At 44.8% G+C, this 70559-nt stretch overlaps 2 protein-coding genes across 15 annotated transcripts in view; one reads left to right on the forward strand and one right to left on the reverse strand.

Moving 5' to 3' along the window:
- Positions 1-23472: 23472 nt before the first annotated feature.
- On the reverse strand, positions 23473-49318 carry FBXO40 (F-box protein 40). 3 transcript variants are annotated; one of them, XM_032765360.2, is made up of 4 exons: positions 49206-49318; positions 31633-31662; positions 28718-30613; positions 23473-25834 (listed from the first exon to the last, which is right to left on the reverse strand). In XM_032765360.2, exons 1-4 carry the CDS (start codon positions 49212-49214, stop codon positions 25637-25639), a joined length of 2133 nt encoding a protein of 710 aa, XP_032621251.1. In that variant the 5' UTR covers positions 49215-49318; the 3' UTR covers positions 23473-25636. The 3 variants fall into 3 exon arrangements, with proteins under 3 accessions (XP_032621251.1, XP_074927651.1, XP_074927649.1); XM_075071550.1 differs by lacking the exons at positions 23473-25834; positions 49206-49318 and adding an exon at positions 38257-38294 and having other exon boundaries at positions 28642-30613; XM_075071548.1 differs by lacking the exons at positions 23473-25834; positions 31633-31662 and having other exon boundaries at positions 28642-30613.
- Positions 49319-55814: 6496 nt separating this feature from the next.
- KPNA1 (karyopherin subunit alpha 1) overlaps positions 55815-70559 on the forward strand; it is a 484825-nt gene continuing 470080 nt past the window's right edge. For 8 of the 12 annotated variants that reach the window (XR_012656904.1, XR_012656906.1, XM_075071590.1 and 5 more), the window contains exons 1-3: positions 55815-55967; positions 68137-68281; positions 70129-70236. Coding sequence is in view for 9 of the 12 variants with exons in the window: in XM_075071590.1 (XP_074927691.1) it covers positions 55834-55967; positions 68137-68281; positions 70129-70236 (387 nt within the window). In the remaining 3 variants the exon portion in view is untranslated. Of the gene's footprint in view, positions 55968-59930; positions 60041-62757; positions 62860-68136; positions 68282-70128; positions 70237-70559 lie in introns of those variants that run through there. The other 4 variants (XR_012656905.1, XM_032765368.2, XM_075071600.1 and 1 more) reach the window with 3 other exon arrangements.

Below are 70559 nucleotides of genomic sequence, written 5' to 3' on the forward strand. Positions count from 1 at the left end.
TAGCTCCAGTTCCTCCATCTTGTTACCTAGGCTCCTCGCATTAGTGTACAGACATTTTAATTTTTGGCTTTTGGCGTCAGTGACATTCTTTACCCCGTTGTGCACAGACATTCTACCACCAGCATCACCTGTTTGTCTAGTTTCTACACCGCTTTTCATGGCAGATGACTTTAGACAATTCCAAGACTGATGAAGCGTGTTGCTGATACATTTCAAATCCTTTGAGGTCCCTTCCAACCCTGATATTCTATGATTCTATGACATTTTATGTACTTCAGCTTCTATGTGGGTGGCCATTCCTGTAAATGAGGCTTTACTAGAGCCTGCTAAGACCATTTTGCAGAGTCTAGCTAGGGCATCTCCTGCCTGAAAACATGCTGACAACAAATATTATGGTCTGGGCAAGGATTTGAAGTTTTTATTTTCACACCTGTCAACCAATTCTCTGGTTGTAGAAGAGTGTGGTAGACAGCACAGTACAAAACATATCCCTTTCAGCAAGGACCAGAAGCGACTCAATCTCTTCAGTCACAAGAGTTACTTCTCTGCAATGTTTGCAATTCAGAATAACAAGCCACCAAGCGGTCAGGTCAAAGTATGACTATCTGAATTACAATAAATTCAGCATCTTTACTGAGCATTTTTTTGAGTGTTTGAGCACCCCTGAGGCCCAGAGGAAGCCAGCACCTGGCAACCTCTCCTTCTTTGTGTAGTGTGTGTCCTTATAGGGACATCCTACTTATCTTACCTCCCTTGTCTTGCTAAGTCTACACTTTCTAGGGAGACCTCAAGTAACCTCAAGTTCGATTTTAACTCCCTTATCAGTCCAAGCAAGTTGGCCTAATAGAGATTGTAAACAGTAAACTTGTGCCTTTTAGATCAATCCATTCACTCTTAAAAGTGCCTTGCAGACAAGTGCATCTTTGGCAGCATGATAAATGTGTTAGGTTTTAAAGAATTAAGAATGGATGATCGTAAGTAAATGTAATAAGAACTCTTGGTAATTTGTATTGTTCCTTGGTATAACTGGTGAGTCTTAATTCTAGTCTGTGAAAATTGCCTGCTAGACTTCTCTTATGTGATTCCTCCTTTCCTGAAAATTAAGGGCAAATACAGCCACCTAGAACCAGTTCTGGGTTCCTCCTCCTCTGCTCCTGCAGCTCCTTGGCCCACATGGAGGACACACAATTGTACAGAAGGAGTAAGCAGCAAGCACCCAGAAAGAAAAAGCCTCACCTAATTAGATTCAGCTGAGGGGTGCATGCTGGGGCATTGCCAGCTTCTCCCCATCTGGGACCTTGGTAGGGCTGGGTTAAAACAATGTATTTAATGTTTAACTGAGTGCTTTGACAATGTGTTGTTAAATCTCCAGTAGCTGTAAGTTCCACCCTCTTTGGTAATTCCACATGCCTGGGCAATGGGCCCAGGAAAGGCTGTGCATTTTATCTCTCATTCTCTCAACTCTCCAGTGAGTGCAGTTCTTATTCACTGCAGATGCAGGACAGAGATCATGCCAAGTGAAATGGAAATATTCACAGGGAATTGTGTCTTAAATGGCCAAGTTCAACTATACATCCTCCAGTTTCTACTTTCCCCTTCAGAGCTATAGCCCCCTTGACTGACTCAACAGAAAAGGGATGTTGTGGGAAATTTCAGAATGTATGTAACTTTTCCTCAGCTATTAAGTGTTAAAAATGGTACATGAAACCTTTCATCTCTACAACACTGTTCTAATACTGCCCCAGGTTGGAGGGCAGGAAACAGGATGGGCTGGCTTAGCGGGCTAGAGAATGGGACATGGGCTCTTCACTTCTAGGACAATGGCTCCAGGTTGGATTTTACTGGTTGATTCAGGGAGTTTAAGACCAGAAGGGACCATCAGATTATCTAGTCTGATCTCCTGCATATCACAGGCCATCAAATGTCACCCAATTCTCCCTGTGTTGAGCCCAATAACTTGTATAACTATAGCACACCTTCCTGAAAGGCATCCAGTGCTGATCTGAAGATATCAAGAGAGGGAGAATCCACCACTGCTCTTGGTAATTTGTTGCAATGGTTAATCACCCTCGGTGTTAACAATTTGTGTCTTATTTCTAATTTGAATTTTTCTGGCATCAGCTTCCACCCATAAGTTCCTGTTCTGCTTTTCTCTGCTAGATTAAATAGCCCTTTAGCACTGAGTATTTTCTCCCTGTGAAAGTACTTATACACCTTAACCAAGCCACATCGATATTCTTTCTGATAAACCAGTTGAACTCTTGAAGGGAAAGTCTATACTACAGCTGGAAGTTGCATGTGTTAGCTCTGCTCAAGCTGGTGCACTGAAAATAGCAGCATGGTGGCCACAGAAGCACAGGTTAGCCCCCTAAGCACATAACCACGGGGCTTGGAGTGACTCTTTGTGGGCAGCTAGCCCAAGCCACCACCTGAGTGGCTGCAGCTGTACTGCTATTTTTAGCATACTAGCATGAGCAGAGCTAGCGTGTCTGTCTACCCACACTGGAAGCATACCCACGCTCTCTCACAGTACGGCGTTTTCTCCAGCCTGCAAATCATTTTTGTGGCTCTTCTCTGTACCCGCTTCAGTTTTTCAACATCCTTTCTGAAATACAATCACCAGAACTGGATGCAGCATTCCAGTATCAGACTCTCCAATCCCATATACAGAGGTAAAATCACCTCCCTTCTCCTATACATTACTCCCCTGTTTGTACATCCAAGAATGTCATTAGTTCTTTTTGCTACAGCATTACATTGGGAGATCGTGTTCCATTGTTTGTCCCCTATGAATCCTAAATCTTTCTCAGTCACTGCTGTCCAGGATACAGTCCCCCCGTCCATAAGTATGGCCTGCATTTTTTCTTCCTACAGATATAACTTTTTATTTGACTGTATTAAAACACATTTTGTTTGAATGGGTCCATCTTACCAAGTGATCCAGGTTGCTCTGCGTGACTGTCCTGTCCTCATCATAATTTACCACTCTGGCAATTTGTAGCTGCAAATTTTATCAGTGGTGAATTTATATTTACTTCCAGATCATTGATGAAAATATTGAACAGCATCAAGCTTAATATTGATCCGTGTGGAACCCCAGTAGAAGCATTTCAATTCAATGTCGATTCCCTATTGAAAACTACTTTTTGAGATCTGTCAACTAGTTCTTAATCCATTGAATGTGTGCTCTATTGATATTGTTTAGTACCAATTTTTTAATCAGAATGCCATGCAGTACTAAGTAAAATGCTTTACAAAAGTCTAAATCTGTTACATCTACACAGTTTCCTTTCTCAATCAAACTTGCAATCTGATGAAAGAATAAAATTAGGTTTGTCAGACAAGATCTTTTTTCCAATAAAACCATCTTGACTGACATTAATTATAGTCCTATCCTTTAGTTCTTTACCAACTGAATTCCATATCAACTTTTCCGTGTCATAGGGTGCTGCCCTCCAGCATGCCACCCTGTCACCTCTCATGGTTCTGCAACTGGGGTAACTGAAAGAACCACTCCTCATCATTATGCTTGGGTTCTTTCAATTACCCCAACTAGCCTTGTTCAAAACATGCAACCTCTTTGTGACATCTGAATTATTGAGACTTTCTACAAAGTGTAACTCACTTCATTTGTTGCCCCAGTTCTCGCCCTCTCTGGGTTGACATAAGAATCAAGGTTGGTTTTCTTGCCCCTGTTCAAGAGACACCCAGCTCCCTTGGGCTGTACGTTCAAATGGTCACTACGAAAACAGGAGTCCTCAGCTCTCCTCCTTGGAATTGCATTGTAGGACCTTAGCCAGCCTCTTCAGGTGGCTCTGTGACAATCAGGCTTCAGGCACCCTGAGGTTTAAACCCCCAAAAGGAGCAGTTGAACCAACTGATTGCATACTGTATTATTGCACTATAATGTAGGTCAATTAAGGTATTTTATGAAAGCTTTAATGTTATAAACCTGATGGTCATTATGAGCTATGTATATAGACTATGGTTATGAATTTGGCTTTACACATACAGAACACTGTGCTTATAACCTTTACTGCAACTTCAACTACACTTTACAGCAGAGAGGAACATCTCCCAAGCCCAGTGTGTACACAAAACTAGCTCCAATTAACTATCCATTGTGCAGTCCAGGAAAAGACAAATGATGGGCCAGTAGAGTTAATTGGAAAACACTGATCCATCAAGTTAAAAGGGAATTTCTCCCACTCTGAATAATGAGTGGTCATCATGCAGCAGCAGAGAAAGGTGGAAGGGGAGGGAAGGAAAAAGCCTTTTAAAAAAGAGGCTTGAAACTGGGGTTTTCACCCAGAAACTTAGGGACAGTCTCTGGGCAAGAAGCTGCCTATGAATGCTGGGTCCACCCGTGTAGCTGGGTGATACGCTGGGAAACTGTTCAAAGGCAAGAGGTAACTTGTGTTAGACAAGGGATTGTTATCTAATATGGAAGTGTAAAGCCTGAGGTTGTCTCTATGTTTATTTTCTGTGTAACTTGTATTTTCTTTCCCTTCCTATGTCATCTTTGAATCTGTGGGTTTTCTATTAAATAAACCTTTTTTATTATATCAACCTTTTAAATTTTTATCCCAAGCAGATCTCTGGTATGCAGTCTGTGAATGGCAAAGTGAACTGAATTCTGGGTGCCTGGGGATGACAGACCTGATGGGAACAGTCCAAGTATCTGGTAAGTAAGAACTCAGGGAGGACAGATTTGGGGAGACTTGGAACTGGAGAGTGTCACAAGTAGTGACTCAGCAGGTGAGAACCAAGATGAGACCTTATACTTGTGGGCTGGCTGCTGGCATGAGGGATCTGAACTATAGCTGCCCAGCACCAAGACACCCCAAAGTTACAGGTTGCCAGCTGTCTAACTGAGCAAACCTGAAGACCCCTGTCCCGCCACCTGGGTGAAAGTGGGCAGGTGGTTAGGGTACAGGAGGGGTATGGGATCAGGCTCAGGGAGGGAGTTTGGGTGAGGGCTCTAGGCTGGGGCAGGGAGTTGGGGTGTGGGAGCGGATTTGGGATCAGGCTCTGGGAGGGAGTTTGGGTATTGGAGGGGGTGTAGGGTTGGGCTCTGGCAGGGAGTTTGGGTGCGAGGTGCAGGCTCTGGGCTGGGGCAGGGGTTGGGGTGCAGACTCTGGGAGGGAGTTTGAATGCAGGCTGTAGGCTAGGGCAGGGGGTTGGGGTACAGGAGGAGATCAGGGGGTCAGCACTTACCTTGGACAGCTCCCAAAAACTACTGGCACATCCCTCTGGCAATAGCTCCTAGGTGGGGAGGCCAGGGAGTCTCTGGTCACCGCTCACCACAGGCACCACCCCTACAGCTCCCATTGGCCGCAGTTCCCAGCCCATGGTAGCTTTAGAGCTGGTGCTCCAGGTGGGAGCAGCGTGCAGAGACCCTCTGTCCCTCCCTCCCTGCCCCCAGGGACAGTGCTGGCCGCTTCCAGGAGCATCACAGAGCCAAGGCATGTAAGGGAGCCTGTCTTAGCTCTGCTGCTGCGCCAGACTGTTAGTGCCAAAAATCTCCTGGTTTGGCTGAAGTAGCCTCTGTGAGATAGAACATGATTCCAAGAGACTCCTAGCTAAAGCAGGAGGGTTGGCAACCCTAGTTATAGAGCAGTTGGTGACAGAACCTCTTATTAGTCTCCCAAAGATCACACAGGCTCCTTTTCTCCAGTTAGTCCTCGGAAGGTTCAGCAGGCAGCTTCTCCTGCCGGGGTGGGTGTCTGCCCCTGGTATGAGGGAGGAGGCAGCATATATGCTGATCCCCTTTCTTAAGTCTCCTCCCAACTGGCTGGGTGAAGAGAACCTTGCCATGTCCTCTCTCCAAGGCTCCTGGCCTCAGGTTTTAAAGAAACAGTGATGGGATTTCCTCCCCATCACCATAAGGGTTTTTTAGTTTTCATCTCTTGTCCCTATTCTAGTACTTAGTGACCTGGTGTTTCTGCATGCACTGTCACGCAGCTCTTATCCTCAGCTGACTGACAGTTGGATTTGGGACATTAGATGAGGAGGGTTAGGACTGGGGCAGGTAGGGCTCCTTTTGCTAGGATTGGGGTTGTAGCAGGTAGGGTACCCTAATTTAGGGCTAGGTTTAGGGGAGAAAGGATAACCAGTGCTAGGCTTAGGGTTGGGGCAGGTGGGGCCCTCTTAGGGTTCAGTTTAGGAGAGGTGGAGCACTCTTGTTCATGTTAGGTTTGTAGCAGATATGTCCCACTAACGGTTAGGTTTGGGGTACCTAGAGTCCCCTTGTTAGGGTTAAGGTAGTTGCAGGAAGGCCTGCTGACTTTGGGTTACGATAATAGGATGTAGGGTACCCTGTGCTAGGGTTAGGATTCTGGAAGGTGGGGCCCCATGACTTAGCATTTGGGTTAGGGGAGGTAGGGCATCTGGTGCTAGGGTTAGGATTGTGGAAGGTAGCCACTCTTTGTCATGGATCCACATGTCCAGTGCTCTGGAACAGCTTTGCAACAGTCCCAGAGAGGACCTCCTCAGCATGCCACACCCTGTTATGGTCCCACTCCTTCACTCAGCTTCACCACCTCCTTGGACCAAACCTTGGAGCCTTTGGCATCCCTGATTCACAACCTAAGCTCCCTTCACCTGAGGCAGACTAATACCCCCAAAGAAAGCAGTGCACCCCCATATTCAGCACCTGCAGCGACTCTCAGACAGCATTGTAATAACATGAGGGTTTATCAGATGTCTGGAAAACAGCATAGGAAGTCCTTGGTGAGTAATGAGAAAAGAAAGTGACAGCATGGTCCATTCTGGTTATGAGTCCCCACTTGACTCTCACTCGATCTCTGAGTCCTCTTTGTTCAACTTCCTGGGCCAGTTTCACTTGGCCCTTCCTCAGTCCTTTGTTGTCTAGCTGGTCAAACGCACCTGGCTGCCTGTGGTGGGGTGGGCCATTCATGATTTTTAGTTGGTAGGTACTGACTGTTCCAGTGATTGGATTTGCCGTTGTCTTCAAGGACTCACCATTGACCTGGGCCTCAAACCCAAGACAGCTCACTCCTGTATCTCTGGGCCTTTGCAGAGAATTAACAGCCCCTTTCCACCTCTAGGTGACAATGCAGTATATGGGGAAACTGAGGCACGCACAGTATTCATACAAAATATTTACAGAAAATTCCCATTCCATCACACACACTTGCTAGGGTTAGGTTATGGCAGGTAGAGTCCCCTGTCTTTGGGTTTGGTATCTGGGCAGGGGTGCTGGGACTGGGAGGGTCAGGGGTACTCTGGCCCCCCTCCACTTTTAAAAGTGGCCCACCCACTTTTTAACATGGTTATAGTTTGGTGGGCAGGGAACTGCATTCCCCCCCACAAACTACAAGCCTATAATATGTTGTATGAATACTGTGTGTGCCTCAGTTTCCCCTATGTACTGCATTGTTAACTAGATGGTGGGAAAAGGCTGTTTGCTCTTGGGCAGGCTATGACAAAGGTGTGAATGACACCCAGTTGCCTCGGCTTTGGGGCCCAGGTTAATGGAGGGTCCATGAAGACAATGTCAAATCCATTTGGTACCTAGCAACTGAAGACCACAAATAGCCCACCCCGCCAGAGGAAGCCAGACGAGTTTGACCAGCTGGGAACAAAGGACTGAAGAGGGGCCGGTGTCATTCACCTGGAAATTTGAACGAAGGGGCACAGAAGGATAGAGGAGGGAGCCAAAGAGGGACACCACTTGGCTGGAGCTCTGAACTAATCAGAATGGACCATGTTGTAACTTCCTGTTCTCTGTGCTAACCAAGGGCTTTTTATGCTGTTTTCCAGACATTTAATAAGCACTTCTGCTTTTACAATGCTGGCTGAGACTCACTGCAGATGGTGAAGGTTGCGAGGGTGCATTGCTCCCTTAGGTGCCCATTTCAGGTGGACTTGCTGAAGGGAGCTCAGGATGCGTAGCAGAGTTGCTGGTGGTTTACAGGTTCAGTGCAAGGAGGTAGTGAAGCTGAATGGCTTTCCCTAGTGAAAGATTGTGACCTTACAGGCTCTGGCACACTGAAGAAATCCTCCCAAGAACTGTTTGTAAGCTGTTTTAGCATCGCACCAGTGGATCCATGACACTTGGTAGCTGAGGATGGTTCCTGAATGCACCAAGAGGATGGTTGGCTGCTGAATGTTCCATGAGTATTTTGCAGTAAGTGACTGGCAGTGGTAAAACTAGGGTAGTTAAAGGAAGCAGCAAGAACATGGCATGTAACCAATTTCCTATGAAGAACATAGCAAGCCTGTGCAGAGAAGAAGGGCCAAGTACTGTGAAGGTCAACAAAGAGCAACTCATTACCCAGCTGGCCAGAGATGACAAGTCCAAGAAGCAGGTTTTAACCCCAAATGGGGAGTCAAGAAGGTTCGAGAGCAGGAGAGGCAGCAGCAGGGCATCCACAAGACCCTGCTCCCCATCCAGCAGGGGGGTCTTCATGACCTGGCTCCCTGTCAACAGATTTGAAGCAATCGGACTTGGAGATGAGAGCGAAGGGGCTAGAGGACTATGAAAAGCAGCAAAAACACATGGAAGAATAGCAGGAGAAGCAGAAAAAGTGTGAACTGGAGATGGAGAAGCTACGGGGCAAGAGGACCCACCAAGGGGTAAGTGGGGAAAGACCCGGCATGCTAATTCCACAGAGAACCTAGAAACCAAATTGCTACCCTAGTTTAAGGACGGGGGATATGGATGCCTACCTTACTGCCTTTGATAAGGCTTGCAATTTGAACCAGGTTGACCTTCTAGACCAGCTCCTCTGTCTCACCCCCTTATGTGATCTCAAAGCCAGAGACTTACAGCCATTGACAGCACAGACTATGAGCTATTCAAAAAGGCTTTACTGCTTACATTGGAGCTGATCCCCGAGGCTTATAGGAAAAGTTTTCAGGGGGTGCAAAAGACTTGAGATGTGACCTATGTGGAACTCACCATGGTGATAGATGAATATTTCCACAGATGGTGTAAGGGAGCAAGGGTCACTACCCTGGAGGATTTGTATAATCAGGTTGGGTTGGAGAAACTTTATGAAATCTGTCCTCAGGACCTTAGAATGTGGTTAGTGAACATGAAGCCTGTGGATTTGCATAATGCAGGCTGGTTGGCAGATGAATTTGTGGACAGCAGGTTCTGGTATGAAAAGAGACTCAAAGGGGACTGGCCTAAGCATGGGGCCGGGGAAGGAGACTCACTCCATGGTGGTATCCCAGAAGTGGAACTTGGGGAAACCCAAAGCTGTTCAATGGGACTCAGAGAACTGAGATGTAATATCTGCAGATGGACAGAATGTAAGTGAGCAGAATGCCCAAAGCTTGCCGAAATAAGGTTTTTCTGGGACAGAGAGGCTGTGTCATACACTGTCCAACCAGAAAGGCAGCCTGTAACTCAGGCTTCAGAGTGAACTGCATGAGTGAACTTTCAGAGGAAAACAGTCACATAGCCAGCTCCTTGGGGACACCAGTGCTGGTGACTAAGGGCATGGCTACACTTGCAGCTGTAGAGCACTTTGAGTTAAACCAGTCTTTGGAGAGCGCAGTAGGGAAAGCGCTTCAGTCTGTTCACACTGACAGCTGCAAGCGCACTGGCGTGGCCACATTTGCAGCATTTGCCGCTGCATTGGGAGCGGTGCATTATTGTCAGCTATCCCACAGAGCTCCTCTTCCCATTCTGGTGCTGTGGCTTGTGGGAAGGGGGCGAGGGGTGTGGGGCATTCTGGGTCCTGTCCCTATGCCCCGTGATGCATCACTTCACATCCGAGCAATCCCTGTGCTTCCATCCACATTTGGCACCATCTTTCAACGTTTTTTGTGCTGCATGCTCTGTCATCCCTTTTTGGTCTGCGGGAATGGAGCCCGAACTGCTGAGGAATATGCTGATGAGTCTCGCCAGCATGTCATGTTTGACAGTCGAGTTACTCCTAAACATTCAAACTGACAGTGAGGGCTCTGGCAATGATATCGACTCGAGCAACACATATGATACAAGATTGCTTGTGGCATTCACGGACATGCTCACCACCGTGGAACTCTGCTTTTGGGCTCGGGAAACAAGCACCGAGTGGTGGGATCACATCGTCATGCAAGTCTGGGATGATGAGCAGTGGCTGCAGAACTTTCGGATGAGAAAAGCCACTTTCATGGGACCGTGTGAGGAGCTTGCCCCTATCCTGCGGCACAAGGACACAAGATTGAGAGCTGCCCTAAGGGTGGAGATTGCATGTGGTTATTGCAATCTGGAAGCTGGCAACTCCGGACAGCTGCCGATGAATTGCTAACCAATTTGGAGTGGGAAAGTCGACCGTTGGAATCATGTCAATGCAAGTTTGCAGGGCCATTAATCGCATCCTACTCAGAAGAACCGTTACTCTGGGTAGCGTGCATGACGTTGTGGCTGGCTTTGCACAAATGAGTTTCCCTAACTGTGGAGGGGTGATAGATGGGATGCATATTCGAATTCGCAATTCCACCTAGCCTCCGAATACATTAATCGGAAGAGGTATTTCTCTGTGGTTCTCCAGGCGCTTGTGGATCACCGTGGGTGTTTCATTGACATTAATGCAGGCTGGCCCGGAAAGGTGCATGATGCACACATCTTTCGGAACACTGGCCTGTTCAGGAAACTGCAAGCCAGGACTTTTTTCCCAGACCAGAAGATCACCGTAGGGGAAGTCAAAATGCCCATTGTGATCCTTGGAGACCCCGTTTACCCTTTAATGCCATGGCTCATGAAACCCTACACAGGGAACTGTGACATATATATCCACGTGCTGTACCCTCCATAACATTTGTGAAGGGAAGGGTGAAAGATTCACTCAGGCATGGAACTCGGAGGTTCAACACCTGGAGGCTGAATTTGCACAGCCAGAGAGCAGGGCTATTAGAGGGGCCCAGCACAGGGCTGCAAGGATTAGGGATGCCTTGAGGGAGAAATTTGAGGCTGAAAGCCACCAGTAATGTTTGGTGCCCTGCACAGGAGTGAAGTGCTGTGGTTACAATGTTAGTAGGAATCTGTGTTTGCTATGCTGACTTGCAGTGCCTATTGGTTTCCTGGCCTAAGGTATCTTTTACTTTACGCAATAATAAAGAATGTTTCCAAAGCCAAAATATCCATTTATTGAAAAGAAACACAACTGCTTGGGAAACAGAAAGGGCAAGGGGGTGGGGTGGTGAGTGGTACAATCACAGATTTGCGTATGTCCTGTTATCATACTCAGCCTTCCTGGCTGGAGTGCTGTGCAATGAGCGCTGCGCTTCTGGATGGCTATACTGCATGGTGATGGGGGTTGAGTGCACTGAGTAAGGGTTGTAGTTTGCAGGGCTGGGTGGTGAAGCTACTGGTGTTGGAGGCAGCTGGTGGTGGTAAGAACCTGGATGTTGGGGAAAGTGGGTTGGAGGTGACATATGGGCACAAGGGAAAGAGTTTTGGGACAAGGGCTGCAGAGGGGTGGGGAGGCATGGTAGTGCTCCTCCTGCATGGCTATGAGCGCCTGGATAGAGTCCGCTTGGTGCTCCATGATGCTTATCAGCTGCTCCATGCTTTGCTGCTGGAGAACCACGCTTTTGTGCCGGGGCTTCTCATTCTGCTGGCGGATTCTCCTTTCTCTCTCCCTCCACTTCTGCACTTTTAGATTCTCATTAAGTGACTGCTGCATTACTTCATGCAGCATGTCTTCTTTGCTTTTATGTAGTCTTTTCCTGATTCTTTGCAGCCTCTTGGCTGGTGATAAGGCAGATGACTGAGATCTCAAGGTTGCATTTGTAAAGGAAAAATGCAACACTTAACAGAGGCAGCATTGTTCACATTAGACAGAGCAATGTTTCCCCCGTACTTAAGGAGGCCAAGCACAGTCTACACAATAACATAATTTACCCATCCCAAAGCAAGCGCACATAACCCACGGGAGCCCCAAAATGGTAAGTAAGCACAGGGGCAAGGGGGACTGATTGTTTCAGGGCTGTACTGTCCTCTGGGTTTCTGTGCCTTAGGGACAGCCAACAGCTTCAGGGGGTACCTACACCGAACACTGTCTCCACATTTTCAACAGGAGTTCGTCCTGGAAGATATCTTGCTGCTGAGAGTGACCTGAGAAGCAAGGGAGGGTCTTCTACTACAATGCAGCTTCTGCCCTGGCCCATATGCAGCTTGCCTGTGTGCAGTAATGGTCGCCCCGCCCCTCATGGCACTGTGGCATGGACATGTTAGCCTGACTGGGACAAGGACTACAAGCATTGCCCAAGTGCTGGGTGAGACCTTTGAAGAGATCACTGAGGCTGATTACCGTGATGTGAGAGAGCACATCAATGCCCTATTCTGCATCTAGGCATGCATACAGCCCTAACCCTCCTTGCCCCAAAAGCCCGCACTGAATAACTTTCTTTCCAAAATAAAAGCCGCATATCAGGAACCTCCTCTGGTGTTTGTCCTTCCCCAAGAAGTGGCTGCTGCAACTGGCTACCTTCCTCCTGGCTTGAAAACATCTCTTGGCTGCCTGCATCTAGGGATTCTGGGGTGTCTTCCTCCTCCTCAGCACCCTCATTCCCACTTTCCTCCTCCTCCTGCCTTGTTGAACTGGACTCTGAAGTGTCCACGGTGGTACTCGAACTGGAGGTGAAGTTGACCCCAAGTATCGTGTCCGGCTCTTTGTCGAAACGGCTGGTTGCAGGGGCAGCACCGGAGCAGCTGTTTGCCTCGTGGGCTTTGCGGTAGGCACTTTGCAGCTCCTTCACTTTAACCCTGCACTGCAGTGCGTCTCGATCATGGCCTTTCCATCATGTCGCTTGATATCTGCCCAAAGGTATCATAATTCCTATGGCTGGAGCATAGCTGGAACTGGACAGTTTCCTCCCCCCAAACACTGATGAGGTCCAGCACCGCGCCACTGCTTCATACTGGGGCTCTCCTGGCGTGTGGAGGCATGGTCACCTGGAAAGATGCGCTGAGAGCACTCCACATCTGGCTGAGCAAACAGGAAGGGGATTTTCAAAATTCCCAGAGAATTTAAGGAGCGGGTCTGGCGGTTCGTCACCTGAGGGCAGGGCAGTAGAGTTCAAAGTGATGACCAGAGTGGTTAGAACAGGCATTGTCGGACACTTCTGGAAGTCGATCAAAGCGCATTAACAGACCAGAGTGTCCACACTGGGCCTATGGGGCTCCAGCAGGGGCGCAATACATATTATTCCACTCACCGAGGTCAGGTACCAGGAGCACTCTAGCTGTGGAATCAGAGTGCTCTACGGGCCTTGCCAGTGTGGATGCATTGTGAGTTAGAGCGCACTGGGCTGCTTTAATGTGCTCTAACTCACAAGTGTAGCCAAGCTTTAAGGGTATGTCTACACAGCAAAGAAAAACCCATGTCTGGCCCACTCCTGCCAACTCCTGCTTGTGGGGCTTGGGCTGTGGGGCTGTTGCACTGCTCTGTATACTGGGCTCAAGCTGCAGCTTGAGCTCTGGCACCTTCCTACCCTGCAGGGTCCTAGAGCCTGGGCTCCACTCCAAGTTTGGAAGTCTACACAGCAATAAAACAGCCCCATAGCCTGAACCTCATGAGCATGATACAGCTGGCCCAGGCCAGCCATGGGTGTCTAGCCCAGAGGGGCTCCCACTCCAGGCATCAATATACACGTCCTGTTGAACTCTGCCAGGCTCAGACCATCTGATCTCCAGTGGAGCAGAAGGTTAATGGGAAGACATTCATGGGGTGGAGAGATTCTCGTAGAGAGAGAATCCTTGTTGTGTGGTACAACCCCATCAAATGCTGAAGGGCTGTGTAATTTGGGTAAAAGGTCCAAATGTGAAGCCATTTGCCCTGCTTATGGCTCAGATCCCTGTGCAGAGATAGGATTGAGTAGGGTGGCTGATAGTTGGGGTTCTCCAGGACATTAGCTTTGATGTCCTTTTGGGAAATGGCTGCATCACATTAAAGAGACAAGGTGGGTGAGGTGATATCTTTTATCGGACCAACTTCTGTTGGTGAGGGTCCCACCTTATCTGTCTAATATCCTGGGACTGACATGGTTACAATTGCACTGCATGTGTCAGTTTAAGACAGGATCCAGTCCCTGGGCCTGTAACAGCCAAGGATTTGAATCCAGGAAACTAGCAGGCTGAGAAAGCAGGTCTTCAGTGAACATGCAAATAGGCAGGCTGGCAGGGAGGAGGGGGCGTTCCCGTGGCTACTAACAAGACTGGTCACAGCACAGGATCCTGTCTGTAACCAGACATCTGTAGCTGAATGGGACAGAGGGATGGTCCCCGCCCGTCTCCACACAGGAGATGACTCACACTGACTTTGGTGCTGTCATCAAGGCAGCCAGCCCTCACTGGCCACTACACCCTCACTGGGAAAGCAAAGGCAGAACTGAGCACAGTGGTAACTGACCCTAGCTGAGCATTGGGAAACAGTGACTCTGGCAGGGCAGGACGATTGCTAAAAATGCTTGTCTTGTCCAGTGGTGAGATAGGCCCAGGGAAGGGAGAAGCAGCTGGAAGGTTGCTGCTTGTAACAGACAGACCTGACCAGCGTGGTATGTTGTGTTTTCTTCACGAGACCACCAATCACAACCCTCTGGGAATGTGAGCTGGGAGGTGACTCTGTCCTAGGGTGAGGGCAACAGGTTGACCCCAGGATGGGAGATGGGCTCCTTGCATGTACACAGCACTGGGGTTGGGACACAACTCCAGAGGGGACCTGCCAATGTGCAGGAGCACCCTGCATCCCTCGGCAGGTGCTGGGATACCAGAGCACCAGAAATGTGACTGGGTTAAGAACCAGTGCTCACCGGACCACTCCCTGTTCCAACCAAGGGTAAGGACACCCCAGGCTGCAGCCAAGACGGCTGACACATGGAGAAATGTGGGGTCACTGTGCTCCTCACTCCTTGGCACACAAGGGGGAGGAGGCAGTGGCAGAATCCCAGCCCGGTTTAAAACCCAAAGGTTTTGGGGTAGCAAAAGGGCTGGGGGCTGCATGAAAACTCCTTGCGAGTGCTGTTGAAGAGGCCAGTCCTAAAGGAGGATGTGAAACTGCTCTGAGCTGGGTGTTGAAAACAGTAAGTGCCCTGGATTAGTAGAGTGCTAAAAGGATCATGGACGTGCCTGATAGAACAACTGCCAAGGAACTGGGGAAGATGCTGTGGCACTATGGGTAACATTGGTGGGTTCGAACATCCCCAGGTCACTGGGTAAAGTGACCCCTCTCAGTTCAGTCTCAAGGGGGAAGAGATGCGATGGGGGAAGTGATGTGATGTAGTGGGATTTTTCTGTAGTACTTTATGAATCCTGTGGATACCTCAGTTTCCTCTGTGTGCTGCATGGTTAGCTAGGTGATTGGAAAAGGCTGTTTAAGCTGGGCACAGGTCAATGGAGGTTCCATGAAGACAATGGCAAATAAATGACTGGGGCATTGGTACCTAGCAACTGATGACATGAATGGCCCACCCCTCTGCAGGAAGCCAGCCGACTTTGACCAGCTAGACAACAAAAGACTGAGGAGTGGCCAGGCGTAACTCACCTGGAAATTGGGACAGAGGAGCATAGAGGGGGAGCCAAGGGGGCTAATCAGAGGGGCTCTGGACTAATCAGAATGGACCATGCTATAACTTTCTGGTATTTATGCTAACCAAAGACTTCCTATGCTACGTTCCAGACATCTAATAAACCCTACTGCTTTTACAACACAGGCTGAGAGTCACTGCAGATTGAGAAGGTCGGGGTATGCATGTGTTGCTCCCATTGGGGGTACTGGTCTCCCTCAGATGCCCACCTCAGGTGTACTCACTGAAGGGAGCTTAGGACGTGAAGCAGGTGTGCTGGAGTTCCGATCCAAGGAGGTAGTGAAGCTGAGTGGCTTTCTCAGTGAAAGAGTGAGACCTAAGGGGGCCTGGCACACTGAAAGGGCCCTGACCGAGGGCTAGGGTTGTGGCAGGTAGGGTCCCCTAACTTAGGGTTAGGGGAGGTAGTGAATCCATTACTATGATGGGGGCTGTGGCAGGTAGAATGCCCTCAGTTAGGGATAAGGTTGGGTTAGGAAGGGTCCTCTGTGCTAGGGTTACAGTTGGGGAAGGTAGGGCCCCATCACATAAGGTTGGGGTTAGGAGAGGTAGAGCATCTGGTGCTAGCTTGAGGGTTGTGGCAAAAAGGGCCCCATACTTAAGTTTAGGAAGGATCTGTTGTTCTGGGGTTAGGGTTAGGGGCAAGTAGGTCCGTTTAACTTAGGGTTAAGGGAGGTAAGGTACCTGATACTAGGTTTAATGTTGTGGGAGATATGGCACCTGGACACAGGGTTATGGTTTTGACAGCTAGGGACCCGCTTGCTAGGTTTAGTGTTGTGGTGGTAGGGCCCCCTAAGCTAGGGTTAGGGCTGGGGTAGGTAGGGATGCCCTTGCCAGTGTTAGGGTTGTGGCAGGTGCAGCTCCCTGATTTCAGGATAGGGATATGGGAAATAGGGCACCAGTGCTAGGGTTAGAGTCATACCAGATAGGGCCCACTGACATAGGGTGATGGTTGTGGCAGGTAGGGCCCCCCTTGCTAGAGTTAGAGTTGGGGAAACTAGGGATCCCTTTGTACAGTTAGGTTAGGACTTAGGGTTAGGGTAAGGGGAGGTAGGGCGCCCCGTGCTAGGCTTCAGGCTTTGGGAGATAGGGCTTAGCACTGTGGAAGATATTTCCCCCTTTGCTAGGCTTAGGGTGGTGTCAGGTGGGGCCACCTAACTTAGGGTTGGGGAGGTGAGGTAAGGCATCTGGTGCTAAGGGCAGCGTTGTTGCAGATATTGCTCCCTGACCGAGGGTTCAGGTTCTTGCAGTTAGGTCTTCTCGTCCAAACATTAAGATATAGACAGCACTGGTGCAACCACTAGGTGAACTAGGCGGTCGCATAGGGTGCCAAGTGGTTGGGGGTGCCAAAAAGCAGTGCCCTGGCTCGTCAGGGAGGAGCCAGAGCGTTGGCTGTGGGAGCAGTGAGCCCCAGCATGGAGGAGCCGACGTGGCGCAGGGAGGCAGCAGCCCTGCAGAGGCAGCTGCGCTGCTAGTGGGAGCAGCCGCTTCCCACCCCTCCTGCCCAGGCTTGAGCCCAGCACCCCCTCAGGGGGCTTCTGCAGGCTGCAGCAGATGCATGCGGGCACCGGCCCCCCGTGCGCCCCTGGCTCCCCCCTCGCCGCACTTGGGCTCTGCGGCTCCCGGGCATGCAAGCTGCCACTGCTGCAGGGGCTTGGGGGCCCCAAGCCTGCTCTGGGAGGGGCAGTGGCGGCTTACACTCCCAGGAGCCGCAGACCCTGAGCGCGGCGAGTGGGGAGCTGGGGAGCACAAGGGTGCTGCCACCCACATGCATCTGCTGCAGCCCTCCCTGCCAAGCTGCTGCAGCGGCCCAAGCCTGGTAAAGCCAGTGAGTGGACTCTCAGTAGGGGCTGCCGGTGTGGGGTGGGGAGGGTTCCCGGGGGGGCTATGCACCCTCCAGAGGAGTTCATGGGGCGGGGAGGGGGGATCCTGGTCTGGGGAGCAGCCCCTGGGCATGGCTGGCCCCAGGGGACTATAAAGGCTCATTGGGATTTGCCCCTCAATCAACGGATGTGCGGGGAGGCACAAGGTGGAAGTTTTGCCTAGGGCACAAAATATCCTTGCACTGGCCCTGAAGAATACCCAGTGGCCTCATTTCATGCACAGTTGTAAGCATGCACAAGATGGCTAACATGCTGGCTCCATCTAGAGTTCTGTTTGAGATTTAAGGTTGCCAACATATTAAGCAGGGTCTAATTCAAATATTCAGGCCATGGATCTCCCTATGGATGATAGGGTATTGTCCTAGATTTTGGATTTTTTTTTACACTTATCATAGTTACAAGTTCCTGAATTAATCTGCTCTTGAAGTTCTGTCTTTCAGTGGAGTGCATCCACTTGGGTTGCCCATAATGCACACAGTAGTTTTCCCAAAGAGTTTTAGCAACAGTAGCAGGCTTTGTGGTCTGTAGTGGGAAATACCCGTGCCTACCTTGTGAAATGATCAGTTACAATTAATACAAATATTTCTGCTATTGGATTCAATTGTGAGAAAATCCATACCAACTAAATCCATAGAGCCATCACTGTGAAGATGAAACAGTGGAACAGCTCTTGTGGGTAGAGTCTTCCACTGTGTATACTGGGCACAGGTCTTACAATACTGCTCCCCATCAATCTTCATCCATAGCCAGCAGAATCTGGCTCATACATGCCCATAGGTCTTATCCAACCCAAGATGCCCAAGATCGTCATGTTTCATTTTAATACAACATTGTGAAATTGTTGAGGTAAAATGAATTGCTTTTTGATGTATTGTTTGGGCTGGTACTAATTCTATACAAAAGTCAGTACTCCTGGGAAAGTCTCCAAGATTAATTTCCTTATAAGGCTGCGAGGTGGCTTCAGGATTCTGACCTATCCAACGTTAGCATTCAGATACTGAGGATATCCTTTGCTGTTGACAACATCAGGTGCCTGGGACACCCGGTGAGTGTTGCCTGCTCCCGAGTAGCTCAGGAAGGAAAGGGGAGACGGATTACATTTTGGAGGCACTGCTGGGCTCCCTCTGCCACCCCAACTTCTGAAGCAAGAAAGCAATCATATCTAATTTTGATGTTATTGAAGTTCTGATTATTTGTCTGAGCCCTGCTGGACTTTAAAGAGGCATTGTGAGCTAATTGTTCTTTGTAAACCCAACCAAGCCCTTATACCAGCTAAGGAGCCCATAGACACTGAGGATGCTACTATCCATCTGGAGTTGGGAACTGTGAAAATCTTCAGGAATACCATAATTTACAGTTGGTGAGGTGACCCTCCCAACAAACAGAGTGTCTATATTTTTGAGAGCAGCTAATGACTTTGATGCACAATGTATTCCCAAGGAAGTTGGTACTGTGGGTGAAGTTGGCTGCTGGCATGTGTTTCTGGCTGGCAGTTACCCAAAGGAGGAGACTACACTAGCTGGGATTTTACAGCTAAATTGAATGCTTTGTTGAAATAGAAGGCAAGACACTACTAGAAGATATGAAAGCCATTGTTACACTAACATCTACTCCCTCAGTTGCTACCAATGAGGTCTGATAACTGCACTAGGACAATTGGTTGAATGCGGTAATTGGTCACTCTATGAGAGAGTTGGGTACCATAAACTCTTCTCTGGGATTCTTCTCTGGCATAAAACTTACCCCTTTTGGGAGTGACTGGGATCCACCTCAACATCTGAGAGGCTTAGAAACACTTTTAGGGAGGAGCATCCCCACCTCTGATGAAGATGCTGATAGACATGGCATGTATGGTATACACAGAGAAGGACCATCACTTTACTCCTTGGAGGTGATTGTCAAGTAACTTGGATCCTGAAGTTCTCCCTTTGCCCTAAAAATCAGCTGTTCCTAGGAGCTGATTTTAATCAAAAATTAAAAAAGAAAAAGATAACATTTTTTTTTTGCAAAAGATAGAAAAATAGGGTCTTTTTGCAAAAACTCTGAAAAAATAACTTTTGGAATAAAAATAAATACATATATATTTAGATATAAAGTTGATTTCTGTTACAAGCCATAGGACAAAAGTATGTTAAAAAATACAAAAATAAATTCTTTATAAAAACTGAAAAACAAGTACAATTTCTTTGAAACAATATTTTCTGCATTAAAAACAAATTTTATTTTTAAAAAAACTGTGCAAATAATATTAATTTATATTTTATTTATGTAAAAGAAAAAATATTTTCTACCATGTCAAAAATATTTTTCCATCATATGAAAAATTCCATCAGTTAAAAAAATTTCCATCATATAAAACAATTTTTTTTGGTGTATTAAAAAAAATGTCCCCCTTGTGTTAAAAATGTTTTCCTCCTCATGTTAAAAATAATATTATCTGCTAAAAAATCTTCCAGAGTTAAACAATTGTTTCTCCATAATTTTTCTTTTACATAATATTTTCCCCTCATGTAAAGGAAATTTTTTTTCTCTTATTCTAAACAAAAAAAGTTTCTCCCTCATGCAAAAATATTTTTCCCTCATATACAAGGTGTACAAAATTTTCCTTCATATTAAAATATATATATTTTTCTCTTTCAAGTTAAATGAAATGTCCATCCAAAAAAAAATACACTCCTCTGCCCCCCTCTCGCCACTCGCGTTCGGCCCCAGTCCCGCCTCTCTGCTCAGCCTCCCCCCTGCTTGCTCCATGGGTTTCCTCCTTGCGCCCCCCTCACTTGTTCCCCCAGCTGAGCTGCTGCTCGCGGGGAGGGGCGGAGAGCGTGCGCGGGGGTGGCCTCAGGGGAGAGGGGTGTGGAAGGAAGAGATGGGGGGGAAGGAGGGACGCGGTGGTGGAGAGGAGACATTATGGAATAAGAGACTAAACTGTTTTCAGTGGATGGGGGGTTGCATCTGCCTGGTGACCAGTTTCTCACGAGAATGGGACTACCTGGGGATTTGGTTCCTTCATCCCTGGGGATATAGAATCTGGTACATAAAGCTGGCACCACCATGCTGCCTCAGTGGGACTTTTTGTTTTCTTGTTTCTGCGAGTAGCTATTATTGTTGTTAAAGTAGCAGCCAGCCTTTATTTTACTGCCAGGATTCATGTCTAGCTGTAGCCGCCACTCCTCTTGGCAGTTCTTATTTATTTCCTGAGGTGCTTATTGCTGTTGAAACAATGAACATAGGAAGCTCAAACTTTGTTTGTGTGAAGAAGTGAAAATGAGGTGGCAGCTTTCAGTCTGATTCCAGTCATTTTCTGTCTGTCAGGGTGCAGATGCCAGCTGAGAGTGAGACCTTACACTTTGTTTTCTGGTGTGAAGAAAGGAAGACAGAGATTTCTCAATTAGGTTTAACTGCTGCCTGCCATTGTATGTTCCCCAGGATCAATGAGATGTGGGTGGGACACTTGAAAAGGCCATTTTGCAGGATTCCTGCATGTCAGTTATCAGGGTTTCAAAACATCTGTGACTGACACAACTTATTCACAAATTTAGTGCTTCTAATTAGGTACTTTCTGCATGTCCAGTCTTCACAAACACAATCTGGCACACAGTGGAAAACATGCTCCATTTTCTTTAGAAAGAAATTGCAGAAAAGTGGAGTTTTCTTCAAATGTCATTTACTTGGTTTCAGGGATTTGGCTGGAAGGGGGTTTGCATGCGGTGAGTGGGGGGAAGTGAGCAGGAGGGGGAGGAAAGCGAGGAGGGAGACATACATGGCAGGTAAGTGTGCCAATTAGGGTGGGGACAGGACCTGTGGCGGAGCAGGGGTGGAGTGTGGGCAGGACCACACGCAGAAGATGCAAGGTGGGGAACTAACCTCCTCAAGTGAAAGCTTCACCCACCGCCCGTGCATGGGAGTGAGGCCATGGGATAACTGCTGATGAGTGAGATCACAAGGATAGTGCAGAGGAGAAACATGAGACCAGACTGCTGATTCAAGATTTGTTTTGCACTCTGGCCATGACCAGGAAATCCTGAAGGATTCAAATGCAGAGTTGTACAGAGACTAATCACAGATAAGTTGCATGTAAGAATGTTTAAGCAATTGGAGTAAAAGCAGTAGAAGAACACCAGCACCATTAATGTGCATGTGGTCAAAAATGATCTCTAATAGCCCTGAAAGGGTGGGAGGGAACTTCCTGAGGGATTCAGTGTGCTCATTGGAGAAATTAGGAGGGGGGACTAAAGGAAAGTCACTAACATGGTTTCTTTCTTGATTACGGGGCATGGTGAGGGTTTGGAAACGTGTCAAAATTATATGGTGATGGAAGATGTCGAGCCTATACTACTCACTCCTGACCTCATCTCCATTTAAATTCTCTCTCCCAAGCCCTCCTACTCACACACCCCTTTCCTGAAATCTGTCCCCACCTGCTTCTCTCCAGTCCATCCTCACCCATTCAGCTTTTCTGTACCCAGTCACTTATCTTCCCTGACTTCAGTCCCCTCCACCTTTCCTGATCCTCCTCATCTCCTCCCTGACCTCTTTGACTTCTGTCCTTTTACCTTTCCTAAATCCCATTACCTCACATCTACCAAGTCTCATTCCCCAGTGAGAAGAAACTTCTGTCAAAGCTTCATGGTAACAATTTCTGTATCCTCTCCCCTCCATGGAAAACAGTCAGGTCTCAAGTCTCCTGTCATTACGTGTCTCTGGGTAAAGATCCTTGTCCCACTTCCTTCTGACAGGGAATTTTAAGGCTGCACGGCTCCCTGCCTTACATTGTGATATCCCCAGAAAGTCAGTCTGCCTAACAGCCAGTGCTTGTGCTTTGCTTTCTCTCTAAGGGCTATCAACAGTGTGGCTTTGTCTATACCTAAAATTTAAGTAGACCTTGCTACATCACTCATGGGTGTGAAAAATTCATACCCCTCAGAGATGTAGTTAAGCTGATCAAAGCCCTATTGACATAGCCACCACTTCTCTGAGAAGTGGATTTACTACAGCAAAGGAAAAAACATGTCCATTGCTGCAGTGAGTATCTACAATGATGTACACTGTGGCACAGCTGTAGCACCATAGCAGTAGCTGCTGTAGCATCTGTAATGTAGATATAGCCTATACTGCAGTGGTTCCCAAACTGTGGGTCACAGTGGAGTAGTGCTATCAGCAGATGGGGTTGTGGCAGTCCTGCATGTACAGAGGATGCCATTTTACAAAATGAGATCCTCCACACAGCGTGACATTACACACACCATATGTGTGAGGTCAAGCCACACAGAGGATGCTATTTTGTTCTACAAAATGGTACCATCCATACAGTGTGATCTTGCATGCACCAAACATGTGAGTTCATGCTGCACAGAGTATGCCATTTTGTCAAGCAAAATGGCATCTTCTGTGTGATGTAACCTTGCATATATGGTGCATGCAAGGTCACATAGAATGGAGGATACCATTTTTAAATGGCATTCTCCATGCTATGTGGGATCATGAGAAACAATACATCTGAAGATCTGAAGATGGGGTCACGCAGGGAAAATGTTACCAGCCCTTACAGAGAAAACATACATAAAACGATAAATGAACTTACATACATACTAAAAGCTTACCAGAGGTCATCCTCAGGGCTCTGGTAAAAGTCAGTCTATCAAACCCCATAGCTGGGTTTGTCCCCTTGGTCACAAGTTCATGTCAATTTTTAGATCAGGCACCAGAACCCAAGTTGGACAGTTCAGCTGTTTCTTTATACAGGTTGGGGCTTTGATCACCAGTCTCCGGGAACAGATAATCACCAGTTGATGGCCCACTCAGGGTGTAGCTTGCAAAGGCAGAATTTTTACATTAACCACTTCTAGCTAACACCTCTGAGAGAGGCGGGTTTGTTACAGCAATGGAAAAAATCCTCTTCTATTGCTGCAGTAAATATCTATACTAGATGCTACAGTGGCACAGATGCTGCGCCGTGGCTGTGCCACTGTAGCACCTGAACCATAGACAAAGCCTGCATTGCCAGTAGTTACAAGTCACCACACAGCTATTTCTAAGCAAGCACATTTATTGTTAAGATAAAACGCATTACAGAGAGAACATAGTCAAAAGAATAAAAGTACCTACATGCATATAAATAACTTAGTGGTCACCCTAATTCCAGTTTAGGGTTCTGGTAGGGGTCAGTCTCGCAAACCTCACAGCTGGCTTTGCCCCCTTGGTTACATGTTCATATCAGTTTTTAGATCAGGCACCAGAACCCCAACTGGAAGGTTCAGCTGCTTCTTTATACAGCTTGGGCCTTTGATCTCCCGTCTCTGAGAACAGGCAATCACCAGTTGATGGCCCACTCCTCAGGGCATAGTTTGAAAGGACTAGGTTTTTGCATAACTGGTGTAGTGGAATTTACATTAACCACTCCCCAGGGATTCCTCAGGAAACCCACTTAACACTTATTGTTCCAAAAGCCCTTGCTTGTTTCATGTGTTTAAATATATTCCTTACACTTTCCAGGTCTCACCTATGTCATAACTTCAGTGTAGGGTACTGGGACCGACACAGTCTGTCAGTCAAGACCCAGAGTAGAATGTGACTTTTACTCTTTGAAAATAATACAGGCAACTAAAATGGGGCCAGGTCATGAAATTCAAGTATGAGACCTGAATCCAAATGTTCTCACTATTAGAGAAGGTTTGGATTCAGTCTTCCAATTTGAGCCCTTCTATAGCAGACAAGTTGTTTTACAAAAGCAACAGGTATCCAGCTTCTCCTAGCCAAGCCCCCTCGATATCTATCTTTAAAATGTATCCATGCTGTGCTCACCAAGATAAATAGGGCAGGTTCTAGCTCAGACGAGTTCAGTGAAGCTCTTATCATATCAGCTAAAGCAAGGAGGTTTCCAGGTTAGATAGACCAACTCAGCATATACCTCTTCTGATTAATTAAAACTCAGCTAGTGCCTGGCCACCAGTTAACAGGGACAACTTCCTGCAGCATCAAATGAAGGGAAGGGAAAAAGACCACTGTCAAGATGTTCTCTTCTCTAATTCATACCCTGAAGTGCCAAAATTAAAAATGTTGCCCTTTCTCTCCAGTCTGACTCCAGGACCTGCTTTCATGGACAGAATAAAGGAAGAGTCAAGATGACAGGTATGGAATGGGGAGTGAGACTGATGTCATAATCTCTCTCTCTAGAAAGAGAGCTAGAAGAGCAATTTTCTCTGGACTTGATGCAAGCAGACCAGAGCTGGAATAATACCAACACCATAGGGACAGGTACTAATTGTAAAATAGGCCAGATCCTCAGCTGGTATAAACTGACTTTCATGGTGCTATTTCACTTTGCATCAGCTGGCCAAATGAGAATTGTTTAGAAGTTTGAGCACAGAAGCCAGGAATTTCTGTTTCTAATGCTGCAGACTCATTGTATGACATTGAAAACAGTATATCATTTAGGGCAATTTTGTCAGAAAATGGTCTTTAATTCTGGCTGTCATTTTTTACAAAGAATTTTTTTATTTGAACCATTTGAACCATCTCTACTTTAAGCAATATGGTCCAAAATAGGGATATTTTCATGAATCAGGGCCATAAGTCCTTTTCCCTCAAATATCTGTTTGATGCATTCCTGCCTCCTTGATAAAACATCTACATAGCTGTAATTCATCCACCAATTTGGGGCTTGTTCTCCTGTGCCTATGCACACCAGTATCTTTGCTATCTCCACAGCTGTCAGTTTTGAGTAATCTAGTAAATGTACACTCTAGGTATTTCTCTGTGTGCTAGTAGTTGTGGATGATTCTGCTTACTGACAGGGATAAGATTCATCCAAACTAGGTACTCTAGCTGCTTGTCCTCCCTCAGGGAAAAAGTATGGTGACAGTAGCTTTTCCCTGATTTCCAGACTGCCAACTGGCTGCTATAAACCAGTACTCTTATCATTGCTTGTTCCACGTGGCTCTATTTATGAGCAAGCATGCAACACAAAAAATAAACAGAAAACCTGTGATATCAGCAATCAGCTGAATGAAGTACTGATCTTATTTTTATTTTTTTTAGTATTGCTAAAATACTGAAGGGAAATGATGCAACATATTCCAAACAGAACAGCAAAAGGTTGATTTTGTGTTTCCAAAGGGAATTTTATTATGGGGTCCCCACATAATAATCTCTACAACCCAGATCCCAATATTCCTCTGAGAGATCTGGGGGAGGAAGCTAGGAGGATGTATTCAGGATCCATGCCTGAAAGTTGAGACCAAGCTATCTTGAGCCCGCTTTCGGGGTCCATGCATGCTGGCCAGCAAGAATGGATCCTTCTTGTGCTCCACATCATAGAACGGACAAATCTTCAGGTGTTCAGACATGGAGGGAACGTCACTGAACTGCCAGTTGTTAACGGGAGAGAACAGGTTGCTAAATTGCCAGATCTAGTATATGGGAATAAAGGAGAGAAGACTAGAACGTTAATTAAAATGCAAAGAGGTTTTACAAACACATCGATGTTCTAATATTACAATGGACTGTCAATACTCTTAATTGATTGGACTGACTAATGGAGTCATGATAGCATAGGATTGGTGTAACAGTGGACAATCACGTCCTATGTCTTTATATACACTGTCTTATAACATCTCTCTTTGTGTAAATACATAGCTATGTATCCCAAAGAGAAAGTAAAGTGAGGTTGAGAGTGTACATGAATAACTTATAGGTTAAAAAACATTAGATCAATGTTATAATTATTCCAAAACCAAGCATTATAAATCTAAGAACTTCAGAGTTAAAGTTATGTGTAACATAAATCCAAATAGGTGAAGTATTAGCCAATACATACATAGTAGTAGTATACACCATATTACTAGATATTATACATAGGGCTCCATGTTTGTCACGGAGGTCGCAGAAGTCGCTGATTCTGTGACTTCCTGTGACCTCCAGGACTTCTGCAGCAGCTAGTGTGGCTGATCCCAGAGCCGTTCAAGCAGCTGGCCGCAGGGACTGCCTGAGCAGTGGCCAGTGCACCTGGCCCTGGAAACCACCTGAGCAGCAGTCCTGGGGGTGCTGGGAGCAGCCGCAGCTCGGTGGCTCCTGGCAGTGGTCCTGAGGCGGCCGGGACAGAGTCACAACACAGCAGTATGGAAATTCTGGGACAGTGCTAAATTCTTAGCCGCCCGTAGGAAGCACCTGAGAATGAATTGTAATTAAAAGCAGGTTCCTGCCTGCCTAAATTATACCAGGGCTGCTTTGGCCCCTGATCAGCCTAGAATTGGAAGGGAGGAAAGGTGGTTTAAAAGATCACCCTCTTTCCCTGTATTTGATAGTGAAGTGCTGGTGAAATGTGCCAGACTGACAACTCTGTAAACTTATGTCCTCTATCAACAGTCCAATAGCAGCAGAACAGTAGCAGTGTGAGGTCCCATCCCCAAACCATGTGCTCCTTCACCAATCTCCCTCACTTCTCACCTGGAAGTGAGAGAGGAATTCCATTAATAGATTCACAGATTTTTAAGTCCAAAAGGGACCACTGTGATCATCTAATCTGCCCTGCATTGCCATAAAATTTCACACAGTAAATTTCTGCAGTAGGGTGACCGGACATCCCGACAAAATTGGGACTGTCCCAATTTTGAGCAGTTTGTGCCACATCCCGACTGAAGTATGGTTGGGATGCCATTTGTCCCGATATTTTGTTTCGGGCGTTTTTTTTGGCTTTTGTGTTTTTGTTACATTCACCCATCTGGGTTTTCGGTGGCAATTCGGTGGTGAGTGCTTCTGTCTTTGGCAGCAAGACTTATTACCCTCTGCCGAAATCCTGCTGAAGACTGTCAGCAACTGAAGGACCCTCCGTCGAATTGCCGCCAAAGACCCGGACAGGTGAGTGTAACAATTAAAAAGGCACTCCCCCTGCAGCGATCCTGATATTTTACAGTTAGCATCTGGTCACCCTATTCTGCATAAAGCCCATAACTTGTGACTTGTGATTTAAAGATTTCAAATGATCAAGCAGAATCCACCACATCACTCAGTAAGTTCTTCCAGTGGTTGATTCCCAGCTATTAAAATGTTGTAACTTATTCCTAACCTAATTCCAATTTGCATTTGGCTAGCTTCAACTTCCAGCTGTTTGATTTCATTATGCTAGATTAAAAAGCCCTCAGGTCTTCCATATCTTCTCCCCATATAGGTACTTGTTATAGACAATGATCAAGTCACCTCTTAACCTTAACAGACTGAGCTCCCTACGCCTCTCACTCTAAGTCAGATCTTTAAACCTTTTTGTGGTTCTTCCCTAAACCCTCACCCATTTTTGAGGTCCTTTTTGAAGCACAGACATCAGACATGGACACAGTGCTACTGGACACAATGTGGTGGTAGTCCCCTGCTTGCCATATACATAGGTAATATAACGTCCCTATTTCTACTCGAGATTTCCTTTTTTATACATCCAAAGTTCACATTAGCTTTTTGGACATAGCTTTAAAATGAGAGCTCTTGTTCATTTGGTTATCTACTTTTACGCGTAAGTCCTTTTCAGAGTCACTGCTTTTCAAGATGCAGTCCTCCATCCTATGAGACCCACACTCTTTGTCTCTTCTTGTATGACCTTGTATATATAGTCATATTAAAGGGCTTGTCTGCACAATGCGTTAATGTGCAGCAGAGGGGCATAAATTCTAATACGCACCAGCATGTTTGCACACTAACTGGCTCATGTGGACCCTGTTGGGACACACACTGAAGTTCCCTAGGGCACTCTGATGTAATCCCGTTTCAACCAGTAATACATTAACGCACATGAGAGAACTTTCAGTGCACACCAGCAGGTTTCACACTGGCCAGTTAGTGTGCAACAAGCTGGTGTCCATTAGAATTTACATCCCAGCTGGTGCACACTAACATACCATGTAGACAAGCCCAAAGGTTTAAACTTAAAAGTGAAGGGCCTCCTATCCCATGCTTGATACCTTATGCAGCCAAGTCCCAACAAAGCAAATTTTCATGAAAACCCTGTAAATTACCGATCAGTGAAAACATTAGGAGTTGATGTGAAAATCTGGACTCCCTTCACAGTCACAGTTACTTGCAAGTATTTTACTTTTGCCTTATGAAATAGGATGTGGTCATTTCAGGCTATCTTTAAACACTGTACACAACCCAAAAGAGAAACAAGTCCAATTTCAAAATTTATGTGTGACCTTTAAGTGTCAGGAAAGCTCAGTTCACATCAAACAGAGTCACGTCTTGTGTTATATTTTTAATTAGATGATCCTGCAAATATCTTTTGTTTCCCAAACACCACCGTCACTTGCCTTTTTGCGAGCTCTCCATGAAGTACCTCCATGGGAATATCTTTTTTTCTCCCACAGCAGGAGGACCATCCCTCTCTCTTGAAGTAGAGTGGCACAGATATCCCTCATCAGTACAGACACTTGGGACAGCTGAGACAAGCTGAAGCTGTCCAAGAACCCAGCAATATACTGTAAAAGTTCCAATGGAAGGCTGCTCAGGGATTCTTTATTTTTTCCTTGATTACTTGTTGTCAAATTGCATTTCTGTATTTCAGAGAGCACAGGGTCAACTTCTGGTTTAATAGCAAATGTATCAAGATGCTGGCTGTAGATAATCTTTGCTTTACGACTAGCAGGGTAGAAGCGGTTTTGAACAAAAGTACATCCCAAGTAGGCAAGTGGACAACGATGTTGGAACCATCCATTTAGACAGGACTGCATATCAGCATGAACATTCTTGAAATGTGAAGGAAACTCATCCCTCCTGAAGAAGTGATTGCAAGTGAATGTGAAGGCTGAGCAGCTTTTGTTATGTCTTCTAGTAACACACTCAGTATGAAGCTCTACATGGAGTTCTGGTGGGCTTTTTATATCCAGAACATCTGCTAGAACAGCTCTAGAGGAGAAGGGTTCCACTTGAAAGTTGTATGTTTGTGTCCCAAAATCCGTGAACAGTCCATCAATATTCTTTGCTTCCGAGATCTCATGGCCTTTCAGTTCCTTTTCCAATGCACACAATAGTGTACTTCTGACTGTATCTGATTTAGGAAGTTCCTCAAGGCTTATTTGCAAATCTGAAGTATCCACTGACTTATCCATTGTTGCTATCTTGTATGCCAAGGCATCTCCAACTCGCGCTCTTTTGCCACGATAGCTAACCGGCACTTTGAAGGTGCACACAGTCTTCACCTCATGAGCCTCCAAGTTCCCATACACAAAGTCTTTCTCTCTTGGTGTGCAAGCAGCTAGCTGACCAAAATGGATGAGCATTCTCCCATGATGCACCAGGTACATGTTATAATCCCCTACGTTAACTTCTTTTTTCAGCCTCTCCAGGATCCCATCTTGCCAAGGAGCCAAACCTGTCTTTTCTACACCTGTAATCACTTGATTATTTTTGTTTTCTTTTGGTTCTTCCACAATAGCTGCTTCCTTTGTCTTCTCTTTGGGGTTGCCATCACAAAGAATCTGTCCTGTTTTCTTGTAGCTATCCCCTTCCTTTTTTTCCGAGTTTGCTGAAAAGTCTGTTGCCTTCAATGCTGAAAGCTCTTTGCTAAACATGTTCTCCCAGGCTTTGTAACTTACTAGATCCATCCCCTTCTTATCCTTTGCCAAATCCTCACGCTCCTGTTGGGTAAGCTCAGCAACTTGGTCATCAGCTTCTTTAGAATCACATGCTATTCCTCCAACGGCTCCTTCTTCCAAACCCGCAGCTCCAGCTATTGGTTCTTCCATTTTATCATCTTCTCTCCATTCTGGAAACAGCTCGACCATTTTCAAAGTCCTAAAAAGAATCTTCTGATCTCTGAGGGCTAGAGCTGTATCCAGACACTGTTCATTATGTGGCTCCTTCATAATGTTCATATGTAGAATGGTTTCTGAGTCTATATTTGGCCAGCGATTCCATTCCATAGAGCAGTGGACAACACTGGCTGGACAGACTTGAAGGTGCTTTGCCAGCTTAAAACGGGCCATGGAGAAAGGGCAGCCATAAACTGCGTTGAGGCATGAGACCTGCTCTAGGGGACATAGGAGTTGATGTTCTTCCTGTTTACACATATGAAAGGCAGCCCCACAGCGTGAATGGCAGTTGATCACTAAGCAGGAGATGGTGAGCTCGACTGGGACTTGGCATTGCCGGTTGAAACATTTCTCACAGTGCGTGTGCTGTCCAGGACTGGTTTTCTGAGCCCTGCCCTATGAACATCATAGATAAGAGAAGATAAAAAGAAAACACAGTTATTGCCTAAAGAAGCATATTGACCACAGACCGAAGTTGCTTGACTCCTATATGCCAAGTCTAAAATGTTCTAGTCTGAAAAATGATTACATAAAAATAACACCTGCTTACATATCAGATCTGGTGTATCAGAGTCATATCTGTTAATAATGGTATTGTAAATAAGCCATTACTGCTCCTTACTCTGTGCATCAGTAACAGAGTTGTTTATTAAATCCCAATCAGTTGGAGGTAAGGTGTGAGAAGTTCACAGTATACATTTGAGCTCTACCATAAATCTTCCAGCGAAACCAAGGCAGGCCATACTTGACATTTCTGCTATGCCTAATCATGGCTGCTTTTGCTCAGGCTTGCTTTATTTTTTAGAACTTACAAAAACCAAGCAGGTTACCAGGCTACTAGTTTCATATGAAATGAGCTGCTTATCTACCTTTCTTTTATGATTGTGCTTTCAGTTAATCTCACAGCTGTAAATTAAATGAGTTTAATCATATAAAAATAATTATTTGTATTTGCGTAAGACCTTTCCAGAACAGTTTTCAAAGTGCCTTGCAGACAATTAATGGAGCATGAAAATAATTCTAAGAGTCAGCTATTATTATGCCCTTTTACAGATGGGGCAACTGAAACACAAAGATTAATGCCAAGCACAAACAGGCCCCATTGATGTCAATGACTTGTCCCAAGGAAGTTGCTGAGACAGGAAGAGAATGCAGGACTTCCCCTGCTCTAGCCACAAGACTACATTTCAACCTGGTTCAGCCCCATATTTCATTTGGGGAAGGAAAAAACCAGTGATCAGGAGGAACTGTAGTTAAATCTATAAACAGTTCCCTTCTCCTTTTCCTTCGATACACAACAAAAAATATACAAAGTGGGGTGACCTTTTATGTTGTCAGGATGAAGAAAAGGATATGGACAATTTTACTGGTAGCGTCTTACAAGGAAATCACCCTTCCTTCCCAAAAGCACCTACCATAATTCCGGCAGACTGTCTTGTTTGTCTCTGAGGAAAAAATGCAAATAATTAGTCAAATAATGAAGACTTCTGGGTTTCAGTAAACTAAACAAATACAATAGTGACAGTGCGCCTCAAGAGTAGTGCTAGCCTTTTGGCTGTCCAAGGTGGAAAATGTTTTCAGCATCCCCACTGCCCCCAAAAACTGAGTCATAATAAACAAACAAACAAATAAATAAATAATAATAAATAAAAATTATGAAAACTTAGCGGCACAGCGGTCCAATGCCCCCTGGAAATTGGGGCTCAGGGCAAATACTGTGGTTGGTCACCCATACAACCAGTGCTGGTGCTGAGATGTTAGTGTTTTGTATTACTATGCAAGAAACACAGGTTCTACCATCATATCCTCAAGAACAGCAGATGCCTTATAGAAAGTAAGCTCAGGCTCTGTGGGAAGAAATGATACGTAATGCTGCTTCACCCACATGCTTTGAATCCTGTAGTTTGTGTCCTTCCCCACAAAGAAGTGGCATTTTCACAATTAGCAAGTGGGAATCAATAAAAATACTAAGAGAAGGAAATTGATCTAGATAGGACACTGCTTGGCGGGATCTGTAGTCACTACAGTACATACAACCACAGTAAAATTTGGCCCTCAACACTGGTCCCTCAACACTTCTTCAGCTTAGATTCTCAGCTCTCATGGGATCTTCACCACTGAACTAGTCTGTTGTTGTCTCTGGCAGTGACCAATACCTGTTGATTCAGAGAGGTGAAACCAACACTGCATTCTAGGAGAAAAAATTCATTCTTGACCCTCTGCCTTGTGATCAACTTACTTTCTGAATCATTAATCTTGTTTACCCAATCTGTGTCGGCACACAGGGAAAGAGCCAGTTTTAGCAGATTTATAAATTTAGATGTAGTTTATTAATATCTTTACATTCCTTCAAAAGTGAAGACAAAATATTTCCCTCATTGGCAGATGTCACGGGGCCAATGGCCCTTCAGAAGGATTAGGGCCTAACTGGCCCATAACAACCCTGTGGGCTACAGCTGAAAGCCACCAGGTGCTCCAGGTGGTGCCCTTTTAGCTAATTAGTAATGGAGCAGCTGAGCTAGATGCAGAGGCAGCTAGAACAGTATAAAGGAAAGGTTGCTGAGAAGGAAGGGGGGCATGGAGAAAGGAGTTCTGTTAGGAGAAGTGATGCAGCTACTGCAGGCTGGAAGTGAGCCATTATGTAAGAAGGGGAATGGTCCTACTATTGTGGGGAACTTTCCTAGCTTATGCACTATCCTGGCGAAATGGGCTAGGGGAAGGATCTGAGTCCTCGCTCCCACTCCCTTTACTCAGAGGCCTTCCTGACCTCAAGGGCTCCCCTTCCACTCTCCTGTGTGGCGGAGTCCTCATAACCCCAGCAAGGTTGGGCCCAGAATTCCTGAGGGGCTTGACCCTCAACCTTGTTGTGGTCACTTAGGGCAGGGGCTGGGGTGTCCCCACTCCGGGGTGCTCTCTCTGAACTGGGTGCTTCCCTGACCCACTGATCATTGCATACAGTTCAAAGCAAATACAATTTATTAAACAGCAACTAATTTAAAAAAAAAAAAAGAAGAAAAAAATGGGAAAAGTTAAAGGAAAACACATCACCCTGCCATAGGTGCTGGAACTAGGATTGAGGGGACTGCTGCAGCACTCCCTGTCTGGAAGTGGTTTCCATTACATACAGGATTTAGTTTGGTTCAATGGCTCTCAGCACCCCCACTCTGTGGGCACAGGAGAACCACAAACAGCGTCGCAGGAATGTAAAGGAAGTTCACAGTCTGTTCCTCACATATCCCAGGGCTACTTCTCAGGCCCTGGCTGTACTGCAGGGATGCTGCGGGTCGGACACTTGCTCTGGCGGTGGCCACATGCCCTCAGGATTTAGGTGGCAAGACCCTTCTTCCCAGCATTGCCCCCGCCCCATCAGGATTATGATCCCCCTCCAAGTTTATCCTGCAAGGCTTCTTGGCTGGGGGCATCTTCCTGTGCTGGGCCCGTTGCCCAGGGTCCCCCCTCAGTTTCCCCAACTGATCACTGCACCCAGCTACGGACTGCTCCAGCTCCTGCCTCAGCCCCAGCCCCAGCCCCAGCCTGCCTCAACACTGCTGCTGCTCTGCCTTCAGTGCAGCTCCCTGGGCTGCTCCTCTGGCTCTGGTTGTTGCAGCTTCACTCCCAGCACTGACCTGCTCCCTGGGCTGCTTTTCTGGCTTTCTCTGGCTGATGGGGCTTGCTCCCCAGCTCAGCTCGGGCTCCTGCTCTCTCCTTAGCTCAGCCCCACTCTGTTCCAGGCGATTTCAGCTCACACACAGGACAGGACACCCCTGGCCTCCTGACTCCCTCATTAGTCTGCCTGCTCTGTCAGTCAAGCTGACCTGGAGCACTGGCCTCCATCATTGGTACTGATTTCCCATCAACCCTTCCCCTTTATTTTGGTACTGGGAGCTAGCCAACGAGCACCCCCAACACTGAAGTTTAGTAAGGGTCCAAGAGTCCCCGTACACATAGGAAGCAGGGTAGGCCATTGTGGGGCCAAGCCCTGAAGGAGGGCTTGGAGCTGACAATGAGAACCCCAAGATAATTGTCCAGATCCCTGGAGAATGGAGACAGTGGCAGAGCTCTTCTCACTAGCCTCTGGGAAGAGAGCTGGGGTAAGTCTCCAGACCAGAGACCTACAGGTGGAAACTCGCTTTGGGGAAGGAAGCAAGATGGAGAGAGTGAGATCTGGTAAAGAAACCCCAGGGGAGCAGAGTAGACTCCTGTGGAGGAAGCCCTGAGTTAGGCCCATGATGGATAGAAGAAAACCACAGGGAGCAGGTTAGTCTCCTGGGGGGAAGTCCTGGGATAGAGCTTGTAAGTGGGAACATGGAGATCCCCAGAGGTAAACTGCCACAGTCCCTGGAGGAGGGAGGTAGTATTGGGAATCCTGCCGTGAAAAAGCTAGCCATTAGTTTAGCCCAAGAGGGGCTAAAAAAGAATTATTACCTTGGAATGTTAGGATTTTTGTTTGGACTTTTTGTTGCTCTGACCGGGTGAGAGAGAGATGGCCTTCAGGAGGTGCCAGAGACGGGCTCCTTGCAACATCACAGCCTGACACAAGAGGGTGCTACAGGTGGTGCACAGACCACTTTACAGCAGATTATTCTGTAATTGTCCATTATGGAGTTTCCTTCATCTTCCTTGGAAGCATCTGGTACTGCAGCAGGTGGACCAGTGGTCTGATCCAGTTTGGCAGTTCCTAGATTCACATATTATAGAAGATGAGATGTTTCTTTCTTGGTGTAGCAGGGTGGACCCCTGCTCCTCTACTGAAGGGGTTAAAAATAGCCCTGGGAAGGGGCTGTAGCTGGAGAAAGCAGCCTTTAGGCTGGGCTGATGGGGGAAGTGGCTGCAGCTGGGGCCATGCCCCAAACTGAGCCATGGGTCCTCATAAGAAGGCCAGAGGAGGTAGGAGTGGTCAGTCTCTCTCTAGCTGTAGAGAGAGATGGGCCTGGCTGCTGGGAGGTAGAGACAAAGTACCTGAGGGGGGGAGCTCTAGCCTAGAAAGCCCCAGGCTGAGGCCTAGCATTAGGCTAAAAGGTATTGGGGGTTGCTGAGGGCAGCCCAGGGGTAGGCTAGGGCAGCAGGTCCAAACCCTGTTGCCTATGATGAGTGGCTGATACTGTAGTCTGCCCCAGTGAATGGGGGCTAGATGGAGACTGGGCAGTAGCCATATACTGAGGCAAAGTGGGGATAGAGGGTGGGGGTCCTCTGGGAAGGGGAAACCCTCAGAGAAAGGGGTGACTGCTTGGGGGCAGCACTTCACATAAAAGGGCCCTGGGTCCAGGGAGGGACATGGGGCCAGAGGACAGGTGGATCACTGGCCTGCAGAGGGCACTCTGGGCTGGAACTGAGCTAATTCCCAGAAGTAACCAGCAGGAGGTGCTGCAGGGGTGAGTCGACCCATCTACACTTGGAATTTAGTTTTATCTATATTTGAAGTGCTCACAGGAGCAAGAGAAACCAACCCATTTATTTCTCACTGGCAGCAGCACTGCTATGCTAATTCTTGTCATATTTTGCTGCAGCTGTAACCTCTGAAAATAGTCTCAGCCATGACTTGCATAAGGTCACAGGAGGACTGGTGTTATACACCAATAAAAACAAACTTATGAACAATGCTTTCCACTTGGAGACTAAATCCAGGACAGGAGTAGTTGATAGATTCATATATATCTGAATGGGGACCAAAGCACATAAGCATCTATGTCAATAATAACCTATGCAGGTCTCATCCTGTCCCCCACCAACACAGAAAGTTCTTTTTGGAACATTTCTGGGCGTGATCTTGTTCTCACTTGTACTAGGGCAAATCAGAACTCCATCAAAGACACTGCTGTGAAAAATTGGTGTAAGATGTTTTCATTAGAAGAAATAGAACTGAATCAGATCTGTGTCTTAATTTGGGCCCATCCTTAATTTTTGTGCTTTTCTGTCAGAACAATTATTTTACACATCTTTCAGTGAATATCAATTTTTTTCAATTTACAAGACAAAAGAGGATTTTTTATAACTTAGCCACAAACTCCACCAGGAACTTTCAAGGTGTTTTGTCCGCCCTCTGCTTGTACATCATTTTATTAGAAAAAAGAAGCTCCATAGTCAGACAATAGCTGATGATGATGTTGCTGATACCCAAGGCACAAAAGATCTCAGCTCATGGTGCAGTAGCTATATCAGCTCTGAAATGCTAACAAGATATAAAACTTTTTTGTCAGTAAAGTCCGAAGATAAAAGGCACACTTAATAAGGATGCAGTTTTCTGAACCTAACCATACTTAAAATGAGCTTTATTTCTCAGATTCCCTCCAACTGGCAAATAATTACAGAAGAGTGGAATAAAAACTTAAAAGTTTACTTGAACCATGCTCAAACTAAAATGGAGTGAGAGGATGTGTGTCAGTGGCAATGTTCTGTCCACTTTGGTAAATAATTATTTTTAAATTGTCATGACAGTAAACCAAGAAGTGTTGACAAATATACAGCTGCTATTTCAGCAGCAGAGTTGCTTGTCTCTGGAACAAGTCTATTTAGTGTCAATAACACATAGTTTATAAATGAATTATAATTTATTTTTACTGCATTTATCCTAAACTAAATCAGCTTTAGCTGATGGACCAAAAGTGGTACATTCGTTTGCTTTGCTAGCTATGTGTGGATCACTGATAACTTAAGACATTGAGCTCATATGTCAAATCCAAGATCTTGCTGTAAAATCTTATGAAAATTCTCTTTTAAATAAAAGTGTAGCACTATCATCTGAAATCTGATGGCAAATTAAGAGAAAATGATCTTTCCAAAAACTTATAGCATGATCATCAATTCTGAACAGTCAAAAGAAAGTTTTGTATGACAGGGTGTACGAGGCACTTTGAGGCCCTCTGCTGGAAGCCTCTTGGTTCAACCACACCTCACCCCAGAAAAGGAGCCGTGAAGATGGGTCCCTCAGGCCTGCCTGGAGAGGCTGCAGGGAGGCAGCCAATCAGAGTGCAGCAGGCTCAGTTGAAAGGGGCTGCAGGGCCTGAGCAGATATGGATCAGTTGTTGGTTGACGTCAGAAGGGGGAAGAAGGACTGGAAGGCAGTGAAACTCTGCAGGGAAAGTGGTATGGGGAGAGGTCCTGAGGGAATGGTGAAAAGGAAAGGGCTACGTGAGAAGTGGAAACAGCTTGGGGCTGTTTGTAGGGTCCCTGGATTGGGACCCTGAGCAGTGGGTGGGCCTGGGTTGCCTCACCAGGGTCTCAAAGTGGCCAAAGCCTGGAGAAGGCAATCAGGAGGGATAGCTCAGTGGTTTGAGCATTGCCCTACTAAACCCAGGATTGTGAGTTCAATCCTTGAGGGGGCCATTTAGGGAGCTGGGGCAAAAATCTGTCTGGGGATTGGTCCTGCTTTGAGCAGGGGGTTGGACTAGATTACCTCCTGAGGTCCCTTCCAACCCTGATATTCTATGAATGTAAGGTGGGGGTAGGGGTTTGGGGTGCAGGAGGGGGCTCAGGGGATTGGGGTGTAGGAGGGGTTCAGGCTATGGCCTGGCGCTGCTTACTGTGAGTGACTCTGGGGTGGCAGCAACATGCAGCAGGGCTAAGGCAGGCTCCCTGCCTGCCCTGGCTCTGTACTGCTCCTGGAAGTGGACAGCACATCTGGCACTGGCTCCTGGGGGTAGAGTGAGGCATGTGGCTCTGCTGTGCACTGCCCTGCCTGCAGATACCACCCCTGAAGCTCCCATTCACTGTGGTTCCCTGTTCCTGGCTAATGGGAACTGTGGGGGGCGGTGCCTACAGGCAAGGACAGCACATAGAGCTCTCTGCCTCCACCTCCTCCCAGGGGCCACAGGGATGTGGTGCCAGCTGCTTCCAGGGCAGGCAGGGAGCCTGCCTCAGCCCCACTGTGCCATGGGGCTGCCAATCCCACAGGCCAGACTGAAATCCCTGATGGGCTGGATTCTCTTCCCCCTCCCGCAGGCCATAGTTTGTCCTCCCCTGATATAAAGGGTCAGCCTAAATTAGCTAAGTCCCTCATTTTGAACCAAAAACTGACATGAAGCGATACACAAAAAGCAAACCTTGCTGGAAGGGTTTAAAGGACTGGAACCTGCCACGGTCTCCATCTGGAAGATATTAGCAGGGAGGAATCTACAGACAGAGCAAGAGAAGCTGCAACTAGCGAGGGTAGACATCATTTTATGATGTTTCATCTGTAATGCTTTTTCCTAAAATAAATGTACTGTGCTCTGTGAAAGCTGGCTGGTCACTGGTATCCCTGAGAGAGAACAAATAGCCGGGGCTGGACTGAGGTTAAACCTGCTAGAACAATCCCTGAAGCAGAGGCACTGCAAGCCTCAGCTGCTGATTTGGAGGGAGAGTGTTGTGATATCTGCCCATACAGAAGTGAAGGTGGAGGTGTAAGACTTAAAGGGGCACCCTTGAGGAGACCACAAAGGAGCAGCTAACTCCAGAACTGAGACAGTAATTTGCAAGTAAGCTGTTCTTAAAAATGAAAACCAAATTCCTTTCCTTTCCTTAGACCCAAAGCACAGACCTCGACCACATGAAAAACTGAGTAAATGGAATGAGAACAATAGCAGGGTCTGCGTGAACCAGGCACAAAAAGGATGAGACAGATTTTGTCAGTAGGAGTCACAGCTAGCTATTTGCTAGACAGCAAAGGAATGCAGTGATCCAGAAATTCTGGGTTCAGTTAGAGGTTCTGGAGAGGAGTCTTCTCCTGAATGTTATAGACCCTTTTGCCCCTGTACCCCAGCTTCCATCCCTGTTTCTAGTCCTCTTTATTCTCTCCTTTGACACCTGTTCTTCCTTGGTTCCCATTTCCTATCCCCAGCTATTGTCCATGTTAGCACAGCCCCTATTATCCCTTCCGCTCAGCTTATGCCCTGGTTCCCTTCTACTTCTATTGCTTCCAGCCCCACCTCCGTTCCTCACTTCTCATTAGAGGCAGGCTGTGCACTCCTTGTCTTACATGCTGCTTGGGCATTGCCAGGGCACTGGGAGCACAGAAGAGACAGACTCCCTGATCTCAGTTTAGGTGCCTGAGTAGTAAAGAGCTCCGTACCTTCCACCACCAAATACACTGACAGGTTGCCATGTCCCCTTTTGGTTTATGTCCTGTCCTCTGATCTCATTACTGGACATTTACACGCATGATGTGGTGACCATTCTGAAAATGTTTTTTATTTTTTAATGGGAAACATTAGGACTGCTTGGGTATTTTCCACATTTTGAGTCATTTTAAAGGTTAGAATAAAAGACTTTTTTTTCCTCAGAAGAAAAGCTTTTTATACATTTTAAATAGTTTAGCAAACAGAAATAAAGTGTTAACAGGCCTTTTTAGAGAAATATTTTTATAAGTTTTTGAAATAAAGGCTTTAAATATTAGTTACAGAACATCTTTGTTTTTAAAAAAAAATAGTTGGGGTTGGGTTAAACACATTAAGTGAGAGAGCCTGTAGAACAGCTGAGAAAAGCAAAAGCCTTTCAGCCTGTTGTAGAAAGAAAGAAAATCAAGTGAGAGCATCTGCAGAGAGTTTTAAAATTGCAGGAAAGGAAGAAAAGCCTGTGTCCCTGACCAAGCGCCAGGGAGAAAAAAATCAGTTTACCCCTTTAGCTTCCCCCTAGTCAAATGCTAGTAATTTCAGGACAGTCAACCCTGGACAAGCCACACCTCTTGCTTGAGTCAATCAGAAGCTATTCTTTACACATGTTCTAAAACTGTATATTTTTGGAACCAATTACAATGCACCAAGAGATGTGGTTATGGACCATTGGCCTGTTTAAAAAAAAAAAGCATCTCTTTTTAAACAAATGAATGAAAAGACTGACACTGTACATTGAAGTTTTTGTATAATATACTAGCCTTTTTTTAAAAAGTGTTTACTTACCTTTTAAAGTTTTGCCTAAAGAAAAACTGCTCTAAAATGTATTACTTGTAAACTGTAAAGAAAGCATTAGATACTTTATAGAATATATATAACATTTTTTAAGAGATAAGAAGGCTATTTCTTCCCCACACCCTTTCTTTCTGAGATGTTTAAAAATCTAAGTGTTGTAAAACCATGTAAAGTTTGTTAAAACTTTTAAAAGTTTAACATGGGGAAAAAAACGCATGGGTCATTTTTGACTGAGATGAAAAACCCTGCGACAGGACATAAAGATCCACCTTTATAATCTAAGGGATGTTTTGTGGAGATTTAGCAGGAAAAAATGTTTAAGATAGATTACCCTAGCATTTCAAAAATAGTGTTTGCTTATTTTTAAAGTGATGCATCTTAATTGTAAGACTGGAAGAGATCTTGAGAGGTCATCTAGTCCAGTCCCCTGCACTCATGGCAGGACTAAGTATTATCTAGACCATCCCTGACAGGTGTTTGTCTAACCTGCTCTTAAAAATCTCCAACAATGGCAATTCCACAACCTCCCTAGGCAATTTATTCCAGAACTTAACCACCCTGACAGTTAGGAAGTTTTTCCTGATGTCCAACCTAAACTGCCCTTGTTGCAATTTAAGCTTATTGCTTCTTGTCCTATTTTCAGAGGTAGACCAAACGCTATCTGTCTGTATTACAAACTGCAGCCCAGGAAACAAATTACTATCATTTTACCAGCTTCTGCCCTTTTGTTAACAATACTAAGAAGCATCCTGTAAGGCACTCTGTCATCATGTGGGAGGATTTTGGAGATCTGACAGTCCATTAGTATGATGTTCCCCTCTGGTGTTATCTGGACCGGTGATCTGCTAGGTCACTCCAATCCTCAACTCTGGGAGCCAGCCTTACCCTGCTCTGCTGTGAGAAACCCCACTCCTGGGCTGATCACGCACACCCTCTGGCATGTAAGCTGTTCCTTGAATTGTGCAACTGAATGACACTAGCCAATATCTCCGGTCCCAGACATGACCCTAGGAACCTCCGCCTTGCAGTATCTAGTTATGCCCGCTGGATGCTGCAAGATTGTTTGTCGATTTAACAAATAAATTGATATGTACCAGGCTTGTTATCCCAAGGGGAATCTCTGACACAGTTCAAACCAAACACACTACTTCAGGTAGAATAAACAGATTTATTAACTATAAAGATAGATTTTAAGTGATTAAAAGTCAAAACATAACACGTTAGATTTGGTCAAATGAAATAAAAGCAAAACGCATTCTAAGCTGATTTTAACACTTTCAATGCCCATACAAACTTAGATGCTTCTCACCACAGGCTCGCTGGTTGCTCTTCAGCCAGGCTCTCCCCTTTGATCAGCACTTCTGTCACTTAGTGTGGTGTCTATAGATATAGATGGAAGAGAGAGGCAAACATCTCTCCCTTTTATCATGTTCTTTCTCCCCTCTTGGCTTTGCCCTTCCCCGTCAGAGTCAGGTGAGTATTACCTCATCGCAGTCCCAAACTTACCAAAGGAATGGGGGCGACTCACTCAAGAGTCCAGTAAATCCTTTTGTTGCTGCCTAGGCCAGCGTCCTTTGTTCCTGTGAGGCTGGGCTGGGTTTGTCCCATACGTGCCCTGATGAGGTGTGAACGGCCTCTCTCCTCTTGGAGAGTTTTTGCCTGGGCTTCTTTTAAACCATGAAGACACATTTTCAGCCTCATAACTATATACATATTATAACCTATAACATTATTATAACATTGCTGCAACAACAATGAATATAACATCACTATAACAACATTCAGTACATCATAAGCCTTCCGAAGGCACCCAACATGACAAACTCTGCATTGGATACCACACAATCATTTTACAAGGATGAACGTGGGGGTGCTGGGTGTTCCCCTGAGGTCAGAGCATCACAATTGGTATTGACAAAGTTAAAGGGTACCCTCCAAGAAGCCTGCAGTTCCTTGCCCTACCGTATAGGGTTGATGGTAAAACAGTATTCCCCCATGTGCCTGTTATGCAGAAACAAGGTGAAAGGAACCCTGCACGCAAAGGCAGGAGGAGAGGGCTGTAACAGGGACATGGTGCACGATAGAGCTGCTGGAGGCTTTAGACAAAGGGTACAAGATCACTGAAATGTATGAAGTCTGGCACTTTAACTGGTCTTCTGACACAATGTTTTCAAACTACATTAAAATGTACCTCAAACAGAAACAAGAGGATTTTGGTTTCCTTCACTGGCATACAGATGAGTTGAAAAAACCCCAGTATGCTATAGAGTACTATGGAAAAGAAGTCATGCATTTACATCTAAGCAAGATTAAAGAGAACCCTGCAAAAGGACAAATCTCAAAGCTGTTTTTAAATTCCTTGTAGGGAAAATTTGGCCAGTGAACAAGTCTAACACCAGTATACCGACAGACCCCGACAAACTCATCAGGTACGTCTTTGCGTCTTATTATGAAGAGTCATCATGCAAGTTTATCGATGATGATATGGCCATAGTGTGCTGGAAGTATGCAACAGAGCTCTGGTGCACCCATTCCAGCAATACGTGTTCATACTGTGGTTCACCTCCACTTATGTCAGGCTAGAGCTCTACTGGCTGTTAAATCGTTTACAGGAGTGTTGTCTGTACTATGATACTGATTCTGTGATTTTTGTGAGTAAAAGAGGGGGAGCGGAACCCATGCCTAGGGGATTATTTAGGTGATCTGACTGGCAAGATACCACCAGATGAACATTGTGGAGTCTATATCTGCAGGGCCTACAACATACAGGTATACACTAGCCAGAGGTAAGGCCTGTACAAAAGTAAAAAGGAGCATGCTGAACTTGGGGAATACTGAGAAAATTAATTTTGGGAATTTAAAGCTCTCATCCAGGACTACTGTTTGAATCCTGAAGGGGAGGACCTAAAAGAGATTGTGATACAGCAACATGGGATTCTGAGGATGAAAAAACCTGATTGATAGAGACAAGAATTCTTTAAAATCCCCAGAAAGTCATTTACGATAAAAGAACCCTCAAGGCAGATTTTACAACCTTGCCATAAAGGTATTGATTATTATGCAGAATCAAATCTAATTTGTCCATCCTTTTTCCTATTTGCTTTGTGGCCCTTCAAATTAAGGAAAATTCTTTAAAAAAATGATTAGAAAATAGTAATAGACAGTTTTGCATGCCTGAAATATTGTGAGGTGTTAAGATTTGTTGGCAACAGTTGTATGAAGAGTTGTTACATGTATTTCCATATATCACATTTTTGTAAGGTTTACCTGGTACTTTTAAGAATGAATAAAAACAACAAAGAGTCCAGTGGCACCTTAAAGACTAACAGATTTATTTGGGCACAAGCTTTCGTGGGTAAAAAACCTCACAGACTAACACAACTACCCCCTGATGCTTAAGAATTAACGTTTATTTCCTAGTAATAAAGTGAATATGGTGATTATAGATATCCTGTTGGAATCTGCTTCTGAAAGCAATGAAATCAAGAAAGCCTTTACAAAATACATACGCCTCAGGAAACTAAATATTATGTACATTGTGCAAAATGTGTTTTTTCCAGGGAAAAGAGAGTCATACAATTAATTGAAATATAAAATACATGATTCTCTTAAAAAACCCACTAAATAAACAGCAAATTGCCATGTTGGCAAGTCAAATGTACCCATGGTAAGATACAATTCTTTTTGGAGGCTTTTAAGGATGCTACTAAAAAAACCCTATGGGCACTATTGGTGGATTTTAAATGCTTCAACTGACAAATCCTACAGGTTGAAAATAGGCTTTCCCCCTCCTGTGTAGTCCTATGTAAACATTTTGAAAACAGCACATAAAAAGTAGTATTTTTTACCAAGACACTACCATTTTAAGAGGCGATACCCCTTACAAGTATGTTAAGCCATGTGCAAAGAAAGCTGGTGCTTTTAAAACTGCTTATCAAAGCCAGACTGTAAATCTTCAAACTCACAACATGAAAGACAGGTCTGGTCATGTTGAAATGTGTTTGGGACACTTCTGGACATGCCTCACTTTTTTTCCTTTTACAAACTACACCACCCCATGGTCATTTTCTGTTAAGTCATCTGTATAAAATTTTAAAATCTGATCAACAGATAACCTCTTATTATATTTCTTTAAATATATATATATACAATGACAACCACCAGTTACCATGAGGAGGTCTTGTAGGTGTTTCTGGTGAGAAACAATGTTATCAGAGTTATGATTTTGAAAAAAGTCATGGTAGTTTTAGGAATCCATAGGAGTCAAAACAACTTGCCTGGCTTGGGTTTCTTCTGAACACATGCTAGTGCACCCAAAGGCAATTCAGGCTTCTTGGAGTCTGTAGGTGTCTTGCAAAAGGTCATGATCACAACCTATATGCTCCCAGTTTAAAAGCTCTTGCAAAAAAGTATGTTTTTAAAAATGGTTCAGGACGTGTCTAAAGAATAACTTCTGATTGGCTTAGGCAACAGGTGTGGCTTGTCCAACGCTGACTGTCCTGGAATTACTGTCATTTGGCTAGTGACAGCTGAAGGCATAAGCTACTTTTCTCTTCTCTCTGCTGCTTGGGCAGTGACATAGGCCTTTCTTCCTTTCCTGTTTTAAAACTTTCTCTGCAGCCTTTCTCTCTCTCTCTCTCTCTCTTGTAATAGGCTGGAAGGCTTTTAGTTTTCTCAGCTGTTCTACAGCCTCTCTTACTTTGTGTCTTGTTTAATCAAACCCCACTTTATTTTCTCTACAAACACATGTTCTGGTACTAATATTTGATGCCTTTATTTAAAAAACATACCACTATTTTTCAGACTTTATTTTAAAACAACCTAAATCCATAACAATTGTTATTTCTAAAAAGACATATTTTATTACTAATATTTAATGTCTTTACTTCAAAACTGCATTAAAAGTATTTTTTCTGTAGAAGGGCTTATTTATGTCTTAACACTTTATTCCTCTGTTTATTTAAAGTGTGTAAAAAGCCCATTGTCTTCTGAAAAAAAATCTTTTCTTCTAACCTTTAAAGTATCTCTAAATGTGAAAAAACACATTCAAACAGTTCTAACATTCTCTATAAAAAATAAAAAGGCTTCAAAATGGCAGCTGCATCAAATGTGTACATGTCCAAAAATGAGACCGGGGGTGAGACATAACCCAAAAAGCGGACTTGGAAACCTGTCAAAATGTATATGGTGATGAAAGGAATAGAGGTCTTTACTACTTGTCTGGCACCACAATAGCCCCCCAGCCTGCAAGGACCAGTTGCAGAAAAAGTCCTGGTCAGCCCCAGTAACGCATAGGATACAACATGCTCAGTTGCTGTGTGGGACTACCACATGTGAGACACATTAGATCTTTGTGGGGATAGAACATGCTCAGTGTAGATAGAATCTTTGGCAAATAATGCTCCCTAACTCTAATAAACCCCTGAGGCCTAGTCTACGTTACAAAGTCAGGTTGACTTCACTACATTACTGAGGATTGTGAAAAAATTTGTTCTATGCACCGTAGTTAAACCAACTTCATCCCCAGTGTAGACACTGCTAGATTTATGGAAGAATTGTTCTGTTGACCTACTGCTTCTTGGACAGGTGGATTTGCTATAGCAACAGAAGACACCCTTCTGTCTCTATAGTACGTGGATACACTACAGAGACACAGCTGCCGCACTGCATCTGTGCCACTGTAGCGTTACTAGGGTTGACATGCCCCCAATGTGTGCAGATTGCTTTTTTTCCCAGAGGCTTATAAGTTGACCAAGTTTTGGCAGATTATATAGGGATGACAGAAGGCACACCTCTGCTACCAGGGTGACCACCCACTGTCAAATTTAAAATTCCTGTTCTACAGCATTCAGGGGCTTGAGCTTCTCAATAAAACAGCGATAAGAATTTTTTTTAACATTTATATGAATCTAACAAGAATATTACCAAGATTTTTTTTTAACTTTGTTTCTAGGGAAGAGGCTGACTGGTTTTGATCTAAACAAAACAAACAAACACACACAAAAAAAACTTAGCCTAAACCAGATACCAGCATGGAAAAGTTTGATCCAAACAGTTAAAGTCGGTAAAGTTATTAATTGAAAATGCACTGTTAACCAACCCTAATTATAGCTGGTGCTACTGGCTTTGCCTATATTTATTATGTTACCTAATAAATCTAAGTTGGGCTAAAAATGTGAGGCTTTGCATTATGGATATTGAAATGTCTCCCAATAAAACTAACTAAAATGGATAAATTGTATGAACAGCTTGCTCCAGGGCACCACAAAGCTACTCCTACAGAGGAGCCAGCCAGAGTCTCTACCTGATAGGACTAGAAGCAGCCAAAGCAGGGATTGCAGCTCTCTGAGGAAGGGGTAAAATGGGCCCAGCCAGTGCCTTCCATCCCCAAAACACCCTACTGGATTCAGAACTGTGCAGGGGAGACCTTCCTTTTCACTATGGGGGCACTAGGACCCAGGCAGTGCCTCCCTTCCCCAGCACCATGTGAGCTGCAAAGAGGAGTCAACCAAAGACTCTGTCCTGTAGGGGCAGTAGCTGCTAAAGCAGATACTTTGGGTCCCCTTGACATTCCAGTCAAAACTGCAGAATGGTCTGACTTTCTCTGTCCGGTGCTGATTGGCTGTTTGCTTCAACCCTCCCCTGGGGTCTGTTCACCTCAGCTTCACTCCACAGCTTTCCTTCTTACTCTCCCCTCCCTTTCCTTTCAGCTGATGCCCTTCCCCCTAAAAAATCATGGAAGTGACATGATTTTTGCTGCCATCATTTCTCACTCTGCTTGTGTGTTATGCCCTTCTCCCATCCTGTGTCTTCCTGGTCTATTTAAATACTGTTGTCTCATTGTTTCTTTGTACTCCACCGTCAGTCAGTATCTGTCTGTTTTCTCTTGTCTTACACTTAGACTTTAAGTGCTTTGGGATGGGGTCTGTCTTTTTGTTCTGTATGTACATAGCATAGCACAATGGGGTCCTGGTCCTCTCCTAGACTCTACAGTAATACAAATAAATAATAATATTCCTGACTCTTCTCCAGCTCCTCATGTATCTGGATGTTTTCTAAAATTCCATTTTCAAAACCCTTTGAAAATTACAATGCTTGAAACTCCAAAGGGCCCTTCACGTGTCTGTTTCTGCAACCTCATGAAAATTCCAATTTAGAGAGGGTTTGAGGATTTTTTTAATCTCAATTAGTGTTGTAACTCTACTGACTTAAACTGAGCTAATCTCAATTTACGACAAGGTAACTGAATTCAGAATCTGACCCTTTAGAAAGGAAAAGTGTTTTGCCATTCACACATCACCTAACCAGCACTGTTCAAGAAATGGTGCAATTGTTCTGATCCCTTAAAAATATTCATATTTTGTACAGATCATGAGAAAAAAACAATGAAGCTTAAGACCAATATTTTCAGAAGTGTTCAATGAAACAGGGTGTCTCTGTAATGTGGAATCCAACTTGAGATATCTTATACCTGATTTTCAGCGGTGATAAGAAATCAAGCACAAGGGGCTAGATTCACACAGGGATGCCTAAACCTAACATTTAGGCACCACTGAGATCCTCAAACCCCCCGCTCAGCTGCCACCTAAACTTGGAGGCACCTAAATTCCTTAGGTGTCACTATTTCTGTGGTATAGTCCGCTAGGTGCCTACATTTCCACAGGTGGGTTCTCAGAACATGCTTACTGGTTCAGGCCCCCCAGATGGCTTGAGGCAGCCAGAGCAGGAATATTGGCAAAAAATGTGTATGTCCCAGAATACCCAAAAGCTCAGGCTTACGGCACTCACCCAGGACATGGAAGACCTGTTTTCAAATCTCTACCCTGCCTGGTTTGGAGCAGGGACTTAATGGGTCTCCCACCACCCAGGGGAGTGCCCAACCACCAGGCTACTGAGTATTCTGGGCTACATCTCTCTCCCCTGTTGCAACTGTTCCACTTTGTGTTAAACAGTTATATATTAATTGGGCCAAAGAGAAAAAGAGACTGACTTGATAGCCAAGTGGCTAAGGCACTCAGCTAGGCCATGGGAGACTTAAGTCTCTGCTCCAATAAATTGTTTAATTATTTATATAAAGTGGACAGCTTGAACAGGAGAGACTGAGAATAACCTGGTGGCTAGGGCACTCACTAGGGATACAGAAGACTCAAGTTCAAGTCTCTGCTCCAAATCATGTAAAGCAAGTATTTTAAAACAGGTTTACCTACATCCCAAGTGAGTACTCTGACCACCAGGCTATTGGCTACGATAGCATGGAAGTCTCTTTGTTTATTCTTGAGAAAGAGATGACCTTGATTAGGTGCCTATCTCCATGGCTGTGAATCCTGAGCAGAGATAGGCACCCAAAAACCTACATTGTGTCTAACAGTGGTTAGGCCTAACCGCTCTCCTCAGCATTTTCTACTGTCTGTTTGAGGTAGCTACCCACTCAGCTTGCTGGCTCCTGTGAACCCCATTCTTAAGCACCTGACTCTCCCCATACACTGTATAGGGAGCCTGTACCCCTCATACAGGTTGAGAAGTCCACTGCTCAGCAAGTTACCTAAAAGTTAGGAACTGCACCATTGAGCTTTGCAGTGCCTAAGTCTTTGTGGAGCTAGGCTAAGGTACCTCACATTAAGCATCCAAAAGCAGGGCCACCTAGCATGAGTGAAAAAATCAGGAGTACTTGTGGCACCTTAGAGACTAACAAATTTATTTGAGCATAAGCTTTTGTGGGCTACAGCCCACTACAATGGATGCATAGAATGGAACATATAGTGAGGAGATATATACATACAGAGAACATAAAAAGGTGGGAGTTCCCCTACTAACTCTAAGAGGCTAATTAATTAAGATGAGCTATTGCCGGCAGGAATAAAAAAACGTTCGTAGTGATAATCAAGATAGCCCATTTAAGATGGTTTGACAAGAAGGTGTGAGGATACTTAACATGGGGAAACAGGAGTGAACACTTTTGAAAAATTTGGCTGTGAGGGTTTTTTTTTTAACTCTAGCTACTGAGATTATTTTGTAGATTTTAACCTTGATTAAGGCTTGGCTGTGTAGTATTAGCATAAGCTTTGATTAATAAAAAACAAGACTATTTCCTATTTGTAAAGCCTTACCTTGATCATACAGTTGCTGTGATTATATCCAAGACACTTGTTCTCTTGGTTTTTCTCAGCTGGGTTGAAGTGAGGTGATTAGAGATAAGTAGAAGGCAAGAATGGGGGGCAAAAGAGCAAGCCCAAGTAGAAAGGTATGTCAAGTGACTTTGGATGTTAAAAATAAAACTAGCATGCTGAGCCATGTGACCACATGGCTCAGCTTACAGAGCTGTCCTTCCACTGTATTTATTAACAATGTCATTGCTGGAGTGATATTTAATTTAAAAAAGCAGGAGAAGAGCTGACTCATTTCTTCAGTACTGGGTGCTTAGAGAAATGGACAATAACATTTCTCAGAGTTTGCTAAAGTACTGTACTGTGACTTTTTCATGATTCCTGGAATTCTCCAGTGAAGATCCCCACTCCTACACCTTTAGAACTTGATTTCTTACTGCCCATATCATACTGTGTCTTTTACTGGCCTAGTTATCACTATGTCCTCTGATCCTATTGCCGTGAACTCCAGTAATAGACACTAAGGGCTTGTCTAGACTACACATGTTTTGTTGATGTAATTTACGCCAACAATCAAAAACCGGTATAATTACATCCCTTGTGCATGTTCACACAACACTCCTGTCAGCAGAGCACATCCACAGTTGGTGCTCTAGCATCAACAGTGAGTGCAGTGCTACTTGCTACTTGCCACCTTTTGCCGCTAGGAGTTGTGGGAAGGTGGAGTGGATAGCAGTGCATCATGGGTGCAGGATCAATGTCCCATGATCCAGTTTTTTTTCCATCCCATCATTCCATGGGCTTTTGACTGCATTTCATGGCATTTTTCAGCAAGCCATCTCTGTCTGAAAGGATAGATCCCGCATGGCTCTCTATTGTTGTGGTCACTGTTATGAACATATTGTGGATGGTCATGCAGTATATCATGAACTCCCAATCTGAACAGGAATCAGAGTTGCCTGCTCTGCTGTGTGTCATGGAAAGAAACAACACCAGATTACTTCTGGCATTCACAGAGCAACTGAACATGTGGAGTGTCCGTTCTGGGCTCAGGAAACAAGTACTAAGTGGTGGGATCACATTATTATGCAGGTCTGGGATGACAAGCAGTGGGTACAGATCTTTCAGATGGGGAAAGCAAGCTTCCTGGAACTGTGTGTGGAGCTTACCCCAGCACTGTGGTGCAAGGACACCAAACTGAGAGCTGCCGTCTCAGTGGAGAAGTGCATGGTGATTGCTGTGTGGAATGTGATGACTCAAGACTGCTACCGGTCAGTCACAAATCAATTTGGAGTCCAGAAGTCCACCGTTGGGGCTGCATTATCACAAGTGTACAGGGGCATTAATTGCATCCTGCTATGAAGAACTGTGACTCTTGTCAATGTGCGTGAAATAGTGGATGTCTTTATGGCAATGGGATTCCCTAACTGCAGAGGGCGATAGATGACACGCATATTCCAATTCTGGCCCTGGACCATCTTGCAGCAGAGTACGTCATTAGAAAGGGGTACTTCTCCATGGTATTGCAGACATTTCTGGATCACTGTGGGTGTTTCACTGACATCAACGCAAAGTGGTCCAGGAAGGAGCATATGACACTCATTTTCAGGAACACTGGCTTGTACAGAAAGCTGCAAGCAGGGACTTTCTTTCCAGACCATAAGATTCCAGTGGGGGATGTTAAAATCCTCACAGTGATCCTGGGAGACCCAGTGTACTCCTTACTCCCATGGCTCATGAAGCCTTACATGGGAAACCTGGACAGAAGCAAGGAGCACTTCAACAATAGGCTGAGCAGGTGCAGAATGACCGCAGAATGTGCTTTTGGCAGATTAAAAACATGCTGGCACTGCCCTTATGGAATTCCTAAATGAGGAAAATATTCCCATGGTCATAGCAGCCTGCTGTGCACTCCATAATATTTGTGAGGCTCAGGGTGAAAAGTTTCCCCTGCATTGGAGCATGGAGGTGGATCGCCTGGCAGCAGATTTTGAGCAGCCAGATACCCAGGCTATTAAAGGGGCACAGTGGGGGGCTATTTGAATCAGGGAAGCTTTGTGGCAACATTTTGACAATGAGCACCAGGACTGTGCCATGCTTTGTTAACTTGCTGCCTTGTATGAAAATTGTGATCATTCCTGACTGGGATTTGTAGTCAGCAAATGATCAAATTGCTACTATGTATTACTACCAGCAGCAACCACCATTTCAAGGAGACAAATAAAAGTCGGTTATCTTTCAGAGAGTTTGTTTTTATTAAGTTCTAATTAACAACACACACAAAAGGCTTGGTGGGAAGGGAGATAAGAATGCAGGGCAGTGTAAACTCTCATTTTGGAAACTATCCAAAGGGTTGGAGTGAATGGGGTACTGAGACATTCCAGGAAGTTGCAAGGAATATGTGGGAGGAGTTTGGGGAGGGCATGTAAAGCAGTTCTGTATTGACTGAGGTGGGAGTAGGGGGAACGAGCACATATGTGTTCTGCCTGGAGCGTGATTAGCATCTGTGTTGGCTCCTCCATCACTTTTATCATCCATTCCTGGTCCTTTACAAGAGAGGTTCTCAACTTTTTTTCTTTCTGAGCCCTCCCCCAACATGCTATAAAAACTCCACCACCCACCTGTGTCACAACAAATGCTTTTCTGCATATAAAAGCCAGGGCCAGTGTTAGGGGGTAGCAAGTACGGCAATTGCTCAGGGGGCTCTGAGAAGCTAAGTTGCTCAGGCTTTGGCTTCAGCCCTGAGTGGCGGGGCTTGGGACCCTGGGCTTCAGCCTATGTGGTGAGGCTTTGGCTTTCTGCTCTGGGCTCCAGCAACTCTAATGCCAGCCCTGCTTATGGCCCCCCAGGGGCCGCAGAACCCTGATTGAGAACCACTGCTTTACAATGCACTGCTTGCTCTCCTTTCTGTCCTGCCTGTCTATTTTAAATTTTTCCTTCAGGGTCTCTCTCCACTCCGTGTTCTCTTTTTTCAGCCTCTGAGGATTGGAACACTTCTTGGAACATATCCTTCTTGCTCCACCTCGGTCTCTTCCTTATCTGGCCAAGGTGCTCCACCAGCGTTTAGGGGGTTCCCCAAAGACCACATTTGCAGAAGTGCAAGAAACAATAAACAAAAGCGTGATTGTTAGTTCACACACAGCACTGATTCATTAAAGTAAAATACACCTTTTTTGACATACGAATCACTTTCTCACTGTCCTTTGGCAAGCACACATCTTGGCAAACACCCTAAGTGTGGGCAGTGGCCCATGGGGGGAGGAAGGTTGTGTGCTCAAGATGGGACAAAGTGTCTAGTGTTTTTTTTAAAGGAATCAGTGAAGGCGACTAAGGACAATAATGTAAATTCTGCCACCATTTTCCACAGGTGGGCGGGTCTTTGAAGCTGATATCTCACTCTTCAGGGTAAGCAAGGATGCAAGGGTGCATCTCCTGCATGAATGCAGCTTCCGACCTGGTCCCTATGCTGATCACCTCTGTACCACTTCAGTCCTTGCATAAGTGATTGCTGATTGGCACAGGAAAGTTTCCTACAACGGGTGAAGGAAAAAAGCAGCTCTGCCAAGGAACCTTCGGCAAAGGATCGGTGATTACCTCCAGGAAAGTTTCCTAGAGATGTCTCTGGAGGATTCCTGTTAAATCTCAGTGTGCATCAACACACTGTTTTGCCACACTGCTTAGCTGAACAGGGGAATGTGAAGCACATGCGCAATTAATCTTGTACATTTCTATCCCTTCATCCAATTCTAGAGTATACAGAGCAAAGGACAGCTCTACCTCAAATAACCGAATAGCGTCAACTCAAAAAGATCACTTAGCAGGACTCTCCTCTCCTGCATCATGCATGCCAGAGATGGACTGCTGGGACTGGCTAGACCCCTCTGGAGTGGAAAAGTGGTCCTGACTGGCCTTGTCACCGGATGACCCTGTGGTGTGCTCCACATAGTCCTCATATTTGACCTCCTTGACTATGACTTCATCCTCAGGGTTGAGTCTACTGTCTGCCGTCCCCAGCCTCGCTGAAGTACCCACAGGGCTCTTGGTGGTAGAGGTGGTGTTGCTGTCAAGGATTGTGTCCAGCTCTTTATAGAAGTAGCAGGTCTTCAGTGCAACACCAAAGCAATGGTTTGCCTCCCTTGCCTTCTGGTACGCCTGCCTCAGCTCCTTTATCCTGTTCATAGCCCTTATCCAACATGCCATGAGAAATTTGACCATAGGTACTGAAGTTCCTACGGCTGGAGTGGAGCTGGGACTGCATAGCCCCCTCTCCCACAGTGCCAGCAGATCCAAAAACTCAGGTGTGCTCCAAGTGGGAGAGCGTTTGATGCATGGAACTGCCATGGTCAGCTGGGAAGATGTGATGTGAGCTGTCCATGCCAAGCAAGCAGGAAGTGAAATTTCAAAAATTCCTGGGCCTTTAAAGTGGGGGGCGCAAATGCCTGTATACCTGGGTGCAGGGCAGCGAAGTTTGAATTGCTGACCAGAGTGATCAGGATGGACATTGTGGGACAGCAATATAACCAAGCACAGCATCTATGTTACCACTTTGCCAGAAAAAGCTGTATGCCTCTTGTCAAGGTGGTTTTATTTTGCTGGGAAAGCTGGAGAGTTTTGTCAGCAGAAGGAGCATTGCAGTGTGTACACCTCCAATGTTTTTTGACTAAACCGGACTTTTGTTGACAAAACTGAGTAGTGTATACAAGGCCTAATTGTGAGTGTTTGTGTCTGATTCACTGCAGACTAGTCTTATCTCTGCACTGAAGAGATCCCTCCCTTTCCTAGAAGGGAGATGCCAGGTTGGTGGTGAGCCAGAAACATTCTGTTAAAATCCAGGCAAAGAAGGCTTATATATCTATTTTTAAAAAACAAGTGTTACTATTAAAACTGCTTAGCAAAACAAATAGTTAATAGATAGGTGCCAATAGATGATGCTCATGAAGATGCAGTGTTATTTCTGGGTTTTGTATGATCAATACAACTTCTTGTTGTGTTCGACTGCAAAAGGAATAAAGAAACAAGAACCGGGCAACTGTTCTCTAAAGTTCATAAGTGTCACATGAAACTGCACAAAACTATGAGGCATTTTAACTGTACTGTCCGTGAGTCAGATCCTTATAGGTTTCACTCAGGCAAAACTCCCACTAAGTCAGTCTTAGTTTGCCTGAGTAAACACTGCAGGATCAGATTCTGTATCTTGAGTTTGTGTGTCCTCTGTTCTGTATAGTATACTTTACTTATTCATACAGTTAGACTGTAAGATCTTCCAGGTATGGTTTTGTTATGGATATAGTATATATGATATGACAGTTTTTGCACACACACCATGTTACAAATCACCATTGCACAGCTGATTAATTTTGTGCAGCTCCATCTGTCGTTATTTGTGAATATGTAAATAAGTGCAGAAAATAATGCATATGTTTGCAAATAATTTGCATATGGCCACAAACTTCAGCCTAAGGTCCATACACCTTGTTCTAGGCAGCAACAAGAGTAAGACCTGGAGCTGCACAAACTTTGGTAGCTGTGGGAGGTGGGTGGGTGCTAACGATTGTCTGAGGAGTTAGTGTGTGCTAGGCTGTGAAAGAGGGGAAGCTTTGTTTGTGGAAGGGTCTGGATAATAGATAGGTGTGGCTGGGCAGCTACTGGAAGGACTACATGAGTGGAGGTGGCTGGGGGAAGTTGGACAAAAGGCAACGGAAGTTGATTTTGTGGGAGTGTCCAAGAGGAAGATGAGGATGACTTTGTGGGAGATTGAGGGGGTGTTTTGGGAAAAGATGGAGGTAGTTGAGTGGAGTGATGGGCAATTAGGAGTTAGGTAGAAAGCATTGGGCCAGTACTAAGCCCCCCACTCTTCCCCTTCTGTCTAATGCTTCCACTGCTTGCTTTTCCAGCAGGTAAAGCAATGAAACAGAGACCACTTGTCCGTCTACTCAGCAGGTACCATGGTGGCTTCTGGTGGCCATGAACTGTACCTGCAAGCTGTTTCTGCAGTCTAGTTGAACATATTCAGTGTGGTCTGCTGGAATGCATACGAGATGGCCTGCATGCATGAATGTAACATGAAATGAGTGACATTTGGCAAGTCTACCAGTGGCTAGGAGAGTTAAGATTGTAAATTGGTTTCCAGTACTGTTATGCCAGGAGCCACCAGATGACGCTATTATATACAGTTTTACAAGTTCTTTTTTTTAAGGGGCAAGTAGCATACAGTCTTTGAAAAAAATGTTGTATAGGGGACATAATTAAGGTTGAGAAGCACTTTCTGTTTAAAGGACAACTCTTCTAAGTGCTCTAAAATCCATACTATTTTTCAAATTGCCTTGAAATTTGGATTGCTGCATGGGGTATGGTTAGTGAAAAAAACAAGACACCTGTAGTGAGGCAGCCTGGCTCCCAGCCGCCCCAGAGAGGGACGAGCCCTTACGGATGCCAAAGTGGGCGGAGTCACTGGAGCCTGCACCCGCCCCTCAGAGATCACGGCGCAGGGCTGGACGTATAAAAGCCCACCCCTAGGGCTCAGAAGCTGCCTGGCTGCCAGAAAGATTTGATGCTGATGCTCTAGCTTCCTGCTGGGAGACTCCTGCCACCTGTGACTGACCTGAGGACTGGCCATACCTGTGGAGACTGGATGCTGACCAGATGCTGGAAGAGCCCCTATGCTGACTGGTACAAAGGGACCCTGAGGAGCTGCCCAGTTTACCCCTTGCTCAGTATCCTGAGGAGCCCATGGTGTGGGATGCTGTGGAAGTTGCTGCTGAGACACAGATACTGTTAGAGGGGGAGGTTGGAAGTAGCCTGGGGGCAGATGACCCTAATCTGGCTGCAGCACACTCAGAGCCAATGTCAGTGTGTTGTGGCCAGGGTCCCCATTGACACAGCAGCAGGCTGCCTGCTGCTGTTAGGGCCCTGGGCTGGGATGCAGAGGAGTGGGTGGGTCTGTGTCCCCCCTGCCACCCCACTCATGGGTGGCAGTCTCCCCCTTGCCCCAGTGCTCAGGCCCAGGATCCTGAGCTTCTTAATTTACTGAACTGTTTGCTCAGCCCCTGCCTGAGAGTCTGAGCCCTGAACTATTGTTTGTTGCCCCGCCCTGCCCTAGGGCCTGGGCCTCCAAGACAAGACTATTGGCTCAGCCCCTGTCTGAGGGCCTGAGCTCCTGGCTGTTTCCTGACCCACCAGGCTAATTCACCAATGCACCGGGCTCATGTAGTGAGGCGGCCTGGCACTCAGTTGCCCCAGAGAGGGGCAAACACCCAACAGCGGACTTTTACAACACCTGACTGACACAGCTATGCCAGCCTAACTCTTATGTGTAGACCAAGCCTCAGTGTTTGAGCATAGTGGAAGAACAGGTACCGCCTGTCCATTACAGTGAAAAGGCAGAGTATGAGTATGTGCATTATGGGTATCATGGGGCACCGCTCAAAGAGGGGTAGAGTTAAGATTGCATGGGCCTTACCTTAACTGTGCCTTTTCTAGTTTTCAGGAGTTTAAATTTTGTTGAACGCAACATTCTGAAAGGGTACAAGCTATCATCAGGCACTCTTAACTCTGTGTTAATGAAGGTTTTTTTGCTATTTAATTTTGTGACACAGATTTATTTGGAAAAACCTATTGCAAAACAGCAGAAGCACTCATACACTACTTTTTTTATTTTTCTCTGAAGTAAAAGATTGAGCAGATATTTCCATTCTTACCCTCTGTTATACACAATTTCTTAACTATGGCTTTGGTGTTACCACTCCACTATAATGTTGTAAGTAGTTAGTTGACAGATATGGAACCAGCAGATGACACTCATGAAGATTCAGTATTGTTCCTGGGTTTGGTAGAACCGATAACATTTCTTATCGTTGTGCATGGCAAATCATTTCTTGTTTGCAGAACATAGTGCCAGAAGTAAAAGTATTTTTACTGCTTTATTTCTTCTTTGTAGCTGACCAGAGGCATTGTGGGCCATATTCACAAAGGTATTTAGGCATTATAACTAAAATATAAAGTAAAAATGCAGTTGCAGAAAAATCCAAAGTTACAGAAAATTATGGTAACAACGAACAAAGTTTATTTGGAGAATGAAAAATCTCAGATGGGCCTGAGACATATTACGCTGGCCTCAAATGAACAGTGACATTCAGGATGCTGTTAAGGCTTGTTGCATATGCCAAACATACAGGCCAATTTAAGCAAAACAGTCCATGTTGGTGGCAGAGAAAAAACTAGTCCCTGTAGCAAAGTAGGCATAGACTGGTTTACGTTGACTGATTATGTATTTGTCCTAAACTATTATTCTCACTTCCCTAAAATAGCTGTATCAGAAGATACTACACCTAATCTATTTTTGCTACACATAGCATACCTGACATAGCAATGTGTGACAATAAGCCACAATTTAGTGGGCATGAATTAAAGCATTTTGCAATGAAGTACAGGTTTAGGCATGTAATTGTTAGTCTTCATTATCCCCAATCTAAGCAGCTGATGGAAAGCTGTGCAAATAATGAAGTATCTACTAAAATAGGCTGCAGAGTTAGACTCTGATCTGTATTTAGCACAGCAGAATTACAGAATGGGTTACCAATACATCACTGGGTTACCAATACATCATCTGCTGACATATTCTTATTTTCAGTAGCCTGTTGAAGAAAATCAACACTGTTAGAAACTGATGTCACAGTCACTGGGGACTTGCAGATGTATAAAGGGACAGACAAGACAATAAAATGAAATAATAATATGATTTGGTATCCTGCAAACTGCCACTACTTCATGAAAATAATGCTATGTGTATCTATGATGGGGAACAAACAGCAGGTATTAGAAAAGATAGCCCTGTGGTCATTAGAGGTTATCATTCCCAGATTGACATATGCAAAGGAGGAACAGGTGACAAATCTCAGAATGGAGGGAGCTATGGGGCACTGAGTCAGCTGTTTTGCTGGAGACAGTCTCAGACAAGCAACAATTGCATCACATTGAGATAACTGAGTCCTAGGACATAGAATAAGCAGATTTGCCACCTCCTGAACAGCAGTAGTGCTGATGCTCCTGATGACCCCCACAGATCCAAATGACAGTGCAAGGCACCTCAAAAACAAATTGAATATTTTTAATAAGCTTAGCTAGTAAGTTGGTAATAAGTATTTGTGTTATATTAATTAATTATCTTTTATTAAATTTTGTGTTGGAGGGAAGACTGGCTTTAAGGGCTGAGCTTTCCAGAGCAGGAGTCTGGGCAAGCTGCTGTGAAGCTCTTGTTGCTATACACAGCCAGCTGGAATCTGACTCAGAATAAAGAAATGTTTTTGCAAGCACCTTTAGTGCTGTGTGATAATAACTGAACACCATAGGACATGAGTTATTCCCTGAGATTCTCAGCTGTACTTATTTTTTTAAAAAAGTTTCTAGCCGCTTATGACTGTAGAGAAAAGGTTGAACATGTGACTCCAACGCATGCCAACGTTAGAAGGCAACTAAAGAAATGTGAACATTTCATTTATTAAATCTAATTTTAAGGCAATATCATGATTTTTGAACGCTAGGGTTTGCTATACTCGTGCAGGCAAGCTACCCCTCATGCATTTCTGCAGACCTTAACGTCAGCTGATCATCAGAACTGCAGAAATTCACTGCAATTGTAGTACATAGCCACCAGAGGCCGCTGTGTTTCCTGCAGAGCTTGCAGCCCACTAGTCTCAGATCACTCATTTTTGGTTTGAAATAACTTTTTGTTTAGAAATTTAAGCTAATTATCGTAAAAAATTTAAAATGATAAAGTCAAAATCTAAACAAAATATTTCAATCAACTTGAATCAAAGTTTTTGGAGTGGTAGTTTGTGGATTTTTTTGAGATTTTAACTTTCGCCTCAGTTCAGATTAGGACAATTTTTCAAAATCTTACGCATTTGCCTGAGCGCAAAGCAGGACCAACCCCAACTAAATCATCTCAGCCAGGGTTTTGTCAAGCCAGGCTTTAAAAACCTCTGAGGATGGAGATTCCACCACCTCCCTAAGAAACTCATTTCAGTGCTTCACCACCTTCTTAGTGAAAAAGTGTTTCCGAATATCCAATTGAGACCTCCCCCATTGCAACGTGAGACCATTGCTCCTTGTTCTGTCATCTACCACCACTGACAACACCCTAAGCGCCCTCCTCTTTCGAACTTCTCTTCAGGTAGTTGAAGGCTGCTATCAAATCCCCCCTCACTCGTCTCTCCTGCAAACTAAATAACCCCAGGTACCTCAGCCTCTCCTCATATGTCATGTGCCCTCACCCCTGATCATATCCTTGGGGTAACTTATCTGGGTGGGGGGGGGGGGGCGCTTGAAAATAGCTCTGTGACCTTTGCTGACCCTGACGCACCCCGCGGGCGGGGTAGGGGTAGAACCAGGCGGCAGCCCCCGCCACCATCGAAAGATCAGACTCGGGACAACGACGCGGCCGAATCCCGGCGCGCTGCGCTCACGCGCCACTAGTCCGACCCCCAGCGATGCTTCCTGCCGCTGGCGCGCGGCCGCACAGCAGCGCCGCGCTGCATTCTGGGAAGCTAGTCCTCTCGGCCCGGACATTCCGTGGGACCGCCTCATGCGGCTCTCGCGGGGCGGGGTTGGTGGGTACTCGAGCTCCGCACCGGGCGGCTTGGGGACTCCTCACACAGAAGGACTCTATCTCCCAGGGGGCCTTGCGGCGGGGCCGGAAACTACGTATAGGAAAGAGCGGACAGCCGCGCGCAAGCGCAGTGAACGCCGCTGCGGCTAGCTAGGGGCAGGCGGGAGGGACGGAGGGGCGCCCGCGCGCCTCGGGCCCGAGAGCGGAGACCGCGGGCTGGGCCGGGCAGAAGGTGAGTGTGGGGAGGCCGTTGGCTCGGAGAGGGCCGGGCACCGCGCCTGCCACCCGCTGGCGGGGCTGGAACGGGGGAGCGGCGGACGCGCGAGGGGATCCCGGGGCGGGGCAGCCGTTGGGTGAGGCAGGGAAGAGCCGGGGAGCGGGGCCTGTACTGGGGGGCTGGGAGCCTGAACCAAACCCCAAACCCTGCAGAGGATGGGAACTGCGTCGCCCCCAGCGCGCTATGGGCGGGGCGGGGCGGGGGGTGATGAGGGGAATGACTCCACCTCGTGTTGTAACCGGCTCCTGCTGTGATGTCCCGTGGGAACCAGCCGCCAAAGACTGGGTAGGCTGCCCGTGCTTAGCCTGTGCCCCTTTCAGGTGCAGCCGCGCTAGTGATGGTTCTGTCAGGTGGGATGTGTGTGTGTGGTGCCATAATAAATGGGGGAGCAGCCATATTCCATGGTAAACTTTGTGTTTAGCTGCCACATAACTTTGGCTTGGGAAACCGTTAAGGATACAACAGTGCCAGATTTATATTTAAGTTTGAGAAGACTTTGCTAAATTTGAAGAGGGTTGCTCTGGCTACTTTTCAGTTACAGGCCATTAGATTTTTTTTTTACCATAGGGTTGGATACTGAAGGATGAGTTTCAGTTCCTTGCTGCCATTTAATTCCAAAACTCCAGTTTTTCACTTCAAAATTGTTTACTTTAACGTTGAAAAGCTGAATTATTTTGGTGAAGGAAATTGACTAAATGCTTTTTCAGATTAAAATTTTCAACTTCTTTTGAAATGGAATATGTAAAAAAAAAATAAAATGTTTTGGTCCATGTGTCTGGTGACATGTTCAAGCTCTACTTTCTAGATTGATAAGAAAAAATAGCCACCAAAACTGTCTCATGCTAGGGTGGTTTGAAGGATTACACATCTAGCAAAGGAGTCCACCACATTCATAATTCACATTTCAAAGTTAAGTTTGAGTGTGAATTTCAGAGCTCACCACAGAGAAACACAAGGTTGCATGGAGAATTTTAAGCATTGAATGAATTCAGGAACTCTGAGATGAAAAGATACGTGTATGCCATAGAATGGAAATATTTGGGTCAGGATTCTGCAGGTTTCACAGCTGGTACAGGAGGATTGGGGTCAGTAGTCTCCCTTTCTTTTCTAAAACTTCAGTTTCCTGGCAACTTTCATAATGAGCAGCACTTCTCTTGCTTGGTCATTGTTGTTAATCGTGGGAAGCACCTTTGGAAATTAGACATTGGGAAGCTGCAGTAGCAGGACCCATAATACCATAGAAGAAGCCTCAAGTTGAGTATCTTCCCAGAGGTGGATATCTTCATTCTTGGCATATCTTTTCATAAAGATTCAGTAATAGCTCCATTTCCTAATAGAAAGCAATATCCATCTCTGGGGATTAAGAGGAGCATCTGTTTTCCATTTATTTAGACCTAGTATCTTTTTCTTATTCTAGCAAATTATTTCTATTACCAATTCTGTTTAATATGAAGTACCTTTTCTTTCCACTATCTATATGTCTTCCATTACTATTTTGTTGTTACTGCTCTCTTTGTAGATGTATTCATGCTCAACCATGCATATTAAGTGGTGTCTGCTACAGACCACCAAATCACAATAGGGAACCAGGATAAGCGCCTCCTTATGCACTTATCTATAATGTGCAGGAAATAAAAACTGATTATGGAAGTCTTGAATTTGAGTGACATATGGTGGAGTTTCATGCTGCCAGTACTGGCATATCCTTGGAGTTTCTAAATCAGGGGTCAGCACCCTTTCAGAAGTGGATTGTCGAGTCTTCATTTATTCACTCTAATTTAAGGTTTGGCGTGCCAGTAATACATTTTAATGTTTTTAGAAGGTCTCTTTCTGTAAGTCTATATTATATAACTAAACTATTGTTGTATGTAAAGTAAATAAGATTTTAAAAATGTTTAAGAAGCTTCATTTAAAATTAAATTAAAATGCAGAGTCCCCTGGACTGGTGGCCAGGACCTGGGCAGTGTGAGTGCCGCTGAAAATCAGCTCGCGTGCCACAGGTTGCCTACCCCTGTTCTAAACATTATGGATGACAATTTCCTAACTAAGGAAGTGTCGCAGCCAACAGGGTGAAATTCTTTATTAGACCTTGTCTTACAGTGCTGGAATACTGTGTCCAGTTCTGTTGTCAGCATTTCAAGAAGGATGTTGATAAATTGGAGAGGGTTCAAAGAAGTGCCATGAGAATGATTAAAGGATTAGAAAACTGTCTTATAGTGATAGACTCAAGGAGCTCAATCTATTTAGCTTAACAAAGAGAGGGATAAAGGGTGACTTGATTAGTTTCCATAAGCACCTGCATGAGTAACAAATATTTAATGATGGGCTGTTCAGTCTAGCAGAGAAAGCTGTAACAGGATCAAATGGTTGAAAGTTGAAGTTAGACCAATTCAGACAGGGAATAAAGCATACGTTAACAATAAAGGTAATTAGCCATTGGAACAACTTTCCAAAGGTTGTGGTAGATTCTCTATCAGTGACAATTTTAAAATCAAGATTGAGTATTTTTCTAAAAGCTGTGTTCTGTGAATGATATTTAGGAAGTCCTATTCCTTTTGTTATACAAGAGGTAAGACTAGACACTAGATGATCACAATGGTCCCTTCTGACTTTGGAATCTATGAACTCTGGGTGGTCTTGTTGATTGAACTCTGTGTTTTTTGTTAGATAACTAAGGGATTGTCTACACTGGCCCACCGTTCAGACTATTTGGGGTGTGAAAGCCGGTGCACGCCGAACTCCAGCACTGTAACTTCCCTGTGTGGAAGCTGCAGGTATGAACAAAAAGGTTCCTAGTTTGTGTTAATGTAGTCCTTGGCAAAAAGCTTAGTTAACACAGAGATAAGGATGCCTGGTGATAGCTCATGCCCTTTCAGAATGTCGAGTTCAGCAAAACTCAGACTTCTGAAAACCAGGAAATAGAGTGAATGTAAACACCCATACAGTCTTAACTCTTCCCTCTTTGAGTGATGCCCCACAATGCCCATATCACACAGTCTAGCATTCTGCCTTTTCACTGAAATGGACAGGTGCCACCTGCATTAGACCTGTGCTCAAACACTAAGCCTACTTCCCTGACAGAATACCACACTTATAAAATTTAATAACCACTTCATACCCTTTTATGACTTCTTCGTATTTGCACCCAGGTTACCACTTAGCCCTTTGCTGTCCCCCTGCTCGTCATTAAATCCACAGACTTCTCTCATATCATACCTCTCTACTGACAATATCCATTTCAAGATGACTCCAGTGCCCTGCTACTGACACATCCTTCACAATTCTGTATTGAAATGATCCAGACTGGAACCTCGAGGTATACAAGCACTTCTTTCTTTTGATAACAGGCTGGAGGGGAGGGAGAGCCTTGGATCCAGATTTCCTCATAACACAATCACAGCTCTTCCAAGCTGCTTCAACTTACTTCTCCATCGTTCAATTCAGCTACACATAACACAATGAATGTAGCTGGAATGCATGCAAATAACTCCGAGTGGGTATTGCCAGCTCCAGGGTGAGTAAGTTAAGATTTTGTGGGTGTTTACTTTAACGCTGTATTTCTTGGTTTTCAGAAGTCTGTTATGCTGAACTTGTTCTGCAAGGACATGCACTATCACTGGGCCACCATAACTCTGCATTAATGAAGCTTTTTCTATTTAATGTAAATAGCTAATCCCTCAACTAGGATATTGTGTGCAGTTCTAGTTGCCCCAGCTGTAAAAGATATAATAGAAATAGAAGTGGGTCCAGAGACAGATGAGTAGTGACTGACGAGATTGAGACTGCTTAAAAGTAAGACTAGTTAAAAGGAATATGATAAAGGAATATAAAATTGGGTGGCCATAGTTACCCTTTGTCAAAATACAAGAAAAAGGTGGAATTCAATGAAATTGAAAAGCAACACATTTAAAATTGAGATAGAGGGAAATACTTCTTCACACAATTAATAATATACTTATAGAACTTGGAGTCACAAGAGAGGGAGACCAAGCACCTTGTAAGATTCAAATAATAGGATTAGACATTTATTCAGAATAAGATTGACATGGAATTCACGGTTTCTGTGACTTTGAGAGACCTCTATGACATTTCCTGCTTCAGCCCTGGGGTGATCGGGCTGGAGCTGTCAGTCGTCAGGGACCCTGGAGCTGTCTTGTGGTGATGATGGGGGACTTGAGGCATGGTGGGAGTGCTGACCCCCTTCTCCCTGTTCCCCCCTCGTCCCCCTCAGCTTTCTTCTCCCGGCTAAGGCTTCAGTCATCCCTCATCAACCCCTCCCCCCCATTATTCTTAGTAAAAGTCAAACAGGTTATGGCTTCTGTGAATTTTTGTTTATGTCCGTGACTTTTACCTGAAAGTAACTGTGATAAAGTCTTAGCCTTAACATTTTATAGAGAGGTTTATACAGATTGTTTGTTTATATTTATCTATGTTTTTAAGTATGCCCTGAATGTAAGGAGACTTTGCTGACTTCTAACTGCTAAGAGTTCTCCTATGAGCAGGTCATTTTATAATTGTCTTTCCGTTTTCTCTGAAACACCTGGTACTGACCAGTACCAGAGACAAGATATTGACTAGGTGGACTCCTGGTATTGGAATTCCTATTACGAAACACTTGTTAGGTGTTTCAGTCAAAGGTCAATGCTACTCCTTTTAGTGGCTTATTGCTACATCAGTGAATATACTTTCCGATTTTTTTTTTCCCATTCAGAAAAGCTCATCATGAAGCTGAGACCCTGGCTATAGCTAATGGAGTAAGCAGGCTCTAGCTGGGTGTCGATACACAATGAATCACTTCTGAAACAGCTTCTTGTCAATGCATAAGATCTTTCTAATTCAAGAGATTGGGAGCTTCCCAGATTCATAAATTCCAAGGCCAGAAGGGTTAAGTTAAATCAGTGGTTTTCTCCTTTTTTAAATTTTTGAACCCCCCTAAAAAATTTTAGCTGGAGGTGCAGACCCTTTTGGAAATCTTAGCTAGTCTGCGGACCTCAGGTTGAAAACCACTGTTCTATGGTAACGACAACCTTTCACAGACCCCTTAGACATAGGTCTGGTCTATCCTGGGGGGCAAGAATCGATGTAAGTTAAGCAACTTCAGCTCCATGAATAACGAGCTGAAGTCGACATACTTAGACCTGCTCACCATGGTGTCTTCACTGCGGTGAGTTGACTGCTGCCACTCCCCCGTCGACTTTGCCTGCGCTTCTCGCAGGGGTGAAGTACAGAAATCGATGGGAGAGCGCTCGGGGATCGATTGCCACCCATCAGTCTGGCTGGTAGTGTAAACATACCCATAGTCTACAGACCCCCAGAGGTCTGCTGACCACAGGTTGAAAGCCACTGAGCTAAATAGACTGAGCTCCTTGAGTTTGTTACTATATGGTATGCTTTCTAATCCTTTAATCATTCTTATGGCTCTTTTCTGTGCCAAAACTTGACTTTGGGGGAGCTCAAATCCACAACTGTTGAATTGCCCCTATTTCTCTAGAATTCCAGTACGCAATTCATTGTGCTACAAAGACAAGTACTCTGTGTCAGAATTTGCCAGCATGGAAACTTCAAAGATTTATTTTAATGCACGTGGAGAATTTATTTACAAAATTGGTGAAGGAAAGAAATGTTTCCAAGGGTATCACAAGAAATCATGTAATTAAAAAAAATAAATAAATAAACATTTGAAAGTTTTATTCATATTTTTAAGACTTCAACATTTTGTATGGAAACAATGTTGAAGTTTCTGGATGATCTGTTTGTGGAACTTATATTTTAAAAAATTCCCTGGGGAATGTGAGCAGAGTGAGGTGGGAGTCTAGTCATTAATGGTTGTAAATTCAGGTCTTGCGCTAAATTTAGTCCAATTTATGACTGACTAATCTTGAATACAGCAGCTCTGGGTGACATTTCTTAGTGAATATTTGTACCTTAATTGCACTCTGTCAGCCTGGAATTCATGCAGAATAATGCATACAATGGGCCTGAAATGGCTCCAACATGTAAGCTGTCCAGGACCCACAGCTGAACCCAGATGCAGCTCATTGTCCTCAGCTGATTCAGCTAATGCACCTTGTCCCCTGATTGGTGAAGACTCCATCAGCCTGGGGTCTCTAGTCACTGAATAGCATTCCATGCCTGCAGCTGTATTTCTGGTCCTGCATGTGCTCTCAGCTCCTTCCTTGCTCCTGCCTTCAGCTACTTGTTCCAGGCTCCCACCAGTGGTTTCCTCCCCCCGGTTCCTAGTTTCCTGCCCCTGCTCTGACTGATACTGTTAACTCTGACCTTTCATTTCTGATTCCTGGCTCTTGGCTCCAGTTCTGGACTTCATAACTGGGCTTCTGATTCGGACTGTGGCCACTAAGCCTAGTCACCCCTGCTAGCCAGTAGAACAGCCTCCTGCCTTGACCATTAGGCATAGCGACCCATGACCTTGTCCTTAACAGAAGCCACTTCTGGTCCCCGGAATTTGTTTAGCATCATTACCAAAAATATTACCAGGTGTTTTTCACTGGAGCCCCTTAAGTTACTGAGAGCTGCCTTAATCTATTTTTAATCAAGTTATGTTAACATACTTATTGTTAGCTGAAACAACCAAAGGTGAGAGTAGACTTACTACTGGCTGGATAATATTTGTTATGTGCTGAAGTGGAAAATGAACTTGTCTTGCACAGGGATGGGAGCTATTCAGAACCTACAGATAACATTATACTCTTATTTCTCCATTTCAGTTCAGTCAGCATAAGATCACTCCACAGCCTGCAATATCTGTGCTTGTGAAACTTTTTGGGAACATATTTGCCAGAACAGATCAGGCCACTGGACAATAACTGGGGCTTCAGAGAAGTGTTATAAGCTCCCTATAGTAAGAGCCAGTGTAGTGTGTAACATAAGAACTAAATTCAGCAGTAAAGCCACCTGAATTGTGCAGTATAATGCTGTTGAAATCTGGGCATGCTGGAAATTTTGCATCTGTATGAGAGGCATAGAAACATTCAGAAAATGAGAATTTTATGTTTACCATATCAAAATTTTAAGTGAGATGTTAGAAGAGAGAACAGATATAAGATCTGATTCACAGCACAATTTTTTTAAATAGAGCCTCTCCACTGACTTCAGGATATTGCGTCAGGCTCAGTAACCCCACAGTTCAGCAAATATATATGAAACTCCAATAAACAATGACCACTGCCAGACTGATACCTTTACTATTGGTCTTCTCAGTTACCCAAGAAGAGAAGATGTATATGGGCTTTGATATCATAAACTGTAAACTTCAAAAATACTCACTGGTGTTTTAGTGAAAATACAGCTTTATTTCTTCCTAGCTTCTCTCCTACAAACTGTATCCCCAAAACTTTAGAGTGTAATAGCAGACTGAGAGAAGGGAAAAGAGGTGAAGTTCAGATGAAATTTGAAAAGTTGGAGAATTGATGAAATGGAGAGAAATGGGAAAGCTGCCTGAGAGAGCAAGATCTACAAAAGAGAAGGCATTTGTGCTGTGACTGGGGAGATTGTGTAGAGAGACAGATATGACACAGAAATTAACGTTAAGTTTTGTGTGGTTAGCTAGGGCAAGTCCTTTGGTTTTCATAAAGGAGGAAAGACAAACTGTTTTTTTTTTTTAACTGAGAGAGAATTTCAAATAAACTATCTTTTTAATCCATTAACGCTGTGTAACAGAGTTCTAAAGTATTAGGACTGTTTTTAAGTAAGCAGCTACTAAAAACCCAAATAAACTAGTCTTAAGTATCCACTTTAACCTGCCCCCAAAAGGAAGAAAGTCCTGTATTTTACTTTTAGCCTGAAGCATCTCAGGCATCCCCTGTATTAGTACTTTCATGCTGTTGTGAGTCTGAGAGTGTCATATGAAGTGTATGCAAGTCCTGTGAACTATTTCTGCCTTCATTTAATAGTCTCTTCTTCTCCCAGAAGCACTAGTCAGGGTGGGGACAATGCCTGGAGGTATAGCTAGCCACAGCAGTAATAAAGGAAGAACTGGAAGCAGTGTGTTCCTGAAAATAGATCTCTTGATATGACTCACCTCTTTTTAATTGCAGTATTCTAGAAATCATGACAACCTCAGGAAAAGAGAACTTCCGATTGAAGAGCTACAAGAACAAGTCTCTGAATCCTGATGAAATGCGTCGTAGGCGAGAGGAAGAGGGCCTTCAGCTACGGAAGCAGAAAAGGGAGGAACAGGTATTGCAGAACTCTTCTCTTGTAAAACTATAGCCAGTCCTCAAAAGAAGGCTTTTCTTGAATATGTCTGCCCCCCTGGTTATTCCTGACCTGATAAATTCATGCGTGCTAGCATACCGGTGATTACAGAACAGGCTTCTTTGAGAGGAAACCAATTGTCCTGGTGCCTAGTTGCCCCTTGATCTACTGCAGGATTGTGGGATTTAAAAAAAAAGCTGCAAAAATTATGGGATACAGATGACATTATGGGTTGGAGACAGTTGCAAACTGAGAAGCTGACCATATACTGCTGGTCACCCCTGCACAACTCATTTCAGCCCCATCATGCATTGCCAGAACTTCCCAAAAGACAGTGCTCTAGATGCTGGCAAATTGCATGCTGGCATACCCACCCATGCTGCACCACATTGCATCAGGAAAAGTGCTCATGGTGAGTACGAGCACCGCTGACACAAGGCACCAAGTATGCATGTGCACAAGTGATGTACTAACTGTCGGGTTGTATGCTGCCATAACTTGAGTCAACATAAATTTGTAACATAGACAAGGCCTTAGATTAGTCAGATGAATAAAAGTTTAGAATATAATCTGCTCATCATAATGTGCTTATTTTCTTTTGCATTTGACTTTGTTTCTGGTCAGTTTCTGATGAGAACAGTTTGTTCTTTTCTGTTAGTCATGCTGTTGGGTTTGTTTCCCCAGCACCTTCAGGGGAAGAGTTTTTTTTTTTTTTTTCTTTTTCTTTTTTTAAATTTAAATGAAAATGTGTTTAGACTTTTCTTACTAGATTATGTTGAATCCTTTTTAATCCACTGCTAATCTTTGGTTTTAAATTGAGTTTGACTATTTCCTATAATCACTCAGAAGTCCATTGACTTACTTGATTCCAATGTTCTTTTGGAACCACAACTTTTAGCAAATATATTTGTCTCAGTTCCTCAGTTAATTGCACGTCTGTCCCCCTTATGCTCTCCATGAGGGCATCCTTCTTGGGTCTGTAGTTTTCACCTTTCTTGGGCCAGAATTCCGTGATCCTCTCCTTCCAGACTGGAGGTTAGGCTGCAAACTCAATTAACTGTGATCACCTCAGCAGATCTGACTTCAGTTCAGCATTTGCAGTTGTGTTCTCCCAGGGGCACTGATCAACCAGCTATCATAAATCAAAGTAGTGTTTATTCAGAGCAAAAGCATTTTAGAGAAAACATCTTAAAAACAGATTATATGCATGCCTTGTTTACTAGATGACAATCCATCTTCCACATGGAGATTCTGGGGATTTAAAGTGCTCCAGGTCTTTTCCATAGGGCCTGCCTTTCTTGGTCACAGTCTCATGTTAGTTCTTGGATCAAGTGTGAGCGAACAAGTTCTCTGGTCAGGGCTGATATTTTATGAAGGTTCAAGTCCGTTGTCTGTTAAGACCAGGCCATGTTAATCTGTGTGTCCTTTCCACCGGGGCGCTGGTGAAGCTTCATAATTCTTGTTACCGGTATCGATTCAGCATTAAGGTTTTGCATTAATTACCCCTTAGTGCTTTTAGTTCTTGTAGAAAGCATCCTTGAGCTCACCCTTTGAACCGGTAATACAACTGGTGGCAAGCCCATAAAAGTACATATATCATTAAAAAATTTAACATGATGTCTTTGGATATTCTAGGGTTCCATAGCATCTGTCACATCTCAATATAATAGTCTTGGAATATTCCATATGCACCTGTCACAACTTGTTTCTGCACAGTGATTAGGTGATCAGGGGTGTCAGTGCTATTGCTGCCTAATATGCTATTCTGAACGTAAGCTAGCCTTGGTTTCTGTACTGCTGATACTAACTTCGAATCTTTTCCTTTTTAGTTATTTAAGCGCAGAAATGTTGCTACAGCTGAGGAAGAAGCAGAGGAGGAAGTGATGTCAGATGGAGGTTTTCATGAAGCTCAACTGAACAACATGGAGATGACTTCTGTAAGTGAGCCTGATGCTTTCAGAATTTCTGCATGCGTATTCTCTCTCTCTCTGTAAATAAAATGGTTGGTAGGTAGGTAGATAGTGCCATAGGCAGGATTGACACTTTACAGTGGTATGGACTAGTTCCAAAGAGCTTATATTTTAAAATGGACAGATATAACATGCATAGCAATGGATCATATTGCACCAGAGAAACGTGGTGGGAAGAGCAGCAAAGAATCCTGTGGCACCTTATAGACTAACAGACGTTTTGGAGCATGAGCTTTCGTGGGTAAATACCCACTTCGTCAGATGCATGTAGTGGAAATTTCCAGGGGCAG

The sequence above is a fragment of the Chelonoidis abingdonii genome, chromosome 1 (genome assembly GCF_003597395.2).
Source record: "Chelonoidis abingdonii isolate Lonesome George chromosome 1, CheloAbing_2.0, whole genome shotgun sequence".
Lineage (NCBI taxonomy): Eukaryota > Metazoa > Chordata > Testudines > Testudinidae > Chelonoidis > Chelonoidis abingdonii.

What these genes read in the sequence shown, in the direction of transcription:
- FBXO40 (XM_032765360.2), bottom strand. An exon ending in GACAGTCTGCCGGAATTATG is followed by an intron (nt 30,614 to 31,632) that starts GTAGGTGCTTTT and finishes TGATGTTCATAG; the next exon opens with GGCAGGGCTCAGAAAACCAG. An exon ending in CATGGAGAGCTCGCAAAAAG is followed by an intron (nt 25,835 to 28,717) that starts GCAAGTGACGGT and finishes CCCATATACTAG; the next exon opens with ATCTGGCAATTTAGCAACCT.